The sequence below is a fragment of the Glycine max genome, chromosome 13 (genome assembly GCF_000004515.6).
Source record: "Glycine max cultivar Williams 82 chromosome 13, Glycine_max_v4.0, whole genome shotgun sequence".
NCBI lineage: Eukaryota > Viridiplantae > Streptophyta > Magnoliopsida > Fabales > Fabaceae > Glycine > Glycine max.
The window spans coordinates 30,269,080-30,324,899 of NC_038249.2; the positions used below are offsets into that span (position 1 = coordinate 30,269,080).

Below are 55,820 nucleotides of genomic sequence, written 5' to 3' on the forward strand. Positions count from 1 at the left end.
TTTTCCCGGGAATGATTTTTAATTAAGTTTCTCACAAAAACTTTCCCATGAAACTTTCCCATGGGAGAGGTGGGAAACTTTTGAGTTAATTTTTTTTTCTTATATAGTAAAAATTATTATGTTACTCTTATTAGATTATTTAATGTAGTTAATAATTAAAGTAATTGACAAAAATATCACATAACTCTTTGATTCTCATTAAACTTACCATCTTATAAAGAATAACATATGTTAGATAACATAGGAGTTTCTCAGAGACCATTTGTGCAGATGCAAAAAGAATCGATGTCATTTGATTCATTGCTACCACATCTGGAAAGGGGTGGAGAGTGGCTTTCATTCCCTCAACCTCTGGATTATTCAAATTTGGTACTATGATGAGAAGCACCGCTGGTGTCCAAGGCAAGTCTGCTTGTCGCTTTTTTTTGTGTGTGTGCTCTCTCGTACTAAATGACAAGAAAATGTCTGAAATGACTACTTATAAATTATAATTTGAAAAATGTTTGAAACTTCATATTTTGAAATATCCGCTTATAGCAATTTCAGGATCATTTGCTCGTACCAATATTCGTATCCATGTGTAATTTCCCTTAGTTCAACACTTCAGCCTACTTTCCTCCCCTCCCCCTATATGCATGTGTCAAAGGTTTATCTGCTTGTTAATTGTATAAAATCCTTTAAAATTATAAGAAAATGGTATATCAAAGGTATTGTGATATACATCAGTCATATTTATTTTGAATTGTAGAAAATTACTTCTTGTACATTAGACATCAGCTAAAAAATTGGGGAAAATATGGAACTGTGCGTGTAAGACTAAAGAAATTGGGGGAAAATATGAAAGTGTCCCCCGTGTAAAACTAAAGAAATTGGGGAAAATATGGAAGTGGGATTTGACGTAAATTACATAATTTGACTTAGCATATGTGGTAACTTATATTTAAGTATTTGACTGACTTGGTATTAAATATGGAGAAATATTTATAACAGGTGCGAAGTATTGATGCTTTGTCTTGCCATGTACCTTTATATTTATTGGAATAAGAGATTCATTGTTTCGTTATGTAACTTTGTATATTATATATTTATTGGAATAGGAGAATCAGGTGAGAAGCCAGAAATGCCAACGTTCCTCAAGCTTTAATTAATTTGATTGTTGTTTTATCGATTGATGAAGTAAATAACTAGTAGTTGCTTGGATGTGTACATAAAACTTGCGAGCAACTTGATTTTTGTGTTTTTTTTTCTACATTCTCATATGTAGCTACTTCTGATTTTATTTACTTTTAGTTTTTGTTTTGCTTTCGTTGATTTCTTCATTTGGTATTGGTTGTCTTATATGGATCCATATTTTGTTATGCATTCAAAGTGACCTTTTAAATGACTCTATTTGTTTTTCCGTTTAAAAGCCAGATCAGAGCCAATCCATGCTTTAACCGTAGTTATGTTGAGGTGCATGGAAAAGTGTAAATATCCTTGCATAAAAATGCACAATATGGTACAAAGAATCTTTAATTGAAATATTTTAAGAGGTGATAAATAAGATCTTTTATAGATTATTTTTTGTTTTGTAAATTTTTTAGAAATTTGATGGTTGCATGATATTTTAATTTGAGTTATTAAATATTTTAATCTCAATGATTTATTATTTTTTTAACATTTAAAGTCACTTTTAGTCTATTATATAATTGTTTTACTCTTTTGTACATTAAATTTAAAAAGTTTCACTCTAGTTATTTAAGTTTTTTAAATGTCTCATTTTTGTCCTTTTTGATGGTGTCTCCTTAACGGACATTAACAAATGCTTACTTGTTCGTTAAGTTGCCTTGTTGGCCTATTTATCATGCACACATGTTTTTCTGACGTGAAAATTAATATAATTAATTTTTTAATAAGATTGGAACAACTCTTTTTGACTGTTACGGTTTTCTTCAATAAATGGTGTCTTCTTCAAATGGGTTTTGGTTCTTCTTTTTCTTCCAATGAGTTCTTCCTTTTCAAATTAAATGGTCATTTCTTTAGCCTGAAATTGGAGTTTAGAGTTTGTGTTGTAGCTTCAAGTTGTTGCAAGTAATTTATAGTTTGACAATGTTCTGGTTTACAATTCTGTGAAGGTCTGATTACCAATTCACAGTACTATTCATCATGTTTTAATAAACTTAATGGATCAAATTGAAACAATTTAAAAATTTTATGGACCAAATTAAAACAAAAAAAAAACTTAATGGACCAGGTTAAAATAATTTAAAAACTTTATGGACCAAAATGGAACTATTTACAAAAATAGAGAACATCGCGTGATATGAACAACCAACATAGGTATTCTAGGTTGCTGATTTCGTATATTAGATGCTGAACTTCTTATCTCAGATGATAGGTTGCGGAGCTTGTTCCATGAGTACTTCATATTCTGAAATTGTAACTTCATGTGTAGAATTTTGTTCAAATTGCTGGTTCACTTCCACATTCTACAAAATAACTCCCCCTGATTATCTTCATTGTGATCACTTGCAATGTGATCACCAAGTGGATCATCAACATCTGCAGAACAAGTATCAAAATCTAACCAAAGAAAACAACAACCATAACTAAAACCAATTACAAAAAACTATAACTATAAATTTATAGAAGCATACAAGATAATTTATAATTACTATTGACTACAACTTGACAACTTGTACATCATCATCATCAAGACAGCTTAGAAGATGGAAGATAACTTCAGCCTCTGCCCCAGGATGCTCGACATAAAGATGAACAATTTCCTATCCAGCTGCAATGCCAACCATCTCTAAAGCACCTTTGTCATCCTTAAACTCTTTCAAACCAACACTCAAGACCTCCCCACCACATCGATACCATAATACAACTCTTTTTGGACAATTCAGTTCCCTTAACATTCACAAAATCTAAAAAATACGACCACATATCCTCAATGCAAATTCCAAAGAGATTCAAAATCCATAAATTCCAAATTATTATCGCCTCTACATAATTTACCACCATGGTACACCATTCAATTGAAACAATGATTCATTATGAAGACCACAATATCTAAGGAGCAAAGTACAATAACCTACAGAAAACACATAGAACATAGCACAACTCATATTAAATGATAATGAATATTTAACTTCATTTGGTGCACACATACAAACATGGCACTCTAAAATTTATAACACCAAAAGAACAACAACACGAATGACATAGCTCTGATGACAACAACAACGTCGGGAATAGCTGCAGAAGGCAACACTGATAAAAATCCGACAACGATCACATGCCCTAGGTCTAACTCTTGCTCGCAAGAACCCTTGGTTTCCTTCCATTTCTGCCCCACGTCAGAATGTCATTTCTCCTTCCAATGGTTTCTTATTTTGCAAACAAAAAGGCATCGTTCAAAACAACATCGTTTTAAAAGCCTTGCCATATCAACATTCTACTCAACAATTACACGGGCATGTTATACAACTCTATTAATTTTTTAAAATGTTTTTCATGAAAAGGAGGAAAATGAGGCATTTTAAAAACTTTAAAGAACCAGGTGAAACCTTTTAACCTTAATATACTAAAATGAAACAACTATGAAATATAATGAATTATAAGTGACATTAATCATTTTTTTAATCTTAATAGTTGATATGATAATTGTTATGAGTTATTTTCATATTCCTATATCTCCACTTCCTATTACATTATACTCACTCAGTAAGGGGTGTTTGGTTTGGTTGTTTTCTGTTTTCATTGAAAATGAAAACAGAAAATGGTGATGGAAATGTGTTTGATTGGATTTTTGAAAATATTTTAACTGAAAATGAAAACAGTTTTCAAAAAATAAAAACAGTAAATGAAAATAGAAAATGAAAATACAAACCAAACACATCCTAAATAATTATAATTTTAAAAAATAATAATATTGTTTTGTGGTTAATCTCTTTACAGTTACATGAATGATATATAAACGAGTAAGATTATGTACAAATAATCTTATTACCTCCTTCAAGTTGTAGTATGCTGCAAATCACAAATACCCAAATTGTGCAATAATGAAGTATATTGAGTAAGACCAAGTGCTTTGGTGAGTACACAAGTCAAGTGGGCAGTGGTAGAGGCATATAAAATAGGTCCTTTAGAATTCCATGTCGAACAAAATGACAATCAACTAGTATATGTTTGGTATGCTTAGGAAAAATTGAACTTTTGGTGGCTATTACAATGAAGATGCATAGGTTGAGAATGTGAGATACCAATGTCAAGAAGAATTTTCTTTAACCATTTCAACTCATAGATAGTTTATACCATGTAACAATATTCAACTTTAGCGGATGAGCGTGAAATCGTGTGTTGCTTATTTGTTTTCCATGAAATGGGAGAGTTACCCAGATGAATGAACCATCCTAAGACAGACCTGTAAGTAATAGAACAATTTCCCCAATCTGAATCACGCTAACTAGTGAATTTGTAGATCACGATTTCTACTCAATGAGCACACCTTGCCCCAAATTTCCCTTTAAGTAGTGAACTTGATAGCAAGCCCATTTCGTCTAGGCCCACTCGTAACACCCCAAGGCTTAAGAAGTTTCTAGGTTATGTTTGAATAATATTTTGGACTTATCCGTTTGTATTTATCTTTCCTTCAAGGCTATGATGTAGCCAAGTGTAGGGCTCTGATATTTAGACTGTTGCAAGTTTGTCTACCTATTGACAACATTGTAATGTTTTCGGTATGAAAATGAAATATCTTAAATTAGATGAATTAGTGTAGAGTAGGTAGAGCAGTCTCTAGCGGATAACCCTACAATTATTGCCCTAATAGAACTACTCACAATGCAATCTCCCAATGCTTTTGTCTAGGTTGCTGCATAAACTGAGACAATATGCGAACACAATAAGACAATTTTGGTATAGTAAAACAAAGTAAATGAAACATCCCACCAACCCTGTATATTGATCAGGATGAGAAAATTTTGATCCTTCCACAATACCCAAATGATGATTTTGCTTCACGGAGTATTTGATGGTTTTGCTCCTAGAAGTCTTGTTTCCCTTATGATACCCACAGCCGTCAATTGTATCGAATGCTAGAAAGAAGAGAATTCTTCAATTATAACATAATTTTACATAAAAAACAATTAAACAATATATGAAATTTACTTTCTAAGGTTGCTTTGTTTAAAAGTAGATTTAAATATAATTTTGGTTCTCTTTTTAAATAGAGATATTTAGTTCTTTAATTCTATAAAATCTGTAGTCCATCAAATTTAAAAAATATTAATTGATAAGAAATTAATTTAATGTAATCTAAATTTAATAATGTGAGATAAGATAAGTCATTTAATCTATATCATAATTGATGTTAATGATCAACACTTTTAGTTTGAAGGAATGATCAAATTTTATTAAAGTAAGAGATTAACTATTTTAAAATAAAAAAACTAAAATTATGAAATTAAAAAAATTAAAAATTTTTATTTTAAAATAAAAGATCAAAATTATCAACTTTTAAAAGTAAAAAAATAATAATTATCGTAACACATATTTGTTTTCCCCACAAAATCAAGGTCAAGAACCAATAAATGTTGAACATTGGCGTGTATCAAAAAGTAAAATAAAATTGAAGATTGATGATTCAATGGGAGAACACAAGACGCGTTTTCTGTTTCTCTTGCTTAAGTTTTTTTTTTTTTTTTTGGGTGAATTTTTCTCTTGCTTAAGTTGGAGGCATCATCTAAACGAGCAAGTCGATGTCTTGTTTGGTTGGCGAAGTCTTTTATTATATAATCAATTTATAGTTAAAAAATATCTGACTAATTTTTATGAAATTTTATTTGACGCGCCTTTACTTCAAAATCGACAAGAGTGTAGTAAATGAATAATTCCTAGGAATCCAAAAAAAAAAAAAAAGAATGCCTAGGAAATAATATTTAAAAAATTATGTTCTTTACATCTCTAGTATTATTAAAATTTGAATATCAAATCAATTAATTCTTTTAAATTCATAAGTTTATAATGTTGCACTAGTAACAGTTTTAAAAATATAAATTTAATTAGAATATACACACAACTGGGCAATCAAAATTTATATATATATATATATATATATATATATATATATATATATATATAATATACAATTTGTTATACTGTTATCTCACCTCATATTATTATGTAAATTAAATTTATTGAATTATATAATAATTATTTTAAAATTATACTTAAAAAAAATTAAATTGATTTATAATATAAAAATTTATACACCAATAATACATGAAAATTAAACTAAAAAAATATTTATTGTCAAATCAAACTGATATTGTACCCAAAAAATAAATCCAGATAATAATATAAGCTCCCATAAAAATAAAAAATAAATGCTAAAGTAAACCAACCCTTTCAAACTTGCAAAATTCAAAGTCAACTCCTACCCACCTTAGCTGCTTAGCCAATCCAGGAAATTGAAAATGGTTGAAACTTGGAAAAGCTAAGGAAAAACAAATCACGAAATTACTTATCAGTACCATTTCAATCTTCATGCACACCAAAACTGTATATAATAAGCATATAATACCAATTGTCTTTGACTTTTGTCAAAGTTCTTATCTTCCATTTTTTTAATTTAATATTTATCTAATATTGTTTAAACGCGTTGGTTAGTCTTGCTTGCATTCGTGTAGTACACTTTCATAAATCATAGCATTGCTAAAAAAAATTAAAATACATTTTGGTTCTTTTTCAATTTAATCCCTCAAATTTAAAAAGTTTCATCATAATTTTTTAAATTATTTTTATCATGTCATATGAGAGTGTTCCGCATCAACAAAAGACCAACAAGATTAGTATCAAATTTGATGAAAAAACTAGAGTAATCTTATAAATTTAAGAAACTAAACTGAAAAAACCAAAATGAAATAAAGACCGAAAATACCAATATTTTAGCCTATATAATGTATACGATAAAATATTTATTTTATATAACTAAAATTTAATAAATAAATATATTTAATATAAATTATATTTTAAATATATAATAATAAATATTTTAATTTATTGATAATTAACTAAAAATATTGAAATTTAGTTTATAAAAGTATATATTAAAAAATAAAATGATTAAAAACTCTTAAAAACATACAAAAATTATTATCATTATTATTTCAAGAACTGTTTGAATTTAAAAATTATCTATACAAGTAATTGAGTGTAATTTCTTTTGAAAGATATAAGTTACAATAATAATTAAAGAAAAAAATATTTAGAAGAAAAAACCCCAAATAAAATAATTATTTTTTATATTAGGTATAGATTATAAATAAATTAAGATTAAAATAAGGAATATTTAAGAGAAATTATTAATGGTTTAGCATCAAATGTTTTTTTATCTGCTCTTTCATGCAAACAACAAAGTAACTGGTTTCTTTTTCTCCTGTCAACTCTTTCTCCATTTTCCACCACCACCCACCGTTTTTCTTCGCCATTTCAAAAACAAAGTTCAACTTTGGTTCGAAAGAATGAAAACCAGAGAGCCGTTCTGTTCCGTTTGCCAAACCCGCTACGACGAGGAGCTGCGGGTCCCACTTCTTCTCCAATGCGGCCACGGCTTCTGCCGGGACTGTCTTTCCAGAATGTTCTCCGCCTCAACCGACACCACGCTGACGTGTCCCCGCTGCCGCCACGTGTCCTCCGTCGGAAACTCCGTCCACGCGCTTCCGAAAAACTTCCCCGTCCTCGCGCTCCTCCGCTCGCCGTCTTCTTCTAACGCCGTCAGGTCCGTTCTCGACTTCGATTTCGATTACACCGATGATGAAGACGAAGATCCAGATCAAGACCAAGACTATCGGAGCTACCTAAAAGGTAAGGCAACTCAAGCTAATTAGCATCAACCAAAAAAAATAAAATATTTGTAATTTTGTATAAAGCAAAAAAGCCTACCTACGTTTGACAAAAAGCTCCATATGTATACTATGGAGTGTGTGTTGATCAAATCGGCTTAATTAGATGTTTTGAGTTCGTGTTCTAAATATCCAATTATCATAAATATTTGGAGGGAAATTTTTATTGTCTATAATAATTTTATCCGCCATTTTAGAAGAGATACCTGCGTGGTTTATTTATATAAAAAACAGCTCAATATGTAATTCTTTCGTTTAAAATAAAAAAAAAAATTGTTTTAGTTCTCACTTACTTCAAAGTTGTTGTTGGATCTGTCTGACAGACGATGAAGTACTGTGGCGGAACGGTGGTGGAGGATTGAGGCTGGTGCGGCGGATTGGAGAGGGCGGGAGGGCGGGCGTGGAGACGTGGACGGCGGTGATGGGTGGTGGAGGGCGGAAGGTGGCGGTGAAGAAGGTAGAGGCGGTGGAGGAGATGGAGTTGGTGATGGAGAAGCTTGAGCTTTTGCAAAGGGGTTCGATGTGGTGTAGGAATGTGTGCACGTTTCATGGGGCAGTGAGAGTTGGTGATGGGTTGTGGCTTGTCATGGATAGGTGTAACGGGTCCATTCAGTCGGAGATGCAACGCAATGAAGGCAGACTCACTTTGGAGCAAGTCCTAAGGTTTTGTTGCTTTTGTTTTTTATAGTTAAAATTCAATCAGTTGAATGAAGTCATGAATTTTTTGTTTTGTTTGTTTCTGGTTGCTTTTTTATGATTAAAACTAAAATTGAATTAATTGAAGTGCACACTTGCAGGGTAAAAGTTTTTCATAATGCGATCCAAATATAACCTGTCAATTTCATATAATTGAAAATTTGTTGCTTTTGTTTTTTCAAAATTAAAATTGAATGAAGTCCTATGTTTGTTTTTTTTTTTTTGCTTCTCTTTATAAGTAAAATTGAATTAATTGAAATACTTTAAATGTTTTGTACAGTGTCATCCTGTCATAAATTGTCATATATTACAAATTGTTTAGTTTTAGAGTTTAAAATCTGTGCAAATAAATATAAAAGATTTTTACTATTGTAGGAAAATCCAATACTTACAGTTTTCTTATTTTAAGGAGACAAACTGTTGGAGTTTACTACAAGTGATTTTTGTCTTTTAATTGTTGTTATATTGCTTGACAACCATGGATATGATTATTAGTTATAAATAAATAGAAAAAAAATATAATTTGTAGATATGTTGTGTGGTAAAAATTTATATTAATCTTTTTATGACGGACCTTGAATTCGGTTTGAAATTCTAATTATATAGTTATACATTATAAAGTTGAGTTGATAAAAATGTAAGTAAATAGATATTATAAACTTAAGTTTTTAAGTATCTTTTTTTTTTGCACTGCAAAAATCAATAGTATATATTATAAAAGAAATTCAGTACTAGATGTACTGAAGATACAAAGATAAAGGCAAGAAAGATACAAAGAGAACCCCTCTAGGGAAAATCGAAGGCAGCCCCCAGAGTACAACAAGCCCAACCCCTCTAGGAAAAAACATCCTGTAAATTGGTTGACCAAGAATGAAAGTGCAGTTGGGAGTCCTTCTCAACATATTTTAGCCATGACCAAGTGTGAAACAGGGCATCATCCATGACCTTTTCAGGATTAAAAGGCTGGTTCTTGAAAATCATGGCATTTCTATAATGCCAAATGGAGAAGGACAGGGCTAACCACAGAAATTCCCATCTTCTGTTTGTACTAGCTTTGCTACTCCATTGAGTGAATTGTAAGAAGTGATTCTTTGGGTCTATGGAAAAAGGACCCACTCTATTAACCCAACTCAATGGCTCCCACCAAAGGTTCCTTGTCATAACACATTTGAACATAAGATGGTCGACCGATTCTTCTTTATGATCACAAAGGGGACAGCTATAGGAAGGCATTGTGACCTGTCTCTTTCTGAGATTGTCCCTAGAAGGGAGTCGGTTCTTGAGGAGTCTCCAAGAAAAAGCACTCACTTTTGGAGGGATTTTCAACTTCCACATAGTGTTAAGATCATTGTCTTGACTAATACTATGATGAGTCTCCTGCAGCACTTTGTAGGCAGTTCTTGTTGAAAATAATCCATTAGGGTCTGGCTTCCACCAAAGGATATCCCTGTTGGATTGGTTTAAGTGAGCAGAATCAATCTCCGCTAGAAGATCAGCTACCATTTGTATTTCATGATCAAAAAAATCCCTTCTCCATGATAACTTCCATTCCCATCTGCCCTCCACAAAGTCTCCCATGGAACTAATTGAAGAATGCTGCTGTTTACTAATAACATATAATTGGGGGTATCTTCCTTGGAGATCACAATTGTTCTCTAGCCATATATCCTTCCAGAACCTGATGTTGGACCCCGTACCCACTCTCCATTTGAAATTATCACTAAGGCAATTGTTGTGTTGCTGCTGAAAGATTATCTTCAAGTCCTGCCACCATTGAGAGCTGATATGTCTCCTTCCACCAGAAATCAGCTCCTTCCATCCACCATACTTCGAAGTTAAAATTCTAGACCAAGGTTGGTTATGATCATTTGCCAACTGCCATCCCCATTTACCAAGTAAAGCCTCATTAAATAAAGATAAATCTTTAATCCCTAGGCCCCCTTGGCTCTTAGGAAGACAAACAATATCCCACTTTACCCAAGGAATCTTTCTGGCCTCTTGGTGAGCTCCCCAAAGGAAATTTCTCTGAATGGAAACGATTTTGTGCACCACTTTTTTGGGGATCCTAAAGAAGGATAGAAGGTAGATAGGTAAGGCTGAGAGAACAAAATTAATAAGGGTGATTCTGCCCCCCATAGTATACACATGGAGCTTTTCGTGTTAGACCCCTTTCTGTGTTAACATATTATAGACTATGTATATGATTAAAAATTATGAAATCAAGGCAATAGATATGTTTAACGTACTCAAGCATTCTGAGGTTGTACTAACAAACACTGTTTTATTGTTTTTATTCTGTAATCAAATTTCTGGTTGTAGCAATTTATTTCCTTTTCCTATGAGGTTTCTTTGGTAAGGTTGTGGCAAGAAATTTATTGCTAGAACTTGATACATACTAATAGAAAAGAAACCTGCTGATTTTCATGCTTGATTAGTTCAATTTATCTAGATTGGTTTGATGAGTACTATTGCCAATGTCACAAGTTATAAATATGATGAACCACATTCTGGTATATTCATGTGTATATGCTGGTCAATGCTAACGTGTGTATGGAGCAACACTGTATCTCAATGATCATCCAGACTGGGTTTAGTATCAGAAGTTTCAGTTAACTGCGTTCTGCCTCTGCTTTTTCTGTTTTCATAAACAAAAAAACCAAGAGAAGATTGAATTATTTGATTAAAATTGTGTTGAAATTTGAAAACGTCTCACCTGAACCGTTTTATCTATGACTTGATGGTTTGCTTTTCTTAATTCTTATTTATGCAATATGGGCAGTTTAAAAGCCATTTCCATGAAATTTGAGTTCTCTCTTATTGTATATCAATTGCCTATGATAACTATGAAGTATGAATAGTGTCATCAAATTTTGCCGGATGTAGATATGGGGCTGACATTGCGCGAGGGATTGCTGAGTTACATGCTGCAGGTGTTGTTTGCATGAATATAAAACCATCCAATCTTCTTCTTGATTCAAATGGCCATGCAGTGGTTTCTGATTATGGGCTTGCTGCTATTCTGAAGAAGCATTCCTGTTGGAAGGGCCAACCAGAGTGTGAGTCCTCAAACACCCACTCATGTATGGAATGTACAGTGCTCAGTCCACATTATGCAGCTCCAGAGGCTTGGGGGCAACCTGTGAAGAAGTCATTAAATTTGTTCTGGGATGATGCAATAGGTATATCAGCAGAGTCTGATGCCTGGAGTTTTGGTTGTACACTGGTGGAGATGTGCACGGGTTTTGTTCCGTACGTGGATCAACTCATCATTCAATTTTTCTTCTTTACATTCTGGTTTTCTAGAGTTTCATATGGAAAATTCTATGCTTGTGCAGCTGGGCTGGTTTAAGTTCGGAGGAAATTTATCAAGCAGTTGTCAAGGCCAAGAAACTGCCTCCACAGTATGCCAGTGTTGTTGGTGGTGGAATACCTAGTGATTTGTGGAGGATGATTGGAGAGTGCTTGCAGTTCAAGCCATCTAAAAGGCCTAGTTTTACTGCAATGTTAGCAATATTTCTCCGTCATTTGCAGGGAATACCGCACAGCCTTCCTGCAAGCCCTGATAAGTAAGCCCTGTACATTATAATTATCCATGACTTGTATCTTCTATGCTGGTTTTGTGGCATCTGATTGAGCAGTCAAATTGTAACCTATTTATAGTTTTTGATGTGTGGTGTGTAAATGAACCAAATTTGCAGTTGTCATAGAGATGCCCAACAATTGTCTTATACATGTTATATATTTCTGTAAATACAGTGACTTTGTTAAAAGCTTTTCATCAAATGTGATGGAGTTGCCCCCTCTGTCTGAATTTGAAGTTTCTCATCAAAACCCATTCCATCTTCATCAACGTGTATCTCAGGGGGATGTCAGAAGTGTTAGGTTAGTTGGTGCACCAAAGTCAAACAACCTTCCTTGAGCTAGCTTTCATTTGAATTTTGCAATTCATTCTTTTTCTTTATAATTTTTGCACAGAGAACTTCTTTTCAAGGCTGCATCAGATTATGGCAACAACTACCTATCTTCTCTATTGGAAGCTCAAAATGCTGATGGACAAAATGCTCTCCACTTGGCTTGTAGACGTGGCAGTGCAGAACTTGTTGAGGCAATTTTGGAGAATGAAGAGGCAAATGTTGACGTCTTGGACAAAGATGGAGATCCTCCTCTTGTTTATGCATTAGCTGCTGGATCCCCAGAATGCGTTCGTAGTCTTATCAAAAGAGGTGCTAATGTGAGATCACAATTAAGAGATGGCTTTGGCCCATCTGTTGCTCATGTTTGTGCACATCATGGCCAACCAGAATGCATGCGAGTATGTTTTACTTGAATCATATTTAGTTGAGCCTTTGTATTTACTAGAGCTATATTCATATAAATTTGTGGTAAAATAACAGGAATTACTATTAGCTGGAGCTGATCCTAATGCAGTGGATGATGAAGGTGAATCTGTCCTGCATAGAGCAGTTGCCAAGAAGTCCACTGACTGTGCCCTTGTGATACTGGAAAATGGGGGCAGTAGATCAATGGCCATCTTGAATTCAAAGAATATGACGTAAGTATAGATATCCCATCAATTTTTGTTTTTAGCTTAAAATGTGTTTTCCAAGCATGTCAATCAGTCTAGAACTATATAGGTACGGAAAGAAACTGATCTTACTCAATTTTGCATATCCTATAATCAATGTGAAACATGCACTTTAGCTGTCTCAGTCCACTGCATGTCTTTTTCTCTAGTATGGAAAGGCTTACTTGTGTTGAAACATGCACCTTAGCTTGATAAAATTACTACGAACCACTCTTGTGTTTTCTTAGCTAGTTGTACAATTGAACACAATTTAGGATTGAAATTGAACAGAATGACAATATATTTCTCTAAGTTCCTTTATGTATAATGATTTATTGCTGTGAATGCTCAATAATCTTCGATAAGTGATGTTTATTCTTGTTATCTCTTCATTATGGTGTGTTCCTTCTGAATTTTGATTCCATGAAAAACTTTCTAATTTGCTGGCTGATACTGTCTTATTGATTCCAAATTTAGTTTGTTGTCTTCCCATAGTTCTCTTATCTTCAAACTTAGTGGCATGGATCTTACTTTTTCAATAGATAGTTATTTATTGATGTATGTTCTCTGAAGTCTGATTGCTGAACTAACAGGTGGTTGGTTTCCCCCTAACACAGGCACACAACTCTTTCCTAATTTTTTGCATCTTCTGTGCATTATCTAGGTATAAACAATAGTCCCTTGTCATTAGGTTCCAGTTGCCTATTTTGAGACTGTTTAGTGTTAGCTTTTGTGAGCAAAAAGGCAAAAAAAAAAGAGACATCATATTGTAATGCTCTTATATGATTACAGTAATTTTTGTAATTAAGTTTCAGTATAACCAAATATATGAATATGATCATTGTTTCACATGACAACCATCTTGCATAGAGAATATAGATCTACATGGTTCTTATTTTTTGTCACTAGACTATTTTTGTTTTGTATAAAGTAATTATTAAGTTGGTGTTAATTCCATTTGGTTTTCCTGCGTGCTAGATTATACCGATAGATATAGATATTCAGGAGTATACTTTTACAAATGCCTTTTTGTGAAGCTTGAGTTTCAATACATGTGTCAGTTATTTTGTTTTTCCTGATGAGTAAGTTGGGCCTGATACATAATATATCCTGGCTAAAGGCATGGTTTCTAGATGTGAAAGATGGTAGTTTATTCTTTTACTTTGAATAGCCTTCAATACAAGATTTCTGCACTGTGATATTGCTGATGGGTAGACTTTAAAAAGGTGGTTATTCCTGTTTGAGTAAACCAGGCCATCTCTTCTTTGTCCTTATTTGAGTAGTAAAGATAATAACATGTTTTCATATTTTCAGTAACGAATCCATTCTTTACTACTGCTACTAGGGAACAGAAAGCAAATGCTGTAAGTCAATCATATTATAGCAAATTAAATACCACTGGAGCTTGTATTTAAGCTAATTTTAAAGGGTATTGCTTCTTCTTTTTTTTTTTATCGTAATTTTTGGGGTTAGTTTTTAAGCTCTTGAGTGTTTAATTTTTGTCATTTGTTGGAATTTATGTTAGAAATTCTATCTTGGATTGCAACATTTTAAATGCTTCTGGTTATTGTGTGGGTGTTCAAATTTAGATATCATTTTGCCTTGCATGCATATGTGATCATCTAGTTTTACACTTTTGATGTTGCAGACCGCTGCACTTGTGTGTGGCAACTTGGAATGTTGCCGTTGTAAAAAGATGGGTTGAAATTGCAACTTCTGATGAGATTGCTGAATCAGTTGACATCCCAAGCCCTATGGGCACTGCTTTGTGCATGGCTGCTGCCTCTAAGAAAGATCATGAAAGTGGTATGTAGATTTGGGAGGATTGGTTGATAAAGATTTTAACATTTGTCGTGTCTTTTGATTGAGCTATTGTAGTTTTCTATTCAAATCTAGTTATTCCTTATTTATGGTAATAATTAATAAAGCTTCTGTTTTATTCAATAGTTAAGTCATCTGATTTTGTTTGCTCATGCCAAATATAGAGGGGAGAGAATTGGTGCAGATATTGCTTGCTGCTGGAGCAGATCCATATGCTCAAGATTCACAGCATGGGTGGACAGCTTTGCATACAGCTGTTATGACTGACAATGTTGAATTAGTTAAGGTGAGTAAACCAGATTCTTCATTAGAATAATAAATATCCATCAATATTCAATATCATGTTGGTATCTGAAGTATGTGCCTTTTGTATCTAATGTTAACTAAGTTCTTTTTTTGTGTGTTTTGAGTAGGTTATTCTTGCTGCTGGTGTTGATTTGAACATTCGCAATATGCACAATGGCATTCCTCTTCACATAGCCTTAGCTAGGGGAGCTAAGTCATGTGTTGAACTACTTCTATCTATTGGGGCAGATTGTAATTTGCAGGTTTTCATTCAAGTTCCGAATTTACTGTTTCAGTACAGTATTACATGAAGTGTAGTAATAAATATAAATACTAAGCTTCATATCTCTTATTATTGGATTGTTTGAAAATGAAGATTTGGTGCTTTGATCTGATTTCTTTTTTTCCTCTTTTTGATTTTTGTCACACTCAAATGCTTTTATTATTTGTCTATAGTAGATTTGGAGTTTAACTTTATCATTTGACTGATTGGTTGCTGAGTTCAGTGACTTCAGTCCAGTGTTATCAATGGCGTAAAGCCGAAATTCCCCCATATAAACACGCCATTGTGACTCCTTGGTGGGCCTCCCTTAAATTTCCTATGGCTGTTGGCAAAAAATCTGCCACATTATTCTGCCATCACGGTGCCATGGCCACTATTTAACAAAACTGGTTCAATCTCCAGTACACTGTAGCCTGCCTCTTCGTCACAGAGTAAATTAAGCTTAATGTTGATTTATAATGTTATAAATGGTTGGGGGACTGACAAATCTTAGGGACATGATTCTTATTAGAACTCAAAAGGTTGCTTATGCTGTTTAAAATTCAGAATGGAATATTGAAGTTTCTCTAAGTTTATACTATTGTCATCTGTTTGGGAATATTAGAGATCTACTGATATAGTTGAAACTTGAAAGTTTAGTGTTTGCTTTCATTACAGGCATTTAATCTTTCAGATAAATTGCAGTTTACTAATTTGAGGTTTATCCTCTTCTAAAAGTTAGTGCATAAATTCTAAAAAACGAAGAGTTGGTTCATAACATTTTATGGTGTGCTCTAAAATTGACAACTAGGCAGTTGCAGTATGGTAGCACTCATGAGTGGCACTTGACTGGAACTAAAATCTTCTCAATGACAGTTTTTAGATTGCGCCAAACTTCTTGAGTATGAAGTTTTACAAATGAAACCTCACCATTCACTTCAACTCCTGAATAGTTAGCCAAAGTTCAGGGGTTGAATTGTTACTAGAAACTTTTGTATTATCATTGAAAAATGAAAATTGCATAAACTTTAAATCTACCTTTTACCCATTTGATTTATTGTTGTCTTTATCTTATCTATCTTTTACATTTTAGGCTGGCTTGTGTACATGAAAAAAGATAAATAGGGTGGAATTTATTTTTTAACTAAAATTTGTTACTTGCTAGAAATATTTGAAAGTTGACATCCCTCCTATCTTCTGAAAGTAAGGTTTTTTCTATTATGTTTGTGATTTAAAGTTCTAAGCTGTTTATTTTGTCTCAGGATGATGATGGTAATACTTCTTTCCATATAGCAGCAGAAACAGCAAAAATGATACGTGAAAATCTTGATTGGCTCATTCTTATGCTTGGGAATCCTAATGCTGATGTATTAGTCAGAAACCACAGGCAAGTTGCAGCTTAGTGAATTCATTCTCATTAGATTTTGATCACATTTGTTTTTTTCATTTTTAACCATCTGAAAAACTTTTGTCCATCTAGTATCATTTTAGAAAATTTTGGCAACTTTCATTTTTCCATTCCAAAGAAAGCCTCTCCTATTAATTATAGAGTTACATTTTATTACAGTGGCAAGACTCTTCTTGATGTCTTGGAGGTCCTTCCCCGAGAATGGATATCTGAAGATCTGATGGAGGCACTCATGAAGAAAGGAGTTTGTCTCTCTCCTACAATGTGAGGAAGCATTATTTTCTATTTTTCTTATATAGTGTCCTTGGAATATCTTAATTGTATATCTTAGAATTAGAATATTGTAGAAAATCTTTAGAATTTTTTGTGAAATTATTATCTTCTCTAATTCGGGAAGAAATCTTGGGAGTTGTTTCCTAATTTCATTATTTTCCACATTTATTAGGGTTCAGATTTTATTGACTTAGTGTGCTTTTGCACTAGTAGAACTACACCTGTATGTGACCTAATTCGTAGTATAAATAAGTGCCAGTGTTTGTAACCTAATGGAATACTATCAAGAACCTTTACAGAGAAAACAATACAATTTAGCTCCTTCTTTTTCTCTTTCCTTCCCTTCCTACCTTAAGCCCCATAAATTCAATAGATGTGATATCATATTTATTTTCTAACCACATCCAACTAATATTTTTTTAATTTTTGTTTTAGATGTGTTTTAGCCAATGAAGTTGTAAAAGTCATTCAATAGATGTGATATCATATTCATTTTCTAACCACATCCAACTAATATTTTTTATAATTTTTGTTTATTGTTTTAGATTTGAAGTGGGAGACTGGGTGAAGTTTAGAAAAACTTCCATAACTCCAACAAATTGGTGGGAAGGTGATCGGCAGAAGCAGGTGGGCTTTGTGCAAAGAGTTCCAGACAAAGATAATCTCATTGTTTCATTTTGTTCTGGAGATTATAATGTTTTAGCCAATGAAGTTGTAAAAGTCATTCCATTAGACAGGGGACAACATGTGCAGCTTAAAGAGGATGTAAAAAAGCCAAGGTTTGTTTCCACATAAATCTTACATCAAATATAAGTGAGGAAAAGTATGTGTGAATTATCATCAGTACATGCATATGTTTATATTATTGACAGTAGTAATTACAAGAGGAACCGTCTTCTAAATCAGAACTAATTAGCACCAATCATCCATGAGTCAGTAACATCCAATACTAAGCATTATATATGTTCTTAATCCTAACATTATATAATATAATGGCTTCTTTGTATTCATGCCTCTGTTGGAGGGATTTCTATGATCCTTTAAATAATTTAAATAGATTGGAGAGGTCATATTTGGATCCAATTGCAAGGTATGGGACTCGAGTCACACAGTGGAAGTGTTGGGTTTATAAGGCCTTGGGTTCTCCAACTACAGTTGCTAGCCTTTGTGGTGTGATTCTCCTAAGGCTCTTATCAATTGGTATAAGTGCTTAAATCAAAGCTTCCAAGCTAATCAGCATTTAATACTGCGTTTGGATTTCCTTTCTTAGAGCTCAGAATTTACTTTAAAACATGGACGTTAAAAATAAGATCTTTAAATTTAAAAGGCTGTGATAATTATTTAATTTTTAAACTTAAAAGTTACTTTTTGGTTAAAATTCCTTAGGTAGTGTGTTCTTGGACTTTGGGTTTTGGAATAAAGGCAGAGGGGAAGTAGAAGCTAAAAGCTCCTAAAATCAGGTTTCTAAGTTTTCTTTATTTTAGGGGGAAAAAAACTCTGCTTTTTTAAAAGCTCATTTTCTTAGAATTCTGTTTGAGTCCAGCCTCTCTTTTTAAGGAGAAGAGAAACCCAAAATAAATTAGGCCAAGCACTTCCTAAAACATCATATGATGTCTATAAATGATGTATATTTGGCCTTTTTTCTTAATGCAGATCATTTGTGTTAGTTCAAGATGTAATGCAGGCAGTCTTTACATTCCAGATAGCGATCATGAGTAGTAAAGTCTGGCTAGTGGGGGACCAAATGAGATTATGGAAGAAAAAAAATATTGAAAATAAAATGTGCAGATAGAGTACTCTAGTGAGCAAGTCCTGTGCTTCATCCGTGTAGATTATATTTCATTTGCTTGGATATATGGCATTCCTTGAAGAAACCATGCTCCTGTGGTGGTTCTTAAAGGATATTGCATTGAACTGGAGAGCCAATTAATTGGGTGGAACCTTTGTATGCTTTTTCTCTTCTTTTTTGGTTCATGTCTTAATACTCTGATATGTATTTTCTTCTCATTTTTATTTTAAACACAGGAGTAAGGCTTTTTGTGCAGAAGACAGAGAGAATAGAGAACAACCTATCACCTATGCTTAACTATATAGATTTTATTATCTAGTGCCTTGTGTATGACATATGTCTGCGTTTCTTGCACTCATTTTTGAGTGATATTAATGACTAATTATCTATGCCAGGTTTGGTTGGCCTGGGCAGTCTCGTGACAGCATTGGGACAGTATTATGTGTTGATGATGATGGGATCATCCGAGTTGGATTTCCTGGACAATCCAGAGGATGGAAAGCTGATCCAGGAGAGATGGAACGGGTTGAAGAATTCAAGGTTGGAGATTGGGTTCGCATTCGTCCTTTTCTTACGTCTACAAAGTATGGATTAGGATCTGTGACACCAGGAAGCATCGGCATTGTATATTGTATCAGACCAGACAGTAGTCTGTTAATAGAACTGAGTTATCTTCCAACTCCATGGCATTGTGAACCGGAGGAGGTTGAGCAGGTTGTCCCTTTTAGGGTAAGAAACAAATTCGTCTAATTTCCCTTTCATGACAGTTTATTTTTCTCCTGCATGAGTTGCATAAACAAATTTTTATCTTACAGATTGGTGATCGGATATGCGTGAAGCGATCTGTTGCAGAACCTAGATATGCTTGGGGAGGTGAGACACATCATAGCGTTGGAAAAATAAGAGAGATTGAGGGTGATGGTCTCTTAATAATAGATATACCAAACCGACCTGTTCCATGGCAAGCAGATCCATCAGACATGGAGAAGGTGGAAGATTTTAAGGTGGTAATTCTTGTTGTTGACCTTTATCTAACAATTTAGGGCCTGTTTACCTTGAGAAAATGTTTTCTGTTTTCACCTTTGATCACAAAACTGCAACTTTGTTTTCAATCTGTTTTGTTGTTTTTAAAGATTTGTATGGGAAACAGTTAAAACAACTTTCTTTTTTCTCTATCTCCTGTACAAATCTTAAGAACAGGGAACAAATTGAAAATAAGGCATCAATTTTATAATTAACAGTTAAAACTGGAAATGAAAAAGGAAATTTTTTTCTCAAAGTAAAACAAACCCTTAAGTTTTCTTCTCATATATTCTGAGATGTTATATGATCAACTTTATTTAATTTGTTATTTTGTCCAACTGCAGGTTGGAGATTGGGTCAGAGTTAAAGCTTCAGTGTCTGCTCCAAGATATGGATGGGAGGATGTTACAAGAAACAGCATTGGAGTAATTCATAGCTTGGAGGAGGATGGCGATATGGGTATTGCCTTTTGCTTCAGGAGTAAGCTTTTTCCTTGCTCAGTCACTGATGTTGAGAAAGTTCCCCATTTTGAGGCGGGGCAAGAAATACGTGTGATGCCATCTGTTAACCAGCCACGGCTTGGATGGTCAAATGAATCACCCTCTACTTTTGGAAAAATAGCAAGAATTGATCTGGATGGTGCTCTCAATGTAAGGTTATGTATTTACTTTTTTTTTATTAAAAAATTGCACAAGATATCATACTTATAAAAGTGGAACCAGTACAGTTTCCACTGTTGCTAGAAAGCTTATAAAACCATATAGACATTCCTAGGATTTAGCCTTCATTGGAGTATATTCTAACATGGATTCAATTCACCTAATTTGGGTGGACTGATTCAATTCATTTTTTTCACCTTATACGCTAAAGTTGAAGTTTCAAATAGAAACCCTATTGTAATCTTCAAATAGATTATGAGTCTATTGAATTATAATGATGCCAAGCTCAAAATTGAACCATGACTGCAAATTATTGATTGCCTATTTATTCAATCTGATCCTAGTGGTGTAGCTTGTTGGTTAAGAGTTGAGGATATTTATGGAATTTGTCAGAAAACTTTTCACATGTAAAGTTGTAGTATAAGGAATCAGACATTCTTATAAAACTGCTTTCCATTTCTAGCTTTGCTGGCATTTCTTTTCTGATCTCATCATGATGTGAAAATTATACTGACATGAAATTTTGGCCACTGCTTGTGTGTTCAAAAAGCTAAACTTCACATACAACATTTTGGTAACAAGGTTATTTGTGATTGCATCATTAAACTATTGGCCATAAATGATTTTGTTGGTTTCATTGTAGGTGAGGGTCCCTGGTAGGAAGAGCTTGTGGAAGGTTTCTCCTGGAGATGTGGAACAACTTCCAGGATTTGAAGTTGGTGATTGGGTTTGCTCAAAACCAAGCCCGGGAAGCAGATCAAGCAATGACTTGAATGGTGTTAGAAGTATAGCTGTTGTGCATAGTGTACAGGATTCTGGGTACTTGGAGTTGGCTTGCTGTTTCCGTAAATTGAAGTTGTTGACTCATTATACTGAAGTTGAAAAGGTTCCTTGCTTTAAAGTTGGGCAGTATGTTAGGTTCAGAACTGGTTTGGTGGAACCAAGGTGGGGTTGGAGAGGAGCTCAGCCTGAATCTCGAGGCTTTTTAACCGGCATTCATGCTGATGGAGAAGTGAAGGTGGCATTCTTTGGTTTGCCAGGATTGTGGAGAGGAGACCCTGCAGACCTGGAAATTGAACAGATGTTTGAAGTGGGAGAGTGGGTGAGGTTGAAAGATGATGCCAATGATTGGAACTCAATTCGGCCAAGTAGTGTTGGTGTGGTACAAGGCTTAGGGTATGAAGGAGATGAATGGAACTATAGTACTTATGTTGCCTTTTGTGGAGAACAAGAAAAGTGGGTAGGACCTAGTTCCCATCTTGAAAGAGTTCACAAACTCTTTCTTGAACAGAAAGTTAGAGTAAAACTTAACGTAAAGCAACCAAGATTTGGGTGGTCCGGGCACACCCATGAGAGCATTGGAACGATACAAGCCATCGATGCTGATGGAAAGCTTCGAGTATACACGCCTGAGGGATCAAGAGCATGGATGTTGGACCCATCAGAAGTGGAGGTGGTGGAAGAGAAGAGGCTCTGCATTGGAGACTGGGTCAAGGTTAAAGCATCGGTTTCAACCCCAACACACCATTGGGGAGAGGTGACTCATTCAAGCATAGGAGTGGTGCATCGGATAGAAGATGAGAATCTCTGGGTGGCTTTCTGTTTTATGGAGAAGCTATGGCTATGTGAAGCATGGGAAATGGAACAGGTTAGGCCATTTAGAGTGGGAGACAATGTTAGGATCAAAGATGGATTGGTGACCCCACGGTGGGGATGGGGAATGGAGACACATGCCAGTAAGGGAAGGGTGGTAGGAGTAGATGCAAATGGCAAAGTAAGAATAAAGTTTCAGTGGAGGGAAGGAAGGCCTTGGGTAGGAGACCCTGCTAATGTTGTCCTTGATGAAAATTGATGTCTATATACATAAGAGGTCATGGAAGCTTGAATTTGTGCCAAGAAAATGAACAAGGATGAGGAGTAACTCCAAAAGAGTACTCTTGGAGTAAGTTGATACTTCCTCATAAATGAATAGCTTTATGGTCCTTGCAACTACATGTGCTCTGGACTATAACCTACTTTTGAAGGATGGAATACTGCTTTTGACCAGATTTCTTCATGTTTATATGCAGGAGTGAAAGGACTGAAGTTAGAAGGGAAAGTTGGCTTGCTGGCTTGGACAGTTATTTATCTATTCTTAGATTAGACCATTTATATTCATAACTTTTGAGGTATATATATTTTTGCTTATAATATTGCAAATATTTTACTCCACAGTCATTTTTTTTATAAAACTTTATTGTACAGTTGAATAATTCTTGAATGAAATTTGTTCTATTACAATGGATAAATATCAGTTTGACAAAATATTAAGGATTCGAACGCTTTTTACCTCACATAGTCACATTATTATCTACTAATAGGCATTGAGCATTGAGCAAGTAATGGGGTTAACTTTCTGGACATATGCAACTACTATATTTAATTTATGGTTTCCTTGCAGCAAATCTCCTTACGTGTGAATAAGTCAAGTTTCTGGGGAAAGACTGGATTAGATTTCTGTAGAATAGATTATTGAGGTATTTATCCGTTGTAACAACTTAAATCCGTATGAATATCAAAATATGGATTCATTTCTTATCCGGACTCCAATTTCATCCATGGAATGGAGGAAAAATTTATCAGCATACTTTTTTTTTAGATTTTCTTTAAAATGATTCTAATTATTGAGTAAGTTATATTAAAAAAAAGAAATTATTGAGTAAGTTTAACATGTATCACTAAATAGGGAGTGAAAAATAAATAAGTTATATTTTTGTGGATCTTACGTCAATTTCCTGAAATAATAGTGCTTAAGAAGTGCATGAAACTAGTCATCAACATACATCAAGTTCCTTGTTAATATTTCGAGTTAACGGAGTATGCACTAAACATGAATAGATAACAATTAAAACAACCAGAACAAGCATCCTCCAGTCTCAACTAAAACCAATGTTATGAATTATATACTCTGAATTAAAAAAAAATCAGAGATCAATCCAGATTCGAAACAACGATAAACTACCATGCAATTCTGATTTAGAGTTAACTGTCCTAAAGTAATGGAACCCCCAAGAGAAGTGTTTTAAACACAGATACAATGCCCTACATGTAATTAGTCAGCAAATCCTTCTTATTCTTCCCTTCCATTCACCAACTTATCCTCATGCCATTTACAAAAGCATTCCAGGGCATCCCTCATCCACGCATGCCGGAGGCTTTCAAGTGCCTCCGACACAGCTAGCCATCTCCTATTTCTGGTACTTTGCTCAGGCCATAACTCAAGTTCTTCCTTAACAAACAAAGCAAACATTGCTGCTTTACATAAACCTTCTGGACTAAACTCATCTTGATGGGTCTTACTCCTAAACTCATAGTATCCAAGAAAATCCTGACATCAAATAGCCATAAGTATATCAACAATCGATTTGCAAGTATCCATCCAAATGACAAGATTACAAGGCAATGCAAAATATTTAGGATTAACTAGTTTTTAGTCCCTAAATTTTTTAAAAATTTGATTTTTAGTCCCTAAACTTTTGTTCGCTAGTCAAGGTTGCTCAACTTTTTTTCATTAAGGATTTTAGTTCTTAAAAACTCTAATGAAAAAAATTTGAGGGACTTTAACTAGTCAAACAATAGTTTAGGAACTAAGAACCATAATGAAAAGAAAGTTGAAGGATCTTGATCAGTCAAACAAAAGTTTAAGAACTAAAAAGAAATTGACTAAAAACTTATTTAACCCAAATATTTATCATCATTGTTTACAGTTAAAATAGGATAAATCAAGAATAGAAATAGAAGATTTAGAGGGTTAACAGCATGTTAAAACAAATATATTAACCAAAACCATGTACAATACCACTTATGCTAAATTCTACAACAACAAAAAAAAGCAAGCAACCATAAAAGAATTTAAGTGCTAACATTCAATCATATTTTAGGGCCATATTCACCAAACTTCAAATGATGATGTGGCGTCATCCAATGGGTATAGTTTAGTTGATAACACATACTAAATTTGTGGGAGAGGACCTGGATTCGATCTCCGCAGAATACACACTTATGGAGGAGTGAGGAGCCTTAAATCTAACTAAATCCCAAACCAAGTTATTACAGTTGTTGATAATAAAAAAATGATAATGTGGCTTCTTGTGTTTTCACTCAGATGCAAAAGTCCCGGTAAGTATTGGAGAAAACTTCATTGCAATTATCATCAATCACGTGACACTAACTCAATTCATCACAAAAGTCTTATTCCACTAAGTGATCCTAGATTCTTACTATGAAACAACTAAAGTATACAGATAAAACAATCTGTTAAGATATTACGAAAGCTTCAATAACAATTACAGAAGCTCAAAAGTCAAATAAATTCATGAGTGGATAAGTTTTTCACCATTATGTCTCCTCGAACTCCTGCTTCTTCTACAGCTTCCCTTACAGCTGCCTGCTCAACAGTTTCGTCATTCTCCCAACCTCCCTTTAATGGAATAAACAATATCTCAATAATCGGAAATTACATCTTCATTTAGTGCCCTTTCAGAAAACAATGCACAACTGATCTCAACCAGATTAAGTTACAAAACATTTCAAAACTAAAGTAGCAACAATCATTTTAAATGGACCCTTCAGTTGCAGTCAAAGGCAGCAATATATATATATATATATATAAAAGCATATATTGCAATTTAATAGAAATGTCTCATGAATAAATTCAGTATAGGTGTTTAACACAAATTAACAATAAGGTCCTCCAATTCACGTAATTCTTACAGTGCAATAAATGACACCGAGCATTTGTATTGCTAAAATTCAGAAAAGAATGACAAATCAATTTGTCATCCCGAATGGTGGTATAGAGAACAGAATCTGTGATTTTACCATCTAGCCCAAAACAAATATTTTTTTTAAAAAAAATTAATTTAGTAAACAATGAAATGTGCATTAAAATCGGAACAGAAATTGACCAACTGAGTTCCAAGAGTCCCCAATATTCATATGTATTAGAATATAGCTTTTGTGGGTGTTGAACTGTAATTGGACTATATCATATGCATATAATAACATTGAATTCAAGTTCCAATTCAACTTGTGGTTTACTTCCTATAAACAAATTCGTTCAAACCAAAGATCCTAGATAGGCCATAATGCATTTCGATCGAAGAGCTTAAGTATCAGACACAACCTAATTCACTTGATCAGAACCATATACCTTGGGAAACAAAAGACCAGGTCCGCTTGGTGAATTTATCATAAGCACTTCAACAATCTTCTCAGAACTAGAGTCTCCACAATCATTAGAACTTTTATATCTAAATGGAACACACCTGCACCCCAATTAGCATCTCCAGATCAGATCTTTGAGTATTTATATCCAAAACAAGTACATTAAACAAAAGCCAAGCAATTCCTAGCTGAAAATCATAGGTTATTGTTGTAATCAAAGCTGCTCAATTAAAAGGCTAATTAACTTAGTCAACGGAATTCTTCAATTCCTCCCCCCCCCCCCCCCCCCCCCCTATTACACTCACGAAGTCCAGATTCATATTGGTACCACATATGAGATTGTATCAAAAAATTATTCAATTATTTTACAATTGAGTTATTTGGAATAAACAATGATTTTGCTTGTTCAAAAATCACACATTTCTCCAATTCATAAGTAAAGATGATGATATGACAAACCTTAACACGTCATACAAAAATGTTAAGGAAAATAATAAACACTAAAATGTTAACAAAAAGGCTTATATGGTACTGCGTGCATCCTATTGAAATTTCCAGGATTTGAAGCATCACTGCTGTGCAAGTCTAAAAAATATAAGATTCATGATATATCATTTATCTCTATTTTCAACTTAACAGTTCAAGCATTGACCAAAAAATGCACAAGCTAAATTATATGCACAAAATAGAAACCTCAAAAGGAACAAAAGTGTGATCATATCAAACTTAAAAAATTGTGAATGTATCTCAAAAGTCAAGCTAACACAATTACCTAACAAGCACAGAAAGTCAATGCTCCAAAATAAAACTTCTCCATTTTTCAATTAAATTAGCATCCACTATTGCAAAACCATACACTCTACAAACAATGATTTAGTATGTCTATGTCCATAAAAAATGATCATCGTAATTTCTCTCTTTAAATCCACGTGCTTTCACGAAATAACCCATTCCTTCATAATTAAACTATGCTACAAGACACGCTAATCCACACCAAAACAGAGAAAAACAAATAAAGAATAATGTCTTAATGTATTTAAAGACCCACCAAAATCCAATTAGTTTAGCACTATTACAGAAAACTTCGTTATAATAAAATATTTATACTAAAACCAAATCATTTCTATTCTATCTTTAAGAATGATCAATCAATAACAAGGTTTTTAAAAAAAAATAAAATCGGATACCATCAAAAGGTTTTTGATTGTCCATAACATAATTGTGACCTCATTTATATGCAATTTCTTGCGACAACGAAGATTTCCTTTATATAAAATAAATACACAAAAACTTCGTTATCCCAAAAAAATGGTGCAATAACCACATGCATCAACATCAACAAACAACAAAAAAGATTTTTTTAAAAGCAAACATCTATCTAAACCAAAAATTAAATAATATCAACAACTTATAACGTTAAAGCATCACCATCATCCAGTCAACATCCTAATTTCTCAACCCAACCAACCAAATAATCAAATAAACTTTTTACATGTTCCGTACCAAAACGACATTTATTATTATTATTATTATTATTATTCAACAACAATAAACGATTATTGAATCAAAGAAGATGAAAAGAAGGGACAAAAAACGTTGTCATTTTACCCAGAAACAAGACGATAACCGTTCTCGTACCGCTGCTGATGCCGGCCCGTACGGGCCACCAATTCAGACATAGTAATGATTTTCTCAAATCAATTCTCAAATGATTCCTTCGTCATTGCGAAATTCGAATGCATCGATCCTACAATGATCGCGCACCAAATCACGATCTACCAACGCATCATTGTTCCTTCTTCTTCTTCTTCTTAGGATTTGTGTTTACAGAGAGAGAAAGAGAAAATGAATTAAGGCAATGAATGAGGGTTGGGTTGGGAAGAGACGAAACGAAATGAATGCAAAGCGATCGGTCAAAGTCAGGTGGATCATGGTCAACTTGTGGAGCTTGATTTTATAGACCAATGATTTTATGACACGTTTGGGAGGATGGTGATTGGGTGAGTTGTGCGGTGAGCGAGGTTGGGAATTGGGACGCGCACGTGGTTGAAGAAGTCAACTGATGGAGAATGATGTTTGTTCTTTTTGCCATTAAGTGTGTCAGGATTTTGTAGGGTCCTCTCTTCTTCTCCTTCTATTTTTCTATTTTGTTGGTTCAATGAAATACTAATATCTAATAGATGATAAAATTCTGTGGATCTTCTATCATTTTTAATATTTTTATTTTATTTTATAGATTTTAATTAATGTTACATGTATCTAGCACTCTTCATAATATTTATATGTACCAACCACATAATATTGGATTTTATTGTGCAAAATCTTTTGATTCAAAAATAAAGTGGAATTGATGCATCATGGATGTGTACATATTTGTCTTGTGTTTATAAAATATTGATTAATCAACTCAAAAGAAATATACTAGGGAGAGTCAAATAGGAGTGTAGCGTATAATTACTACTCTATATACAAGACTTTTTTTATAAAAGAATTATTGTTTATATTTTTATAGGATATTGTTCTAATTGTACGGTGTATTACTTATTTTTTCTTATAATATCATTAATTAATTATAATATTCTCTATTTAAAATATTAATTAGGTGAGAAGTAATTAGGTGGAGAAAGAAATAAATTATTAATAAATTTAAAGAAATTTTTTTAAATAATATAAATTATTAATAAATTTAATATTATCAACTAAATTATTACAGGTTGTGTCACTCAATGACATGTATAAGTGGTTACATGATTAATATAACAAGCTTAAAATAGTATAGTGAAAAACTTCATTGTGAGCTTTCATATCAATTGAAGACAAACTTAAATAATTAAAGAAAGTAAATGTTGTTGTTTTCAAGAACATCATTTAAGGGGTCAACTTGCTTCAATTTGGAATTTAATTAAGTGGACTATATTATAAAACTTGATGTCTTAGTAGATACATAAAGAATTTGGTTCAACCTTTCTAGCTATTTTCTCGCATATTGGATCTAGACGTATGTTCATAGCTAGAATTGCAAATGTTCTTACTGTTGGAGTTTAGTCTAAAGGTGCGTCCAACCTAATAATAGAAAAAAAAGAAGTCATTCAAATTTGTCTCCTCCTTTTTTGCATTTGTTTTGTCATTTTTATGTTTTTACAAAGACCATTCTATTTTCTTGTTTTCATATTTAGGTTTAAACGATGTTGAATTATAAATGGAAGAGTGAATATTTAGTCTAATTTTATTGATATATGTAAATAAGAATGCAACTATTTAAAGAGGTTGATCTAAATTTTAAAACATCTTTATTGTCGAGTTTGTCTTTCATAGTTTTCTAGATTTTGTAGGCCCGAATTGTGCAGTGGTAGACGTTGGTGATGATGAACAAAAGTGATTATAGTAAGATTTTTTTATGTTTGGTTGTATTAAATTTAATTTGGTTTAATCCAAATAAATTTTATTTATCGTAGGTGTTTGGTGTATGGCTTAGCTGACTATTATAGGGTGAAATTTGAGCATTGATTTTTGCGTTGGTGATTGATAATATTTGGGCGTTGAATGATTTTGTCTGATCTGGTTGGAATAAGAGTTACATGATTTTTTATTTATTTATAATGAACCACCTATGTGGGTTGACATTATCCAAATTGATAGAAATATGTAACAATAGTTATCATCAGTCTGTGTTATGTAATGTAGAAAGATTGATTTTATGTTTTATTTTATTTTATTAAGGTATGGACTTTAGTGGGGGAAGAGAGAGATGTAGCTTGAGGTTTAAATTTAACAATTGATTTACCTTGAAATATATTAAAAGCACATAAATGTATAATAAAATGAATTTAAATAATTAAAAAAATATCTTCAAATGCCCATCTCTAATCCTCTAATGACATCATTTCCATGATCATCATTATCATTATCATTTTCTTTCTCATCAAGTTCTTTTTTAGCATCATTAACATCAACATTAGATTCCAACAAAATTAAATTATCTAAATCAAAATCATTTAGAGTTGGATCACTTGACTTTCTCTAACATGTCTCACCAATTCAACATTGTCATCATCATCTTCCCCTTGAGGATACTCAAACTCAATTTCATATTTAATCTCATCAAATGAAAAAACAATAATTTTTTAATTTAGTTCTTTTTCAACTTTAAGTTATACATTACATAAGCTAAGTCATTCCTTTTATGTTGATACAAATGATTTCTTCTCTTTGTATAACCTATAATTAAAAATAAAATTCTAATTATTATCTAAACAAAATAAAGAAAATTAATAATACATAAAGTCATAAACTTGAATAAGAATTACCATTTCAAATGAACTCCAAGTTCTCCTGTTTTATGTAACTTCCGGCCGGATTATTTTATTCATAGATTTTCTGGTGAATTCTGTAATTCATCAAACTCGTAGTTTTGCTAAGTTTATTACTGAAAACTGACACATTTAATTGAAAAAATAAAATATTTATTATTTTGATTTGGCTAAACATTAAAAAATAGAAAAAAAATATATCTCAAAAAATGACATAATTAAAAATATAAAATGTATTTTTAATTAGCTAACAAATAACAGTGAACAGAACTTAATTGATTAAATGATAAATGGATTACATTATCAAATGGTGGCTGTAGTGGGTTCGGGCCGGCCCATACGTTATACTATAAAACAAAACTCAAGGAGCAATCGATTCAAAATTGGTAGAATCTACGCCGGTGATCATTCGAACAGAGAGAGGGAATGAAGAAGTCGCAGAATGGTGAGCTTCTACATTATACCTCCACGAATCCACAGTCCCATTGTTAATTTTACCACTGTTCTCTCTTTTGATTTTCAATTTCTTTGAAATTCTTTATAATTGTTTTAACTCAAGTGTTGCCTTGGTTGGGCAAACGCGATCATTCTGTCAATCTTTCAAATTTTTTTTTTTTCATTTCGAGACAGCTACATCGCCTTCTTAATCATTCAAGAAGCCTAATTTTGATGAAACTTGATTGTCCAAAAAGTGAAGAATTTTTTCATTCGCTATTCGTAGTTGGATTGCGAGATTGATTTGTCATTGGGTAATTTTAACTTCAATCTTCAAATGACCAAAATGTGATTTGCAAAGTGAATTCTTAATTCAATTTCTAAAACTGGAATGGCGTGCTTCGGAACTGGCGGCCCTAAATGCATTATGAATATTATGTTCATATTGTAAAATTGAAATAGTGTGGCTGAGAATTGACGCTTCTAAATGCAGATGAATCTTTTTATATTCATAGTGTAAAGCGGGATATCATGCTTGAGAATTGACGGAAGTACTAAATCGGTATATTTTGAGAATGGACGGTTTTGATGTAGTTATGATATGAATTTTAGTTTAAATTCATATTGTAAATTCAGGATGGTGTTCTTTGAGAATGAACAGTTTTTTATTTAATGATTTTTTGTTCAAATTCATACTATAAAATTTGGATGCTATTAGTGTTTTGAGAATTAAGGAATTTGATGCTATTATTGTTTGAATTTTATCCCAATTAAATTCATACTAAAAAATTGGAATAGTATACTTTGAGAATTGACCATGTAATTATTGTATGAGTTTGATTCACACTATAAAATCCGATGGTATGCTTTGAGAATTGACGATTTTGATGTGATTATTGTATGAACTTCATTCATACGATAAATTCATACTAAAAAATTGGGATAATATGCTTTGAGAATTGATCATGTAATGATTGTATGAAAATGATTCACACTATAAAATCCGATGATATGTTTTGAGAATTGACGATTTTGATGTAATTATTGTATAAACTTCATTCATACGATAAAATTGAGATGGTTTGCTTTTGAGAATGGATGGTTATGAGGTAGTTATTGTATGAATTTTTACCCGAATTCATACTAAAAAATTGGGATGGTATACTTTGAGAATTGACGGTTTTGACATAATTATTATATGAATTTTTATCTAAATTTATACTAGAAAATTGGGATGGTATGCTTTGAGTATGGTTTTGACGTAATTATTGTATGAATTTTTATTCAAATTCATACTATAAAATCTGGATGGTATTATTGAGAGATTTGATGCTATTTATCCAAATTCATACTAGAAAAAAAATTGGATGATACTTTTATAAAAGTGGAGTTGAACAACAATCACAAAGATGTGAGATGTCACAACCTTCAAGAGGTTCAAACACTGGAACACATAAATAAGCACTAGAGATGCTCATGTGCTGCCTTTCAACCAAATAGATTAACTCTCCTAATGCCACAAATAACATGTTAAAAGTACTAACTAATAAAAAATAAAGGCACATGCCAAAAACCAGATTATAAAGAAATTAAATAAAAGCTAATACACAGGACATGACAAAGATTAAATAAAAATACTTAACCCATCATCACTTAATAAAATTATTATGGAAATGATAAATACTAAAAAGTTCATACTTAGAAAAACATGAGAGACATAAATAATAAAATTAAAGAATTTATAAGTGATACTTAAACAATTCACTAAAAATAAAAGTGATACTTAAACCAAAATTTGAGTTTTTTTTATAAAAATTCCTTATAATTGAAATCCTACTTGTTGCAACTAGTATGTATTTCTCCAATAATCTTTATTGTACATCCTTTATTTTTTTTCACTATTCTCGCATCTTATATTTTTATCATAATTAAACAAGATCAGAGATAAATTTAATTCAATTTTGTTTTACTATAAAAATACAAGAGGTATCTTATTTTCATAATAAAATTATACAATAACTTATATTGCACATATTTTTATCATGTCTACTACTAAAAAAAACACTTTTTTATGACACACTTTTTACGTCGGTTGCAACAAAACCTTAAAAAATAAACCAGTGATATTTTTATAATTATCGAACTGAAAAAAGTCTTATAGGACACACATTCTAAGACAGTTATTGAAAATCACCTTAGAATATGTGTTGGTCATAAAAATTAAGACGGATTTTATTAAAACACCTTCGCTATCTCATGATCTTATCCACACGCTACGTGTCCCTTGGCATTCACGGCCTTATCCACACGCACGACACCCCTCGACCTCGAACAATGAGCAAAAACAAGGATGAAACTGCGGTGACTGAAGAAGACCAAGGGCCGCGGGTTCCACTAGGACACTGACGCCAACCGCAACACTCGCCTCTTTGGCACTGACTTCGACTCTCTCACCGGCGACGGCAGCCCTGGCCCTCAGATATGTTAGTAATCCCTTTTCTCTCCTTCCTCTTAGGGTTAGGGTTTTGCCTCTTTTTTATTATTTAATTTAATAACTATAATACTGAATGGGAGGCGAGTGCAGGCGATAAGAGAATGATAATGATGGTCTCTCTCTTTGTGCCTTTTGGGAAGGTCACCTCCTCCAGAAAAAGGTGGTTCGAGGGTTTGTTGCAAAGCAAAGAGTTGTTGTAGTCGTTCGCGGAGGCGTGATGCGGGGACCCAAGTGCTCTTGACGTGGGTTTGGCAATCGAAGCCGCGGCTCTTGCAGCACGTCCTGCACCACATGTGAGGGCAATCTTTCTTGGCTTGGTTCCCGCAGTTCTGACAGCTAATCCCTCCTCCTGCTGCCCTTCTAAGCATGAACTTGGATCTCAACCACGACTGATCGTCCGAGATTGTCTTGCTGGGCCCAACGCCCAGCGCGGAGTAGTGATCTTGGCAAAAGAGAGGTCGCGGTTGAGGAGGAGGGCCCTGGCCTATAAGTTGATGCTGGTTCCATAACCCAAACCCACCACCTCGGTGGTAAGAGGAAACATTGTCATTTTTGTTGTTATACCAGAATAAGGTATCCGGAGGAGGAATTTGGGAGAGAGAACCGTGCAAAAACTAAGGATAGTTTCTTTTTTTTTTGTTCTTAAATTCTTTGGTTTTTGTGTGTACGCGTGTGTTGTGTTGTTTTTGTTCTCTCTCCTTGTAGCTTTTTTTTGGTTCTGACCACTTCCCCTTTTATGTTTTGGCTTATGGTGTGGTTAAAAAATTATCAACCCAGGTAATTATGCAGATTACAACATGACTAATATCTAATATTGTACTGGTAAAGAGTCTACTTAGTGCTTATGCCTTTGAACTTCATATTTTAATTTTATGATGGTATTTTCTTCCTTAACATGTCAGCCTTGACTTGTAGCAGGGTATCCATATATGTTTAGTATAGATTTAACCGGATATCATAACATCTTCATCTTCTCCTTTTGTTGATTTCACATAAATGTCAAGAAGATTCGAGGTATTGGCTTGCATGTTTCCAGGCTTGAAAGTGCTGAAGCTTATATTTTTGTCATTCTGTTTTTTCTATATTTATAATCTCTATCTTATTTTTTTTTATAAATTATGAGAAAATAAACATTATCATAAAATAGATTTTTATATTATTATCAAACTACAAATTATTATATATGATAAGTTTATTTATGGTTAACGAAAATCCTTTTAAAAGTATGTCAACCATAATTTTTATTAACTTATATTAAAATTACAGTGTTAACACATAACATCAAACTAATAAATTATTATGTTATGCATATTTTTGAAGACTTGTTCAATCAAACATCTTTGAGTTGATTCGTGTAAAGACTCAGCATCAAATAGCTGAAGTATTCATAAGCCTCGTTCAACTTCTTTTTTTCACCAATTTCATTCACAACTTGAGGGGAATATTAGAAAATGTAAAAGCTACTTGAGTATCTATTATGTATGTTAGTTAATGTAGTTAGCTTCGGCATGAAGTAAGTTAGTTAGTTTGACCTTTATATAAGCAGTACAAATCATATTTTGTAATTCAATTCCATTAATTTTATTCACTCTATCAGTTTATCTCTTTCTTTCCCAACGTAAGATAAAAAAATTAAACCCCTATCAACATGTTTAAGAAATCCGATCATCTATCAATTGTGTTGGATGTTATTGATTTTTCAAATTAGATTCATTTACTTAATAAAAAAAATCAGAAATTTTTATATAAATAATCAGAAAAAGTTAAAATGAGAAAAAAAATCTAGGGCGCCCAAGCCCACCTTAACCTTGGTCTGCCTTTGAGGTCGAGCTCAAGTTTTATAATAACTCAATTTGATCCATTTTTAATTTTAGTGTAAATATGAAATTTAAAAATTATTTATTTTTAGTATAAATATATGTTTTAAAATTATTTATTTTAGTACAATAATATGTTTCAAATTTATTTGTTTCAATTGAATTTATTCTTTATTTTAATTTTTCAAATATATCATATAAATATATTTGCAAGTATATGCACACACATGCACAAACACAAAGACTCATACACGCGCGCACACACACATATATATATTTGAAGTAAAAAGATATTTCAAATATTAAAAATTATAATAATATAAGAATTTGTAAAGTATAAATTGTGTATGGTACGAATTATTACACTAATAAATTGATTATTAAAATATAACATTTTTTACAATATGATAAATAATATTGAAAAGAATGATCTTGGGATTGTAAAGTGACATAACCCAAAGAATCAAACTTATATATATATAAGTTGTATTTTCAAATTTCAAATTAGCACTCTAAAAAATAGGGTTTCTATATAAGTTATTAAGGACTTTCAACGTCGATTATTAACCGACGTTGAAAGTATTATCGTCAACATCGGTTATTTAAATAACCGATGTTATATAATAAGAATTATAAGAAAAGTTATATATCTCTATATCAACATCAGTTTTAACCAAAACCGATGTTACTAGTAATAAAATAACATCAGTTTTTATTAAAAATCGATGTTATTTTCTTATAATAGACATCAATTTTTGGTAAGAGCCAATGTTGTTTTATTACCAGTAATATCGATTTTTCCCAAAACTGATGTTGTTAATGAAATTTAACATCTATTTTTTAAAAAATGACATACAACTTTGAATTTTTTTTTGAAAACCGATGTTGTTTTTATGATTTTTTTAATATGCTGTCTATTTTTTCAATAATCCCAAAATTAACCTGCAAATTTTAAAAGCAGACTATACAACATATAATTTTCATTCTGTTTTGAAACAGTTTTGACTAGAAATTCCATGAAAAATTTATTAATTACTATGAATGAAAAGAATATTTAATGTTAAGGAGACATGAACTGTAAAAATGTAAAGTAACTAAACTACAATTACAAAATTGCCTAAAAATCATAGGTTTCATTTTTAACTTTTAAATAATACAGGCGATGCTAACATATTGGAGGACTTATCGTTAGCGCCGCGTGTGACGAGGGTCGAGAGCTCCACTGTCTGTTGCCCTAACTCTGCAGCCATTGGTTTCTTGTTTGGGTAGGGTTCTTCCTGGTCTGTTGCGTTGTGTCAAAGCAGCAACATCGAAACTAGGGTTTTAATCAAAATGAAATAGGGGAAATGTTTATATGAAGAAGAACAAGAAGGCGATGCCCTCTCCCGATTCCTCTTCCTCTCTATAACACACACACTTTTTACTAGTCTCACTCGGGTTCGTTGGTTTTGTCTGTCTCTCTCTCTCCTAAGTTTGTTTGTTGTTCATTGTGAAATGCTCTTACTGACAAAAATTTAATTGTCTCTTACTCACAAAACATTGGTAACAAATATTTGTACCTGTGATGATGAGCAGGACGATCCAAAATCAAAGCAACAATCCAATAAATAACTCAATGACCACCTAAATCAATCATCATTCCCAAAAACATTAGATATCAACATGTGATAGTGAATAGGCTTAAAGTATCCTATTGTTACTTCTACTAGTTGCTTTTTGATCTAACAAATAAGTCCTATAAGATATTATGCAGTGGTTACATATAACCGATAATATGATGAGAATAACAACAACTATGTGTAGTAGCATCACAAGACTATTAAGACTTGGAAATAATATGATGATCTCACATGATTTACAACAATCCTATTGCACATGGGTGAAGATCAATATGATATCAATAACTAGCACTGTTACATAAATCTTTCAAGGAGGGATCTTGTAGTGCATGCTAGCTGCACCAGTATTCCTATGTAGTGGATTCGATGTATATACGTTGAGTAAGAGGGATATTTTGAGGCCGTTTTACCCATTCTTTTCACATTTTTCCTATAAATAGGTGATCTTGCCCGAAATGCAATTTCATGAAAGATTTTTCCTATAAATAGATGGATGTCATGTTCACCCTGGGTATTTATTACCTAGCTAGCTAGCTAGTTTTGTCTACTAATTGCAAATTTTACCATTATACCATAGAAGGTTTTTACAAAACGAGAATGCAATTTCATAATAATTGTTGTTGCCTTGCACCTCGTTTCATATTTCAAAGACCTATAAGTACAAGGGGTGCAATAAAAAAAATCAACTATATATTAGTTACACAAACAGGTGGTCAACTGATTGACAACATACCTTCTTTGCTCCAATTGATGTTCAAGTACTGCTCCCATCATGTTGGGGCTTGGACATCATTCTATCATCCTTTTCTCAATAGATGTTATTCATATGCTCTCTCTTCATATGTTCACTACTGATCTTATCTATTCTTATAAGTCTATTCATGCACCACAACATTTTGATTTCTGCCATGCCTAATGCTAGTGTCAGCATTTAAGGGAGAGACACAATTTCTTGTGTGCTGACAAGCATAGTGAATATATCTATCCTAGAATTCTGGCAATAAATATCACCAATTGATTTTGTTTGCCTAATGATGCTTTATATGCGTATTCTACTACTTTGTGAGTGAGAAACACAGTTTAAAATTACATTACCAACATCACACACATCATCAATTACTAAGAAATAGATTTATTTGCTAACTAATTTAATTTATTCATTCTTTATTTAAGGCCCGCAATAGTGGTAATTGCCATCAAGCATTATTTCATATTTCACCTGTCCGAAGAGGCTTCCTTGAGGTATCTCTAGAGGCCCAAGCTTGATAATCAGGATCAACCTGCTTTGGATAAATTTATAACGAACAAATGAAATTCTGGTTATTTAAGGTTATGACATGTTTCACATTCTAATAAGAGACCACTAACTAATATCAGTGTGTTTGGATTATATTCAGTTTTTTTATAATCAATTTTAATTTCAAGTTGAAAGCTAAAATAACAACAAATAATTACTCATTTTTTAAATTTTTTATTATAATTTTTAGACCTAAAACTAATTTTTCCAAACAGGTTATAAATAAATAAATTGAAACAGTCACGAGCTATGTAGTCACGAGAAAAAGAATCCATTAATCAGACAAAATAAAAATGTGGATAAAGTGACAAAAGAAAAAAAAAGTAAACAAGAACATTCTCACTCTCATTGGTGATAGCTAATGCTTTGAATTTATTGGGGTGGTGTAATAATGAAATAATGTAAAACTGAAATCTCACCAAACTTTAAAACAACATATCTCTGCGTGTGCACCAGTTCAAGTTTATAACATTCACCAAACTTTAAGACTAATTTATTTCAAAAGTTTTATTATTTATTGCTCCCTTACGTTTTTTTACAGTTTTACTATTGTACAACTCAAATTAATGGCAAAAAGAAACAAACCTTTTTGCTTGTATTTCCATTTGAGTGAAACTTAATTTGATTTATAATTTTTTAGGATCCACATTTTTATGCTCTTTCGTAGTTATAAAACAGGTAAAACTAATTACATATAATTGTTTAGGTTCTGTTAGTATTTTTTCCCAATTAGAAATTGAAGGTACTAGCTTCAGTAATTTGCATAACAAACACAACCATTAAAATTGCACAAATTACTAAAATAAAACTCTAATTCTAATTTAAAGACAACACCAATAATACCTACAAAAATTTCTATAGATTATTTCTTTCATGTCCAAGAGATCAAGTTTAATTTAAACCAAATAATGACTAGATGTTAATTAATTTCCTATACGTCGCCAGGGACGTCTGAACCAGAGTTTGGATAAGAGAAGGGAATCAAATGGAGCTGGGGTGATTCCTCATAAAGATCATAAGATAAAATCATACAGAGTTATCTCCAAATTCTCTTAATTAGCTTCCCAATGATATCAAGAAAAATTGTACATGAATTGACTTAAAGGTCACACAATGTGTGATCTCAGGTCTAATGAAGGTACTTATTGCAAGGAAGCTACCACTAACCCACCACCTCGTGTTGAAAGATTCAGGCCATATGACTTTTGATTTTGCATGGTCATAGAGTGTTGCATTTTAATTTGTCCAGACCAAGTATTGCATTCAAGAAAAGGAATACATAAATTATACTGCATCTAGTAAGAAAATAGAGTTGAATAAAAGTAATTTGATTTTTTTTGTTGGGAATGTCTAATCCATAATTTGGATAAAGCTATGGGACTTTCTAACAATTGTTTTGGACTTTCTAACAAACAAATAAATATATAGTAAATGGGCTCCACAGATGTTAACTCATGTCTTTGAATTTGGAGGAAGCTATACTTTTAAAAGGATTTTGTTTAACCACTAAACTGATTGCACCATCGGAGCCGGCACGACTTGCCAGTCCTGTTATCTTGGAGGATGTATGGTTTTAACTTTATTCATTTACTTAATAAAAAGTCAGATTTTTTTATATAATTAATCAGAAAAATTTAAAATGAGCAAATAATTTGGGGCGCCCAAGCCCCCACCTTGGTGTGCCCTTGAGGTTGAGCTTAAGTTTTATAATAATTCAATTTCATTCATTTTTAATTTTAGTGTAAATATATAAATTTTAAATTATTTATTTTTAGTATAAATATATGTTTTAAAAGTATTTATTATAGTACAATAATATGCTTCAAATTTATTTGTTTTAATTGAATTTATTCTTTATTTTAATTTTTTAAACATATACATATAAATATATTTGTAAGCATACACACACATGCACGGACACACGAGCACGCTCATATATATATATATAAAATAAAAAGATATTTCAAATATTAAAAATTATAATAATATAAGAATTTGTAAAGTGTAAATTGTTTATGTAAAGAGTTATTACACTAATAGATTGAGTATTAAAATATAACATTTTTATAATATAATGAATAATATTGAAAGGAATGATCTAGGGATTGTCAAGTGACAATCCATATATATATATATATATATAAAAGTTACATTTTCAAATTTTAAATTAGATTTATTTAAATAAATTAAACTAAACTTAAAAAATTCTCTCTTTTTTTTCTTTCTTATATAAAACAACTAGATTTTATATATATTATGCATTAAAAAATTTATTTAATAATTAATATTTACTTTTATTATTAAAAATTTGCTCTAAGATCCTTAACTGTATTAATAAAACTCCTCATTCATTTAATTAATTCAAATTTGAAAATGAAAAAAATTGATGTGTCTTTAATTATTTACTTGATTAAATTCCAGATAAAAATAAAAAAAAATATTATAATTTCCTACAATTATGTAATAGTGATATGGAATTTTTTAGAATAAACTTATTATTTGAATTTTTTCATAAAGACATCTGCACAACCGCCGATAGGAAATTTTATAGTTAGATTTATCTCTTTTTTTCTTATCTCTCATATTTATAAAAAAAATATTGTATAAAATATATGTATAAATTTTTGTCATTATTATATTAAGGATGTGAACCAGCTCTTGAAAAGTTTCATAAATAGTGTTCTGACTTACCATTAATTTAGTATTATTATTTTTAATATTTTGACTGTATTTGCAGAACTTTCATTAATGTTTTAAATTCATAACAAACTTGGTCGGCAAATCTAACCAGTGCATGTACTCATGGCCCAGAATAGGTCCCAATTACAACCACAGATAAAGCAATGACACAAATAGACAGTCTAACCTATGCATGCATGTATGTATCTAAATGCATCTCTAATATAAAGCAATTGATTCAATTCACAATTGATATGGATTAAAAAATAACTCAATGGAGAATGCAGAACAATAAAAATCTTTCATGGAAAATAAAACAAAGGCAATGTCAAAATACAATATACAATTATGATTTGTACCCACTAAGTTATTAGATACCTTTAGTCAACTTACAAAAATTGTTGATACTTGATACTCATTCAAATTACTCTTGCATTTCATTTTTTCCTTCAAGTAGTCTCATGAATTCTTTTTTTTTTCACCAACATATATGAGATTGAGTGAATGATAACAAACAAACATAACTAATTGGTGGTGGGTCCCATGCATTGCATTGCATGGCACGCTATAAATTTCCAACAATCTTACCTAATCGTCAAAACTCATTCTCTTTTCTTAATCTGGTCTTCACTTTTTTTCATGTTTGCTGGAATCTGATGTAAAGGTGTCCAACCTGTGGTGAAAAACATGGTTCGATTCTTTAGCGCGGTGTCGATTCTAATTCTGGTTGCCGTGACAGCATTGATGGTAGTGCTACCACTGATGTTGCCACCACTCCCTCCGCCACCGCTTGTTCTCCTCTTCTTCCCTGTCGGCATAATGGCGGTGCTTATGTTGTTGGCGTTTGTGCTGTCGGAGGCGTCCATGACTACAAAAGTCATCCTTTAGGAGATGATGGAATAATAGTGAATAGGATTTGCAAGCACGTGATTCTTGCTCGAGACATTTTTCTTGTTGGATAGAGAGAGTAACATGTTTTTGTTTAGATGCCAAATAACTGTATAACATGATTATATTATAAGTATAAGGTATCTATTATTTTTCTACACAGGAATCTAACTAATTACCCTAGATAGAGATTTAATTTCCTTTCGAATAGCAAATTTTTTTTTATCTACCTAGCTTAAACTCAAGAGATTATTTAAAAGATTTGAATCTAAATTTATTTAGATTAAAATAATGTTTGATTTGTAATTGAAATTGTTGTGCTGCATGCATGCGTTCAAATGCAAATTTAACTAATAAAAACAAAAATGAAAACAAAAACAAAAACAAGAATTTTAATCCTTTGACAATTATTTTAGTCTCAAAAGTCATTTTGTACTAGATTTGAAACATGCTCTATCAACTTGTTGATACTCATTATTGTGCATTCATCATTTGTCCCAAATTTATTTTTTTAAAACATTTTTTAAGATGCTACCTATATCAATCACGTGTTAGGCCAATTAGTGTGTCAATCAGATGTATTTTTCCAATAATATTTATTGTACACCCTTTATTTCTTTTCAGTGTTCTTCATCTTATATTTTTACCATAATTAAACAAGATCAGAGATAAATTTAATTCAATTTTATGTTTTACTATAAAAATACAAGTGGTATCTTATTTTCATAATAAAATTATACAATAATTTATACTGCACATATTTTTATCATGTCACTTATATTTTTGTCATTCTGTTTTTTCCTATATTTATAATGTCTCTCTTATTTTTTTTATAAATTATGAGAAAATAAATATTATTATAGAATAGATTTTTATATTATTATCAAACTACAAATTATTATACATGATGTTTATTTATGGTTAACAAAACTTCTTTTAAAAGTATGTCTACCATAATTTTTATTAACTTACATTAAAATTACACCGATAAAATTAAACTAATAAATTATTATGTTATGCATATTTTTGAGAACTTGTTCCATCAAACATCTTTGAGTTGATTCATGTTAAGACTCAATATCAAATAACTGAATATTCACAGTCTCCTCCGGCTTGTTTTTTCACCAATTTCATTCACAACTTGAGGGGGATAATAGAGAATGTAAAAGCTAGTTGAGTATTTGTTATGTTAGTTAAAGTAGTTAGTTTTGGCATGAAGTAAGTTAGTTAATTTGACCCTGTATATAAGTGTTACAAACTATATTTTGTAATTTAATTCCATAATTTTATTCAATCTATCAGTTTATCTCTTTCTTTTCCAACATAAGATAAGAAAATTAAATCCTTATCAACATGTTTATGAAATTCAATCGTCTATCAATTGTGTTGAACATTATTGATTTTTCAAATTAGATTCATTTACTTAACAAAAAGTCAGAATTTTTTATATAAATAATCAGAAATAATTAAAATGAGAAAAAAATCTGGGGCGCTCAAGCCCCCCTTAAGCTTGGTCTGCCCTTGAGGTCGAGCTCAAGTTTTATAATAACTCAATTTCATCCATTTTTAATTTTAGTGTAAATACAAAAATTTAAAATTATTTATTTTTAGTATAAATATATGTTTTAAAAGAATTTATTTTAGTACAATAATATGTTTCAAATTTATTTGTTTTAATTGAATTTATTCTTTATTTTAATTTTTTAAACATATAAATATAAATATATTTGCAAGCATATGCACACACGTGCACGCGGGCGGACATATATATATATATATATTTGAAGTAAAAAAATATTTCAAATATTAAAAATTATAATAATATAAGAATTTGTAAAATATAAATTGTATATGACATGTGTTATTACACTAATAGATTGATTATTAAATTACAACACTTTTACGATATAATAAATAATATTGAAAGGAATGATCTTGAGATTGTCAAGGTGACATAACCCAAAGAATCAAACTCATATATATATATATATATATATATATATATATATATATATATATATATATATATATATATATATATATATATATAAAAGTTGCATTTTCAAACTTCAAATTAGATTCATTTAAATAAATAAACTAAACTTAAAAAATTCTCTCTCTTTTTTCTTTCTTATATAAAAAACTAGATTTTATATATATCATGCACGGAAAAATTCATTTAATAATTAATATAATAGTTACATTTATCTCCTTTTTTATCTCATATTTATATGAATTTCATGTAATAGTCATACAGTAATTTTTTAAAATAAACTTATTATTTGACTTTTTCATAAAGGGGTCTCGAGCGGTAGGAAATTTCATAGTTACATTTATCTCCTTTTTTTATCTCTCATATTTATAAAAATAATATTGTATAAAATTTATATGAATAGATTTTTTTTTCATTATTATAATATGGATGTCCAGCTCTTGAAAAGTTTCATAAATAACATTGTGACTTTATTATTTTTAATATTCTTACTGTCATTGTATTTCCAGGACTTTCATTAATGTTTTAAATTCATAAAAAAACTTGGGCGGCAAATGTAACCAATGCATGTACTCATGGCCCAGGATAGGTCCCAATTACAACCAGAAGACTAAAGTAATGACACGAATAGACTGTCAATCGATGCATGCATGTATCTAAATGCACCTCTGATACAAAGCAACTGATTCAATTCCCAATTGGTATGGAAAAATAACTCAATGGAGAATGCAGAACAATAAAAATCTTTCATGGAAAATAAAACAAAGGCAATGTCAAAATACAATATACAATTATGATTTGTACCCACTAAGTTACTACATACCCTTAGTCAACTTACAAAAATTTTTTTGACTTGATATTAGTTCAAATTACTCTTTCATTTTATTTTTCCTTCAAGCATTCTCATGAGTTTTTTTTTTCCAAGTAAAAAAATATATATCTGTTGATCAAATGTAGATTTCTTTTTGACATTTTTATACAAGGGAATACAAATATAGAAACACAAATAAAAAAGGAAGCACAAAATGAATACATTAACTAAAAGAAGATGCTACTAATAAATATTTCTAGTAACAAAACATGTATTATATGACATGAGGGTGGTGAAGGATATATCCCTCCAAAAATATCATTAATTCATAATTTTGGTTTACGGTTTTCATATCAAACTTATCCTTGAAATCCAATAATTAGTTAACCAAATTTCAGTAAGAGACAAAATTCTTTGATTTTTCCCCTAATAATAACATTGGTATTGTTTAATGAAAATATTAACCCATGATAGATTTTCCCACCAACATATATGAGATTAAGTGAATAATAACAAACAAACATAACTAATTGGTGGTGAGTCCCACGCATTGCAGGCTATAAATTCCCAACCATCCTACCTAAATGTCAAAACTCATTCATATTGTCTTCACTCTTTTTTCACATTTTCGGAATGTAACGGTATCCGACCTGCTGGGGAAAACATGGTTCGATTCTTTAGAGTGGTGTCCATTCTAATTTTGGTTTCCGTGACAGCATTGATGGTAGTGCTACCACTAATGTTGCCATCACTCCCTCCGCCGCCGCTTGTTCTCCTCTTCTTCCCTGTTGGCATAATGGCGGTGCTTATGTTGTTGGCGTTTGTGCCGTCAGAGGCGCCCATGACTACAAACATCATCGTTTAGGAGATGATGGAATAATAGGGAATACGATTTGCAAGCACGTGATTCTTGCTTGAGACATTTTTCTTGTTGGATAGAGAGAGTAACATGTTTTTGTTTAGATGCCAAATAACTGTATAAAGGTTTAGAAGTATTTCTTTTTTGTAAAATCCTAATTAAGTATTTTTTTCCGATAATTATATTATAAGGTATCTATTGCTTCTCCAGTCAGAAATCTAACCGATTACTTGTGATAGAGATTTAATTTCGTTTCCAATAACATTTTTTTATCTACCTAGCTTAAACTCAAGAGCTTATTTAAAATATTTGAATCCAAATTTATTTTGATTAAAATAATGTTTGATTTTTTTATTTAAATTGTTGTGCTGCACGCGTTCAAACGCAAATCTAACTAACAAAAACAAAATGAAAGTAAAAACAAGAATTTTAATCCTTTGACAGCATTATTTTTGTCTCCAAAGTCATTTTGTACCAGATTTAAACATCCTCTAACAACTTGTTGATATACTCATTATTGTATATTGATCATTTGAACCAATTTTATTTTTTTAAACATTTTTTTAAGATGCTACCAAAATCAGAGGTTAGGCCAATTAGTATTTTTGAAGGTATACCGTCAAATCCAGGTTTTTAATTTGTATGAGATTTGCAGAGGATCTATGTTGGATTTCAAGTGGTGGGGTGTGCCGTGCGTGTCTCGTTGTGAATCAGTGTGTCCAAACAATATACATGAAGGGAAAGGAGTATGAGATTATATATGAAAGGTACTGTTGCTTTGTTTTTGAGCCATGATAATTTCTTTGATCTGTGGTGGGACTTTAGAAGTTGCATAGATTAAGCAGGTTGCGGATATGTTGTATATATGAAAAAATGTTTTAAAGGCCAACATATATAGCAACTTTGGGGGAAAACTATATGCTATGAGATCATAAGGAATTTATGTAGTATGCTTGGATATGCATCTAAATAGTATTGGGTATATATTTCAGCAAGGAATGCACTGCTGGAATATATATCAAATGGTTGGAGTTTATTTGCTTACAAATTAGGAATTGACATCAAAGTGTAAAATCGGTAATGTGCTCACCAAATTTGACATTTTTTTTGCCAGATGATCTTTTATAATTTTGGTGCTGGTTTTCTTTTCTGCAATTTTATGATTCTGTTTTGTAATATTGTAGTCATGGCATTTCTTGTGCTTATAGTTAGTTTTTCTTTTTATCTATCCATGAGATTTGGCTTGTCTATGTTATGAAATTAAATAAACAAAGGAATATTATATAATTATATTTGTATTTACTATATTAAATAGGAGGAGAGAGACACTTTGTGTCTCTCTAAGTTTTATAAATAATTAATAAATAAATAAACAAAAAAAACAGAAATTAAATATAAAAGTAGTGAAAAATTATTCTAGATTAACATGAAAATTTGTAAGTTTAAGAAATGATTTAAAGTTAAAATTGTACAATGAAATATGGACATCAAATAAAAATATTTTCTTTTTTATTAGTATTCATGCATAAAAATGTACGTTTGTATGAAATTTAACAGTAATTTCTGTTTAGTTTATTTGTGTTAGAAGATATGATAATATATTTTGATTTTATATGATTGTTATATCTATTAGATTTATCTTTAATTATATCTTTAGCTATTTCAATTTTATAGTTGTTATATCTATTATATTTTTCTTTAGTCATTCTATTAAATTTATCTTTAGCCATATCTTTAACTTATATATCTTTAGCTTGTAATCTTGTATATAAGCGAATTGTGCTTAATAAATTATTCAAGGAAACAATTTCTTTCATGGTATCAGATTACTTAGAAAAAGATTTTTGAACCTTTCTCAGCCTTCCGCACACAGGCCCTAGCGCCGTTCAGCCCCTTTCTTCTTCTTCTCCCCTTCTTCTCCATCACCATGCCTGACTCAAAATCTAGTTTTCACTCTGCTCTTGCTGTATCCAACATCAAGAATCATGTCCCAACCATTCTTGAGATGGAAAATGTCCAATACGCGACATGAGCTGAACTTTTCAAAATTCACGCACGATCCCATAGGATAATTAATCATATAATTCCTTCGCAGGATGGCAAGCAGAAGACACCACCAACGGAGGAGGTGACAGAACTCTGATTGACACTAGATGTCACTGTTCTTATAACTGGTTAGTTGTAAAAATATAGTTTCCATCTTTTTAGTCTTGAATTCCAGATGAGCTAACTCTTATATGGATTCAATCATATATCAACAAGTGAATCTTGGTGAGTTTCTCAACGCAGTTGAATCGAATTCCTTGACTCTCAACAAGTCCACCATCTATCTTTGCTATGGAAAAAACTTCTCTGGGACCTAAATCTTCATCTCATGTCCTCACTTCACTTGTGTACCCTTTAACTCTCAGCATTTAGCCGCTGCACATTTTTTCAGTTACCTTGTTTGCTTGAGCTTTTAAGACCCTTTTTTTCGGCTGAAGGGGCTTGTAAGACCCTGTTAGTATATCTATTGTAAAAATATGACAGGATATATTTTACACATTAAAAGCGTAATTGTTTTGTTATCAATAGATTATGTGTCATGTCCTTTTTTTCTTATAAAAAAACCATTATTACATTGGCATAATATTTTTCTTCATTGATAATGCATGGACCATGTTGACCGTGGATTAAACTAATTAAACTTTTTCTAATCTAGATCTATAAAATTACAAATACTAGTCAGCTGAAACGAAAACTTAAAAATACAAGTGATGATGTAAAATGTTTTAAGCCAATAATGGGTTAAGATCATCTTAAGAAAAATAGTAACTCTCCTTTTAATTTGCTAATTAAGGCCTGATATTTGTCTGGTCTTAGCCACATTGGTGCATGCTGTTGTGAATTATGGTTGATCAACATGTTGAACTTATTGTAACTTCTTTTGTTAGTCCCAATTTGTGAATGTTATGTTCTAATAGTGTAGGCTGTGTATAGATTTAAGGAGTGAAGGATATATGATAATCGATGCTGATTCTCAATTAAGAGCAGCTAATGATTTGTAGGCATCAAGTTCAGCGTGCCACATCTCCTCTACAGGCATCATCGCTTACTAGCAGTGGCGTAGCTTCACCGATTATTTTGAGGGGAGCGAAAGATTAAATGATACTCATAAATTTAAATTCTACATTACAATAAAATGAAACAAATAATTATTATTTTGTTCCTTTAATTTATATTTTTAAGTTTTATTTGATCCTCTTATTATTAAGAAGTTAAATTAGGTTTCCTAATTTTTTAAAAATTATTCAATTAAGTTTTTTATTTTTAGAAGTTTTAATTAAGTCTATTATTTTTTAAAATAGGTTCAAGTTGATCTCATTTTTTTTAAACATTATATTTTTTTAAAAAAGAACAAATTTGATTTTAAATGAGATTCAATTGAACTTGTTCTAAAAATAAGAGACCTAATTTAATCGTTTAATAACAAGAAGATCAAATTGAACTTTAAAAATAAATTATAGAACTAAAATATTAATTAAACCTATAATTTACTACTCTTATCCCTAAAATAAGATTCTTTTAACCCATTCATATTCTTTAACAAGAATAATTAATTTAGCTAGTAATATTAAAATTATTGATAATTTATATATTTTTTTAAAATTATCCTTAAAATTATTGAAACTCATCATCACTCTTTTTTCACTTAATTACTTTCTAGCTAATTAATGAATGTTTCCTAATCTTTTTTTTATCCTTATAAGAAAATGTATTTATCCTTTTAATTGATATTTATTATAAAGTAATTAAGAGTATTCAGATAAAAAAATAATTAATGTCAAAAACAACTTGAAAATAATATTATAAAAAAAGAAAAATAAATCTTATTATAAGGATGGAGGTAGTAATTGATTTTACTCATTTATAGATTATCACTATAATTAATATAGAAATATGAGTACACAATGCTATAAAAATCATTTAATATTTTAAAAATCACATTCGATTGCTGATTGCCGGAAGTTGTTTGCTAAACATGCATTTCAAGATGATAATATTCAACCAAATCCAGATGGTAAGGAGATTGGTATGAAGATAGTTGAAAACAAGTAAAGGACTTCCTCTATCCTTGAAAACAACTTGATGGGCAATGTGGCAAATTACATGAGTGAAATGGCCATGGCCATGGGTAAGCTAGGGACACTTGAAGGTTCATTCGACACGTACATTTTTCTTTGTTGCACTTGTATGCAAATAGTTTGCTAGCTACATTAGTGAATAGGTGAGGAAGAGTCTTGATTTCCTAATATTATTTACAACTGATAATTAACATCTTGCTCTAAACAATAGAAATGCCCCCATTCCTAATGGTGTGTTTGGAACCGTAGAGAGAAAGTGTGGAAGAATTAAAAGGCTTAAAATTTGAATTGAAAGAAAATTGAAACGAAAGAAAATTTTAAATTTTTGTTTCTAGTTGTCAAAAAATAATATTGTTATTTGTGTTTTCTTTCCTCTGAACCAAACATACTGTAAGATTTTTTTAGAGTGGAAAAGGATGAAATTTTGAATTGTTAAAACTGTAGTAACTGATCAATATTAGAATTTCATCTGCTAGTGCCATGTAACCAGATTTGACATCTGTGGTACTGGTTGTTGCTTTTGTCTGAACTCATGGCCATTTAGCTTTCATTACTGCTGTTGCAAGAATCATTTGCTAGCCTTGACCAACTCATTTTGGTTTGACTGAAGTTACTCATGTTTGTCCATTCCTCCTTAAAATAAAAGAAAGAACCAAGAACAAGCTCTTGTCAACAAATATTTTGTATACTATTTACAATAAATAGCCCTATTAAAATATCTAACTAATGACTCCATTTCTTTGGTGTTTATCATTATAAGGCTGACAATCTCCTGACATGACTACATTTCGCGTCTGCGTGCTCTCAGTTCGCTCTGGCTAGCTCGCCCTAGAGATTGATGGTTGTAGTAAATAATATGTCAAATTACTTCTCATGGATCAATCACCAGGAATACTTGGTCATCATAGGTTTTATTCTTGACAAGTTTTCTTGTGTTGTATTGTTGCAGACTTGTAGTCTCTGTATCACTGATGTTAGTGCTTCATTAAGTCACATAGTCATGAAACGAAATTGGTGACAAGTAGTATGGATGTGTCTACTAATAATATTTACCATTGTAATTGTAGAAGGGCTTTGTTTTTTCCTTGCAAATATGGGCCATATGATATATTTTAAGGTTTGTTTCACTTGTCATAGTTTTCCCATGGTTCTGAATTCATACAAAATTGTTAGTTTTTTTTTCTTTATTTTTCTCCTAGCTTGAGATTTTTCTTGTCAGTCACCTAATAAGCCTCTGTTTATTTCCTTTGTTACCCTTAACTGCTTTAGCTTTTGTGATCAAGGGAATTCTCAGTGGGGATGGCAAAATGCTAAATGTACTCATGATGTTTTGCTGTTAAAAGATACTACTTTTATTTTTATTTATAAGACTGCATAGTCAACTAATATGATCTCTTATTATAAGATTTTATTTTATCTTTCTTGTGCATTAATTATTTTTTTATTAAAATATCTTAAATTAATTTTTCTATCTTGTATGTAGATTGGGAAAGATAAATAAGTTTTCAATAGAATTAAGGATAAATTTAAAAAAATATTATAATTATAAGCAAATTTAATGTTAATAACTAAATTAACTAGCTTTCTTAATAAGCTTAAATTAATCAATTATATTTTATAATTACTGAGCAAGGAAGTATAAAGTATCACTTTACAAATGTATAGTATATGCATGTTGACAGTTGTATCTGGAATGGATGGGGGCGTAAATCTATTGCTCTAAGATCTCTTATTCCAAGTGTCAGGTCCAGATATTTTAGTGCAATATTTATGTCAGTGTATGATAATATGAAGAAAAAAATGGAAGAGGAATGATGAGAATGAACATACTTGTACAATTAGCCAGGGTTTTCCGCTTCCTTCGTGGACGTGGTCTTCTCCCAGCAAGTTTTTTTTTCCTATCAGGTCAAGCAAAATCCACATCCTGTTCCTACGTCCTCCTAAAAGTTACTCTATACAACTTGGGAATAGCAACTATGCTCCTCGTGGCAACTATATGCCCAAAGACCCTATTGAGTTGTTTCGTTGTAGCAGCGAGCTCTGCTAGCTATCATTTCAGATTACTTATATACCATACATATTAAGAATAAATCATAACATCATGAATTTATATAAATTCACGTAATGATAATTTTTCAATGTATTGGAATACATGTGAGCTCATAATTAACTCGCATATAATCAATAATAATGTTATTTAATTAGTCTCCAACGTACGTACAATGTGATGTGTATTAATTTGATGTTCTACATTGTCATTTGTTTTTATCGTTTTTTTCCTATTTGAATTTAATTAATGGTATTCCCTGTAAAGGATGTTTTGGAACAACAGATTAAGAAAAGGAAGAAATAAAATTTCATGAGAACAGAAAATTTGAATCTCTTGAGGTGCACTTCAATAATTCCTCGTTTGAAATGAGAGAAAAGTGAAGCTAAACGAATTTTGAGTTTATGTTAACGTTTATCGTCTTTTTTTCAATCTAAAAAGACAATCAAGAAAGAAATGGATAGTAAGTAATCCCGAAATGACAAAAATATCCTATTTTTCATATATTTGGAACTGTTTAAACTAACTTAGTTTTGTTTAGGACCAAATCAACTTGATTTGTTGATATACGATACTAATCTTAACACTAAACATAGTTAGATATATTGTAAAATTAAAACATATAACTAAAATTAAGATATATATATATATATATATATATATATATATATATATAATATTATAATATATTTCAAAATACATAATATGAATATAAATATAATATTATCTTGTTATACAAAACATATCTATATTTAGAAATTGTATTATCATTCATACATAATTATTTTAAAAAATATATTTTTAAAAAGAATAAATGACATTTTTTACAGCAAAAGAATAAATTACATTGAACCATGTTGAGATGATCATAAATTAATTCTCAAAATACAGTAGGTGTAGTTTTTTTAAATACAAACCCATCAAAAGTAACATTGAGGCAAGTCGGGAAAATGAAAACGTATAGGTCATGAATGCTCTCACTTAATATAATTACATTTTATTTTCTATATATCCAAACAAGTAAACAAAAAAATCAATATTTTCTTTCTCTTCATCTTTAATTTCCTTTTCTCAATCTTTTTTTTTTACCGCGGCTCTCTCTCTTAATCTAACTAATCTAAAAATGTATCTTTTAATTTTCTTATTGTATTCTCTACATCTTTCTATCATAATTACTTCTTTCTTCTCAATTTTATTATTTGAAGATTATATTATATGAATCACCGGACCCAGGTAAAGGAATTTAAAGAAAAAAAGGTTGAATATTAATTTGTTTGAATAAGTACTTGTCGTTTGCATTATATGGAAAGCTTGTTCATATTATTGGAGCTTATCAATTCAAAGCTCTCGATCAATTGATATTATTATTATTATTATATAAATACATTGTACTCTTCCCCCCTTGACTATGAATTTTCTCGGTAGGGTTTTTAATGAAACATTATTCAATCGCGCATGGAGGAATAAATACATTCTTTTTTCTCCTCTAAATTTTGTCCTATAGGATTTTCCCATGTAATATTCTTTAGTAATAGACATATAGGGCGGATCAGATAAAAATATATTTTAAAATCTTATGCAAACAAATGACAAAAAATAAGTTACGTACTTTTTTTAAGAGAGATATGTACGTAGTACGTAGTTATTATACTTAAAATTGATTTTCTGTTATAATTTATAAGATCATCAGTATGATTGAATGTTTTTTTTTTTTTTACGATATGTTTGAATGTATTTATGTATCGTGTAGTAAATAGTAAATTTTATTCAAGCTTAGATTATATGTTCGTTAAGTATTTTAATTCTAACTGATTCTTCTTTAAGTTAATTAAAGTTGGTATTGTGTATTTATTTATTATTTAAAAACATTTATTTTAATTGTTGAATTTAAAATAAACCGGTTTTCTATAATATTATCCGTTGTTTATTTTATTAAAAGTATACAAATATTTCTGGTGGATTAAAAAACAGTCAAATAAACCTTGTATACGCATCCATTGACCAAGAAAAGAAACAACAACGGTTGCTGCACTTTGTTAATTTCTTTCTTGGTGAATTCATGAAAACATATGACCCGCCATGATTGAAGCCTATGAAAAGGACAGTGCTTAATTTCCTTCCAAGAGAAGAAAATTCAGTGCAAGTTCGTCATGCTTGATGTTTCTACAATAAATTAAACTTTCCATAAAAATTAATTAATCTATGGCTACAGACTTTGGTACATTCATGCACCAGTTACCAACTAGAAGGGATGCTGTTATGAATGAGAATCCAACTACAGAGCAATGCGCACAGAATAAGAATAATACAAATGATGAGGATGATGTAACAGGAACAGAGCATGCAATAGAGAGCAGAAAAGAAGGAGAAGAAAGACCAAAACAAGGTAGCAACAAGCCACGTTACCTGGATGACTACGTGGCCAAGTGATGAGTTGGCAGCAAAACTTCCAGAAGCAAAATCTACCAATTCTACTGAGTCGTTGTGTCGTTAAGAGGTGTCTCCCTTTAGCACTGCATTTCCAATTTCCTCCAAGGAAAACGAAAAACTTGACGCCCTGATTCATCGTATTGAGGCCTTGGAACATACAGTCCATCACTCACCGACCCCTTCGTCCTCATCAGTCACACCTGTAGTAAACCCACCCAACAATCACCCTCCACGAATGAAACTTGACATTCCTAGGTTCGATGGATCAGCCCCTTCGGACTGGATATTCAAAATTACACAATTTTTTGAATATCACTTTACCCCTGAGGCAAACAGACTTACTATAACATCCTTCTACATGGAAGGGTCAGCCCTAGCATGGTTTCAGTGGATGATGCGAAACCATCAACTCACCACTTGGCCTTGCTTACTTCAGACCATTGAGGCCCGATTTTCTCACTCATTGTACGAGGATCCTACTGGACTCCTCTGCAAATTAACACAAAAAGGAACAGTAAAGGATTACCTGAACAACTTTGAAGCCCTTGCCAACAGGATTGTTGGCTTGCCTCCTTCCTTTCTCCTTAGCTGCTTTATCTCTGGCCTCGACCCCGACATCTGTCATGAGGTGCAAGCTCTCCAACCATTTTCCATTGTGCATGCCGCGGGACTCGCATGCCTCATGGAGGACAAACTCCATGAAAACCGCAAAGGGTTTCGTGGCCGCCAATCACCAGGACCCACCTTTACTTCGCCACCTCCAGGACCCACCTTTACTTTGCTGCCTCCAGGACCCACCTTTGCCTCCGCACCTTCAAGCCCATCCTTTGCACCACCCTCGTCACCAACCCCCTTCGTTCAACCCTTACCAGCCCTTGTTCCCACAAATAACCCTAACCTACCCCTTTTACCCTCTCCGACCAAACCCCTTCCTCTTCCTGTCTGGCGCCTCACTGCAAAGGAACTTGCCAACCGCAGGGAGTGCAATTTATGCTTTAATTGTCACGAAAAGTTTACAAGGGGTCATCGTTGTGCCCCACGATTTTTTCTTCTTGCCGCGGACGAGGACTCTGAAGACACGAACCCTAATATACTCTCACCACATAACCCTATTTTAGAAGACCCGACCCTTATGACCCGCACCGACCCATAACATAACTCAACCCCTACCCAACCTCAAACCGAACCACTTCCAACCCAAATAAGCCTCCATGCTCTTTCGGGCCAAACCGCTCCAGAAACCTTGAGACTGGTGGGTCGGATCTTGCATCAGCTCGTTGTCATCCTCGTCGACGGAGGGAGCACGCACAACTTTATGCAGGAACGCCTGGTAAAGTCTTTGGGTTTGAAACCTCAAACTACTCTGACATTGTGCGTCCTAGTTGGAAATGGCAATGAATTGTAATGTCATCATCTTTGTCAAGATGTAGAAATTCTGGTGCAGGGCAAGATATTCATCGTAGACCTTCACATTCTTCCCCTGTGTGGGGTTAACGTCGTCTTCGGAGTTCAGTGGCTCAAGTCATTGGGGTCGGTGCTAACTGACTATAACACCCTGTCTATGAAATTTGTTTATCAAGGCAGCTTAATTGAACTTAAAGGCAATTCAGATAGTACTTTTCTCGCCATTACTACCCCTCAGCTTCACCGTCTAACACAGACATGCAGCGTTGTTGAATACTTTTACATAAGAGTCTATGATTAGGCTTCATCTCCTTCCACACCTCACCCCGATATCCTTGCCTTGACCACTAAATTCTCTCCCCTATTTCAACCACCAACCTCCCTCCCACCTTCCCACACCACTAATCACTCTATCCACCTCTCACCCAATTCTCTTCCGGTTAATGTTCGTCCTTACCGGTACCCCCATTTTCAGAAGCAAGAGATTGAGACTCAAGTGGCCCTCATGCTTCAACATGGCATTATCCAACCCATCACTAGTCCTTTTTCTTCCCCTGTGTTATTGGTTAAAAAGTGAGATGGAACCTGGTGCTTTTGCGTGGACTACAGAGCATTGAACGCGATCACTATCAAAGATCGTTTTCCAATCCCAACAATTGATGAATTGCTTGACGAACTGGGAGGAACATGCTGGTTTTCCAAATTGGATTTGCTTCAAGGATATCATCAAATATTGATG

At 32.0% G+C, this 55,820-nt stretch overlaps 3 protein-coding genes and 1 long non-coding RNA gene across 11 annotated transcripts in view; 3 read left to right on the forward strand and 1 right to left on the reverse strand.

Annotated features, from left to right (window-relative positions):
- The window catches only part of LOC100817027 (disease resistance protein RUN1), a 5,830-nt gene extending 4,525 nt beyond the window's left edge, over positions 1 to 1,305 (forward strand). Inside the window, exons 5-6 of one of the 6 annotated variants that reach the window (XR_005887917.1) lie at positions 271 to 402; positions 1,098 to 1,305. The gene's annotated coding sequence lies outside the window, so the exon portion shown is untranslated. Of the gene's footprint in view, positions 1 to 235 lie in introns of all 6 variants that reach the window. The other 5 variants (XR_417656.4, XR_005887919.1, XR_005887918.1 and 2 more) reach the window with 5 other exon arrangements.
- A 5,976-nt stretch (positions 1,306 to 7,281) lies between these two features.
- LOC100783181 (E3 ubiquitin-protein ligase KEG) lies at positions 7,282 to 22,953 on the forward strand. Of its 2 annotated transcripts, XR_005887916.1 has the most exons (18): positions 7,282 to 7,851; positions 8,213 to 8,552; positions 11,469 to 11,834; positions 11,921 to 12,151; positions 12,342 to 12,467; positions 12,561 to 12,897; positions 12,980 to 13,137; positions 14,798 to 14,955; positions 15,135 to 15,256; positions 15,384 to 15,518; positions 16,780 to 16,904; positions 17,085 to 17,189; positions 17,744 to 17,977; positions 19,383 to 19,716; positions 19,803 to 19,991; positions 20,355 to 20,660; positions 21,313 to 22,611; positions 22,739 to 22,953. XR_005887916.1 is itself a non-coding variant. In XM_026125057.2 (17 exons), exons 1-17 carry the CDS (start codon positions 7,368 to 7,370, stop codon positions 22,519 to 22,521), a joined length of 4,959 nt encoding a protein of 1,652 aa, XP_025980842.2. In that variant the 5' UTR covers positions 7,282 to 7,367; the 3' UTR covers positions 22,522 to 22,953. The 2 variants fall into 2 exon arrangements, 1 of the variants encoding a protein (XP_025980842.2); XM_026125057.2 differs by having other exon boundaries at positions 21,313 to 22,953.
- Positions 22,954 to 23,584: 631 nt separating this feature from the next.
- Positions 23,585 to 28,000, reverse strand: LOC100818086 (nudix hydrolase 16, mitochondrial). The gene is made up of 4 exons (XM_003542767.5): positions 27,483 to 28,000; positions 25,861 to 25,975; positions 25,045 to 25,128; positions 23,585 to 24,036 (listed from the first exon to the last, which is right to left on the reverse strand). Exons 1-4 carry the CDS (start codon positions 27,551 to 27,553, stop codon positions 23,779 to 23,781), a joined length of 528 nt encoding a protein of 175 aa, XP_003542815.1. The 5' UTR covers positions 27,554 to 28,000; the 3' UTR covers positions 23,585 to 23,778.
- A 16,783-nt stretch (positions 28,001 to 44,783) lies between these two features.
- Positions 44,784 to 50,332, forward strand: LOC121173317 (uncharacterized). Of its 2 annotated transcripts, none has more exons than XR_005887924.1 (2): positions 44,784 to 47,250; positions 47,339 to 50,332. It is a non-coding gene; the product is annotated as an uncharacterized lncRNA (long non-coding RNA). The 2 variants fall into 2 exon arrangements; XR_005887923.1 differs by having other exon boundaries at positions 47,366 to 50,332.
- Positions 50,333 to 55,820: the final 5,488 nt, after the last annotated feature.

Bases quoted from the DNA above. Each gene is read 5' to 3' on its own strand.
- LOC100783181 (XM_026125057.2), top strand. From the start codon at position 7,368: ATGTTTTTTTATCTGCTCTTTCATGCAAACAACAAAGTAACTGGTTTC. The intron at 13,138-14,797 runs GTAAGTATAGAT...TTGATGTTGCAG, and splicing joins TTGAATTCAAAGAATATGAC to ACCGCTGCACTTGTGTGTGG. The intron at 17,190-17,743 runs GTGAGGAAGCAT...TTATTGTTTTAG, and splicing joins GTTTGTCTCTCTCCTACAAT to ATTTGAAGTGGGAGACTGGG.
- LOC100818086 (XM_003542767.5), bottom strand. From the start codon at position 27,553: ATGTCTGAATTGGTGGCCCGTACGGGCCGGCATCAGCAGCGGTACGAG. The intron at 25,976-27,482 runs GTAAAATGACAA...ATTGGGGTGCAG, and splicing joins GGTTATCGTCTTGTTTCTGG to GTGTGTTCCATTTAGATATA. The intron at 24,037-25,044 runs GTGAAAAACTTA...ATTTGATGTCAG, and splicing joins GAGTTCGAGGAGACATAATG to GATTTTCTTGGATACTATGA.